Genomic DNA, 72,089 nt, shown 5'->3' with positions numbered 1-72,089 from the left:
GCAGTATGTTCAGCAGCGAGGGCTAGACGCTACCTTCAGCAGGGATGCGCAGGATATGTCGCGTATGTGATGGATACCCGGGAGGCGAGTAATGCGACTGTGAGCGAGGTTTCGGTGGTGCGAGATTTCGCAAATGTTTTCCCAGAGGAGCTTCCTGGGATACCTCCGGAGCGACAGGTGGAGTTTAGGATCGACCTTGTTCCTGGTGCGGCTCCGATAGCCAAGGCACCATATCGGCTGGCTCCTCCTGAGATGCAGGAGTTGTCTACGCAACTGTAGGAGCTGCTAGACAAGGGATTCATTAGACCGAGCAGTTCACCCTGGGGAGCCCCGGTTCTGTTTGTGAAGAAGAAGGACGGGTCGCACCGGATGTGTATAGATTATCGGGAGTTGAATAAGGTAACGGTGAAGAACCGTTACCCACTCCTGAGGATTGATGATCTCTTTGACCAACTTCAGGGAGCATCTTGGTTCTCCAAGATTGATTTGCGTTCGGGTTATCATCAGATGAGGGTCAGGGAGGAGGATACGCAGAAGACCGCATTTCGGACGCGCTATGGCCATTATGAGTTCGTGGTGATGCCGTTTGGGCTCACCAATGCTCGTGCCGCGTTCATGGACCTCATGAACCGCGTATGCAGACCAATGGTAGATTAGTCTGTGATAGTATTTATCGATAACATCTTGGTTTATTCCAAGACTCAGGAGGAGCATAAGGAGCATCTGAGAGAGGTGTTGGAGACCCTGAGGAGGGAGATCTTGTATGCCAAGTTCTCCAAGTGTGAGTTTTGGTTGCGCGAGGTGCATTTTCTCGGACACCTTGTCAACCAGAACGGGATTCTGGTCGATCCGGCCAAGGTCGAGGCTGTGATGAGATGGGAGGTTCCGAAGTCTCCATCTGAGATTCGGAGTTTCCTGGGATTAGCGGGCTACTATCGGAGATTTATTCAGGATTTCTCCAAGATAGCCGTACCCCTAACGCGGCTGACGAAGAAAGCTATGGTCTTTTGGTGGGGACTCGAGCAGTAGACTGCATTTGAGACACTGAGACAGAGATTGTGCGAGGTGCCGATCTTAGCCCTGCCAGAGGGCGTAGAGGATTTTGTGGTTTATTGTGACGCGTCCATTTCAGGGTTGGGCGCGGTACTGATGCAAAGGGGCATGTCATTGCCTACGCTTCGAGGCAGCTCAAGCCTCACGAGGCGAACTACCCGACACATGATTTGGAGTTGGGGGCGGTGGTGTTTGCCCTCAAGATTTTGCGACATTACCTCTATGGGGTTCGATGTACCATCTACACAGACCACAAGAGTTTGAGGTACCTCATGGATCAGCTGAATCTGAACATGAGGCTGCGTCGGTGGTTGGACGTGGTAAAGGATTATGATTGCGAGATCCTATACCACCCGGGGAAGGCCAATGTGGTGGCCGATGCGCTTAGCCGCAAGATGGCGCCGATCAGGGACGTTTCCATGAGGATGACCGTAGTGACTCCCCTGTTGGAGTGAATCCGGGAGGCTATCAAGGAGGAACATCGGAAGAGCGAGCGTGTGGTGGGTCAGGTTTCCTCCTTCGATTATAATAGTCGAGGATTATTGACACTACACTTGATGGAGGCGTGCGCCAGATCTTGATGGAGGAGGCGCACAAGTCCCGATTCTCTATTCATCCCGAGGCGATGAAGATGTATAGGGATCTTCGTCTACATTATTGGTGGCCCTGCATGAAGCGGGATGTGGCACGGTACGTTGATGTGTGTAAAACTCACTTAGTTTTAATCCTACTTTAATTATCAAATAACACACAAAAGGCAGTGAACCTATCAGTTGTGGTATAGCTAAATAAGCAGGGTATCGAACACAAGGAACGGCAAATTAAATTAAAAACTAATTCTATCTAAGTTGATTAAGCAAATAAGAGTTTTTTCTCTAGTTTTACAAGACTAGAAACTTAGTAACTAAAACTAATTCAAGACTAGAAAAGAACAAATTAACTAGATTCAATAATGGGAAAGAAACTTCTGTTTAGTTCAACTCGGTTAACTTTATGGTTGATTCTAAGGTAATAGTGCAATGGATTAATTCTTTCGTTGGTTACCGATTCAAGTGATTAAGTTTGTGTTCACTACCCTAATCCTTAGCAAATAAACTAATTCAAACAGTGGCCAGTTGCTTAACTTAATTATATTTACTAGATTAATTATTCGGGTTAAGTTAGACTTGCAATAGCTAATTAATTCGTTATTCTTAATTAACCTCTTGTTCGATGGTCATCTTACAAGCTTGCACATGAGTTTACTCAATTTCCTTATTAATCCTAGTTTCATATTCATTAATCCTAGACATATGATATAGTGGTCACATATCATATGAGGTTGATAATCAATAGATGTTCATGCTAATCAATTATCTTCCTATTAACAGAAAATTAATTATCATTCATACACAAGGTTCTTTAGCAAGCTAAAATAACAATTAATCACCAACTTGGAATTAATCCTACCAATCAATCAAATCATATTGTCAACTTTGTATCCCCAAACAGAAGTCTAAAGAAATTAGTTCATAACTAAGGTAAATAACAGCAAACAAATAAGTTCAAGTTGCTTAATCATGTTGACAAAACAAAAGAATTAAGTAGAATGGTGAAATTACGCCTTAATTACTCCCGGAATTGGATTCTAGCCTCTTTGGTCGACTTCTAGGGTTCTTCTGGCTTCTTATTCGCAGCTAAACACTTCTGAAACTTCCCAGAATTCTCTCCCTCTCGCATTGTAGAGTTATCTTTATATATGCATCCCGACTCGCCGAGTCATATGGTGACTCGTCGAGTCCCTCTCACATTAGTCGTAACCTGATAACTATCTTGACTTCCGAATGCTTATCTTTCTGAATCCGCGACCAGACTTGTCGAGTCAAGAGGCAACTCGACGAGTAGAAGCCTTTTATGGGTGTTTTCTTTCTTCTTTCCACTCTTGAGCTCCTAACCGCTTCTCTTGCTTCCTTTCGCTTCCGAGCTTCATCTTTGGACTGAAAAACATAATTTAACACTTTTAAGTACCTTTTGTCCATATCATGCAACAATTTAGCTAATATATGAATAATAAACTACACTTAATACACACTAAATATGCACATATCATACGTCGAGCGGTGCTTGACCTGCAGGAAGGTCAAGGCCGAACATTAGAGATCGCATGGGAAGATCCAGCCGTTGGACATCCCGTTGTGGAAATGGGAAGATATCACGATGGATTTTATCACAAAGCTTCCCAGGACCGCGCGTGGAGTAGATTCGATTTGGGTCATCGTGGATCCATTGACCAAGAGTGCTCACTTTATCCCGATTCAGGAGAGTGTGTCGGCCGAGAAATTGGCCGACATCTATATCAGAGAGATCGTGGCGCGACACAGGGTGCCAATATCGGTTATCTCGGACAGGGATGTGCGTTTTACTTCCAGGTTTTGGAAGGGATTTCATGACGAGTTGGGCACTCGTTTGCATTTTAGCACAACTTTTAACCCGCACACGGATGGTCAGAGCGAGCGGACCATCCAGACCTTGGAGGATATGTTGCGGGCGTGCGTGTTAGATTTTGGTGGTAGCTGGGATACCTATCTTCCCTTGGCCGAGTTCTCATACAACAACAACTACCACGCGAGTATTGACCGTCCCTTATTTGAGATGTTGTACGGTCGGAGGTGCAGGACCCCGATATGCTGGGGAGAGGTTGGCCAGAGAATCATGGGGAGCACCGAGGTGGTGCTCAAGACGACCGAGAGGATCCAGCAGGTTCAGAGCAGGCTTCAGACTGCTCAGAGTCGGCAGAAAAGTTACGCCGACAAGCGTCGATCCGACCTGGAGTTCCAGGTTGAGGATATGGTTCTTCTAAAGGTGTCGCTTTGGAAGGGCGTTATTCGATTCAGGAAGCGGGGCAAGTTGGACCCGAGGTTTATTGGGCCATTCAGGGTTGTAACCCGGGTGGGCAAGGTGGCGTATAGGCTGGATCTGCCAGTCGAGCTTAGCCAGATCCACAACACTTTCCATGTTTCTCAGCTGCGGAAGTGCCTAGTGGACGATTCAGCAGTAGTGTCATTAGAAGATATTCAGGTTGATGGCAGCCTGAATTATATTGAGCGCCCAGTTGCAATCCTCGACAGGAAGTCGTAGGATTTGAGGAACAAAAGGGTGGAGCTAGTGAAGGTGCAATGGCAGCACCGCAAGGGTTCGGAGTGGACTTGGGAGCCAGTGAAAGAAATGATGGAGCATTACCCCGAGCTGTTCCAGGATCGAGCAGCAGACTTCGAGGACAAAGTCTAAAATAAGTGGGGGAGATTTGTAGCACCTGGTTCCTGGTACGTAAATCTTATTTGAGTATTTTCCATTTTTAGCCTTGGACTCGGTGAGTCATAGGTCCGACTCGCCGAGTAGAGACGGGACCCGGGACACGTTTAAGTTGGCGACTCGGCAAGTCACCGCAGTTGGATGGAATCCTAAGTTTCAGGGGTTTGAACCCTATTTAATTACTCTTTCCGCCCCAAGCCAGCCCCCATTCACCCTCAGATCCCTACACCTCATTCTAAGCCTCGATTTTGTGGATTTGAAGCCATTTGGTGAGTGCATGGTAACGACTCGGCGAGTCATTCATCTGACTCGGCGAGTCTGCTCGCGAGTCTCCGAGTTTGTCCCCTTTTCATTGTGTCGAGTAGAGTAGCAGGTCACAGGGTGTGACTCAGTGAGTTGGAAGCCGAACTCATCCATAAAGGGACTCGGCGAGTCATTGCCCTGACTCGGCGAGTTCAAGGCAATCTCCTTAGATCAAGATCAGACTCCGCGAGTTGATCATACAACTCGGCGAGTCGCAGCATAAGTGTTCATCGGATGAAGATGAACTCGCTAATTTGTTCATACAACTCGGCGAGTAGGATGAAGGACTTGAACATCAGTTTGGATGGAGAACTCGTCGAGTCAACGCCTAACTTGACGAGTAGAAACAGAATCCAGGTCAGTCGTTTGGACATGGACTTGACGAGTTGGAGAGCCAACTCGGCGAGTCGGGCAACTAGAAGTTGCTCTGACTTTGACTTAAGGCATGATCAGGGGTAAAAGGGTCATTTTACCCAAAGGACAGTTAGTAGTGATTGATTGAGTATGTTGTGGGAATTACAGCCGGAGGATTTCTGGAGCAGCAGCAGCAGCAGACAGTCGCTTCCCACACAGACCAGCAGCTATTTCGAGGTGAGTTTCCTTTCCAGTAGGAACGGGTCTAAGGCACCAAGGCCGACCCGTGTAGATGAGATGTTAGTACTATAGTGTGGGCCGAGCCCATATCTCTTGGATTAGTCGAGTATAATATGTGACGGTATGATAGAGTTGTCTGTACTTGTTGTCTGTGTGATAGTTGTATAATATGAGTTGGCGGTTGAGTGTGGACAAGGCCCGTATCTCTCCGAGAGTGGAGTGTGGGCTAGGCCCGTATCTCCCAGATAGTGAAGTGTGGGCAGGGCCCGTATCTTCACGAGTGTGGGCGAGGCCTGTATCTCCCAGATAGCGAAGTGTGGGCAGGGCCCGTATCTTCCCGAGTGTGGGCGAGGCCCGTAACTCCTAGTTGAATGTTGTTTGTTATATGCTTGTATGGTATGAGGTATTATGGGGAACTCACTAAGCTTTGTGCTTACGGTTTACAGTTTTGGTTTCAGGTACCACTTCAGCTAGGGGAAAGGAGCCGGCGCGGTAGCAGCATATCACACATACGCTTTTGTTTTTCCGCCCTATAGATTTTCTGGGATGTACTCTGAATTCTCATTATGATGTCACCGGTTTCCAGACATGGATTATTATCATGAATGTTTTGTAATGATGTTTTACGTTTTAACCTAAATTAAAAATAAAATTTTTAACCGGTAATTTTAGGGTGTTACATGCTCACATTGTCAAACTTTCCTAACACATGGAAAAATCTACCCATGAGCCAAACCTATGACATAAAAAAAGATAAAAAAAAAAAAACAAATTTGTTTATTTTTGGAAGTGAGCAGATGATTAACCTGCATATCATCAAAGTAAATTGAGTGGATAAATTATTTGAATTTTAAAGGCTCAAAATACCATGTTACATAAATATGGAAACTTACTGCAGAAGCATTAGAGCAACCAATTTCTGAAAGTTGGAAGCACATGTCCATTTCATCAAACAGTCCATCAACTTCCATATTGGTTTCTGATTTTGATCCTGCAGCTTCATATCTTCTTTTTCTTCAAGTTTGAACTTATATGGCACTACTTGCTCAATAGATGTATCTTGTACAAGACTATCTTTTACCGGACTATCTTCTATAGGAGTTATATTGTTTAAGCAATTTATCTCCATCTTCACCTTGCTTTATTGTTTCTGTGAGAATCTCGATTACATCAATTACATTTCACCGACTATAGTAGACTATATTTGGGTTCATGCATGGTTAACCCAACTTGTGTTTTAGCAAGTTAACTGAATACATTGCTTCAATATTTTTTTAACATAAATTCGATTTCGTTAACGGATTAATTAATTTCTAATAAATTAAGTTATGAGGGAAACAACAAAAATATTTATTTTATAAACAACTAACAAAAATAAATAACCTTCAACAATATTTGGATACTAAGAAAAAATCCCTAAATTTAAAAATATAATCAAAATTAATATCTCCAAATATTCGTTTTCTTAGTTAACCATTTATCACTAAAATTATATACCATTAAACTAAACCTAAACAGAACAAAATAGACATTTTGATTCTTTAATAAAATTACTATTCTCTTTTTTTCCTTAATTTATTTACTTGCAATGTAAAACATATTACTCATCATTATACTCATATTCCTCCCTATTCACATGCTCTTTTTAACAAAAGTTAAACAAAGATTCATCGCTTTAACGTGTACTTACGTTTGACTTGGTGATCTTGATAACGGGTCAACCTGTGGACCATAATCTCATAAGAAAAGTCATTTCACCATTTTATTTTCTTTTTCATTCACTTATTGTTTCATAACAAAAAAAAATGCGGAGATTAAAGATAATATAAGGAGACAATGATATGTATTTCTATTCCACCAACAACTTTATCAGGAGGCAAACATGGGAGTTTGACCCGAAACATGGAACCTCAGATGACCGAGCCATGGACGTGTAGGTTGAATTGTCATTCTTTTCGTGGTTTGGACATGTCACAATTAATAACAAATAAAAAAAATCATAAGTAAGACATATATACCGACTTAAAAATGGTAACTTATTATAATCAACTGCACCAATTTCAGCCTAATAAACAGGACTGATGGTCAGATCTGGAGCTTTAACCTTACATATCTGAAAAAATTACCAAACAATACATGAATATGTGAAAACTTTTGAAGGAGGCAAGTTAACTATGGGGAACTAACCTGATTATCAAATATTTAGCATCATTTGTCACATAGATCAACATGAACAACATGATCATAAAAATAGCAAAAAAGTACTCATTAAACAAATAGTGAGCCCCAAATTAAGCTTACCTTAATAATAGTTTGAAAAAAAAAACATTAATGAAGCATTTTATCGAGCAGTTGGCGTGCATCATGCAAGTTTCTTTCAAATCTGAAAATTAAGACGAAAAAAAGGGTTGTTGGCCTGATTGTTTGCGTTGTTGGTGTTTATCACTTCTTCGCAGAACCTAGGTGTCACTTACCCATGTGCACCAAATGTCTCCAGCAAGACAACTGCAAAAGATTTGTAAACAGGATTGACATAAATAAAGGCACCCAATTAAGGGAAAAACATAATTAGGGTGACTATACAAACTGACATGTGTGCTTAAATAATGGAAGTCTGTAAATTCGATAAACAGCAAAACAACCCGACAATCAAATTTGGTGAAGAAACAAAAGCATAATCAATTGACAGAAAAAACAACAACAAAAGCAGTTACTTTTTATACCAATATGATAATATATGACTTCTCTTTGAGAGTCTTCTTCAAACAACCTCATCCTTCGGGTTCAGAAAAACAACAGAAAAGGATAAACATGTAAATTATGCAAAGCTTCAGCTAGCTAGTTAATAGTAAGCTCTAGAAACTTGGCATCACTTCCAATGGGAAGAAATAAATCCAAATGAAATGAAAAATAAAATCGAAACCATATGCAAATTAACCGTACCTTTCTTCAAGTCCAAAATTAAACCCTAAGTCGATCTCTTTTGATATACAGAGGTAAACAATGATGTATTCATAAAATTGGGAAGAGTAAGCGATGAGAGGTAGCAATGCTATCGCAGGATAACGACGGTGATTCGAAATCGACCTCGTTGAGTCGACGGTTAGAGAAAGACATAAGGAGATGATTAAAAGCAGCGGTGATATTCAGCGGAAGAAAAGGATTGGCGGAGGGAACGGTGGGAGAGCAGAAGCAAACGCGTGTGAAGATGGAAACGGTAAAAAATAATTAACAGAATGTTTTGTTCATAAGAACATTGAGATTTAATTATATACTTAATTACAGGGAAAGAGTTCTTTTGTCCATATAAAAAACTGAATTACCCTTTTATTTTTTATTTCTTTACTAATTTATAACTTCTAAAAATATAAAGTAACTTATGGGCCCACCACCCTAACTTGTATCTCTCACACACAAATATATACATACACATGCACATGCTCTCTGGAAAGACCAAAAATAAAAACATGTTGTAGACATTGACCACATTTTAATCTTCTCATCTCCTTTTTTTTTTTTTTTTTTTTTTTTTTTTTTTTTTTTTTTTTTTTTAGGTTTAGAACTCTTAAAGAAATTTAGCCCCTTAAAAGCCTTCAAAAAAAAAAACGGTTCATGCACCTCCAAAATCAGCCCCATGCATTCTTTTATACAAAATTTACACTTTTATCCTTCTACATTCCCATAATGACACTTCCTACCCAAAATCTAAAAGCTTAGCACTTAAGACTGTTTTCATCAATATAACTCATTATTACAATGTTTATTGTTGTTGTTATTATATTATCATTATTATTATTTAGCTTGTATTTATACTTATTTTCCATTATTGATTAATTAAACGAAAAAACGAAGTGTTACAGTCGATCACCCAAATCGAGACCGACTTGAAATCGGTTGTGAAACAAGCCCATTGGAGGAAGCAACAAACATTCGGAGTGTAATACATATGACTCAAGCCTATGATTACCCAAACCGATATCCTAACCCACAACCGATGAAGAGTTCCAGCACATTCGATGCTAAGTTCCGGGTAAGGGAAACACTGTTCATAAGGTGAATTTATATATATATATATATATATATATATATATATATATATATATATATATATATTTATATAATGTTGCAAACCTTATAGCCTTTTTGTTGTAATTATATATAATAAAATGTTAGCTCAAAAAATTTATTTATTTTATAACTATTATCTTGTTTTTAATTATTAAATGAAAAAAAACACCGTATTTATAATATATAGCTTCTTCATTATAAAACTTCTTTTTTATAAACTAGAAGGAAAGTGCATGGGATTTTATACGATCACTTCATTTATGATAAATAGGATTATAGACGTTGAGTTAACTGAAAACCTCCCACTCCAATGGCAGACCAGACTCCAGAACAAGGTGATGATGAAAGAAAGGAGATGATGGGTAGGAAGGATATTGGTGATATTCTAACAGGCATCGGATACAATCCAGAAGACCCGTTAAGCAAGACAACGAAATTTGGACTAAGATCAAGCAACTGGAAGAGAGAAAGAAGCAAGAAGTTTCCAGCCAGATGGCGAAGAAAGAAATCAAGAAAGTTGATCAACTGATCAACTAGAATCCCCATACAGAAGAGGCAAAAGTACTTCCGCAGATCGTTCAGGAGTTTATGGATCATATCAAAGGTGAATTGAAGAGTGTCAGTTGTTTTTTGAAAAAACACTGTCAAAAAGTGATGTAGAAATATCGAAGGGTTACCTCTACATGCCGTATGGTAAAATCAAGAATGCAGAAATCTTGGATAAGTTTCTGAAGAAAAAGGATCTTCAACTGTTTTGTTCACAGGAAGAAGAAGCTTACCGTGTGGTTTTTTCAATTCGCAATAAGCATAGGGAAAGGAATCCGAGCTATTCACTAATAACTTCGTGGAAAAATGTCCTTCAAGATTAATATAATCTTCGTCAAAAGATGGTTATTCAACTATGGGCATTTCAAAACCAAGAACACGAGGAATGCCTGCCTTCTCTGTTGAACACGACTCTTTGTATGGGAAACAACAAGACTTTTATTAAGATGCTTAAGAAGATCTTACACTTTGTGAGACTACTACAAACTTTTCTTACTTGGAGGCTTTTCTTGGATACTTAGATGTTGGATTGATCTGGAGCAAATGAGCTCCACACCTATTTATAGGTGTTTCCACCTCCTTATAGGAAGTTTCTAGATCTACATACATTCATGACTATTCTGGAACTATCTACCATATTCTATATCAATTACAAGCTTTTATCTGTTTCTAGAATATTCTATAATGTCCTAGATAAGTATAGACATTCTTGTGCCTTCCATCGTGTTCTAGAATGTTCCATAGCCTTCCAGGGTCTTCCATCTCATTCTAGAGTATTCTAGAATCTTCTAGCATCTTCTAGACTTCTCCATAGAATTCCATAATGTTCTAGAATCTTCCAGATCATTCTAGAACATGCTAACTTGTTCTAGACAATAACATGATTCTACCAGGCTAGTGATGACCTTCAACACTCCCCCTCAGCACTAGCCCCCATTCTTCGTATCATGTTGAGCTGACATCTAAAACCTTCACTTTTTCCTTTACTCAGTCCTTTGGTGAATAATTCCGCTATTTGTTTATCAATCTTGATCTATCACATATTGACTTCTTCCTTGAGAACTTTTTCTCTTCCACATGCTTGGTTTTTTTCTTAGTTGTTGTAGTCGTTGCTTCGTATATTGTTTTCGTTGTTGACAACGACATTCGTGGTTGCATTTTCTTGCAGCATAATATTGTTCCTGACTTTGTTGAACTGTCTTGTGTAGTTTCTTATGCCTCCCTTTGAGAAACTTGTAAGCATGTGAGTTGTCCCTTTTACAAGCTTTGGAAAATTCCCACAATATTAACATGTTATGACGTGATCCCTTATTGATCTGCTCATCTCGTTTAGATGTTGCTCTGTTGAGAAATTCTACTTTGCTCTTACGGATTAATGTGTTTTTCTTCTTTTTCGCCTTATCCAGTTTCTCCATCACATGTTCCATTTTTCGTCTAAGATGAGACTTTTTATGCAACTCTGGTGACGTCATGTTCTTATTCTCCTTTGGAATGTCCATCTTCAAGGGAATAACTTCCTCCTTCAAGGTTGTCATAAACTCTATCTCACTCTTCTTGAGACCTTTGTCGAGTTGCATAGTTGATAGCATGCGGGATCCAATCATATTTCTCTTCAAGGGTACAATGTGAATTATTGAACCCTTGGTGATACGCATGGTATCGTCTCTCTCAAATGACCAGGGTCGTACATTTTCTAAAAAATCCATTCCGAATACCATACGATAGTCATCCATATGCACCACTATCAAGTCTATGGTGCCTTCCCATTCTGCTATCTTAAGAGGTACTCCATATGCAACACCAATGATAGGCTTGGATAAAGAGTTGACGACTTTCAAACGGCCTGGCATTTTGGTGTATTTGATGCCCAACTTCTTAGCTTCATCTTCAGCAAGGAAATTATGGGATGCACCTGTATCTACCAATGCCTTGGTGTATCCTCCATTTACCCTAGCATCCACGAACATTAGCCTTCCTCTTTTAGTCTTATTCTCTTCTATAGCACATAGTGCCTCAGCATCCCATTCATCATCTACTTCCTTTTTGGAAGTTACTACATTGCTTTCCACAGACGTTTTCTTTGACCAACAATCCTTGGACATGTGGCCCCACTTTCCACAATTGTTGCAGTTGCCTTCGAACCTCCTCCCCCGAGAACACTTATTGTCGGTCTTTTGAGATCTCCATGGTTGTGAGGTTCCTTGTTGACTCTTCCCTTTGTCAGCATTTTAGTATCCTTCTTTAGAAGGTGGCTTGAAATTCCTTCGACTTTTACTTGTGTAAAGTGCTTCTTCTTCACTTTTCAGCGTGATGCCTCCCATTTGCTTAGCCATAGCTTCTTGGCTGGACAACAAATTCTCAAACTCTACAAGTGATGGTTGAGCGGGCCATCCTTGTATAGCAGTAACAAAGCTTCTATATTCCGGCCTCATTCCATGGATAATGATCCTCTTCATTCGAGCTTCTGCAATGACGGATTGCGGATCTAGTTCAGTAATCTTCCGACATATCGACTTGACCTTGTGTAAATATTGAGCAATCGTCATGTCACGTTGTGAGATTGATAATAGCTCGTTCTCCAAAAGTTGTAGTCTCGTATCATTCTTCTTTGAGAAAAGCGTCACAAACGTGTCCCAAGCTTCTTTCGGGGTGTTCTAATCCTGAATATGCTCCAACATCTCTTCTTCGATTGTGGTCTTCAAGGCAAACATTGCTTTGCCTGCTTTGATTTTCCATTTGCGCAAAGCACCATTAACGTCTTCCTCTGGTGGCGTAGTTTCGCTTCCACCAACGACCTCCCACAGATCTTGTCCTTGTAAGTAGGACTTCATACATGTTTCACACGTTTTGTAGTTGTTGTTGTTGAGTTTCTTGATTCCTCCGAAGACTTGGAGATCACCCATCGTGTTGGCAGTACCTCGGTAATACCAAACAAGCTAGTTTCGACACTAAACTTGCAGAGTCACAAACTACTCACGATACAACGAGAATCACTTGTTCTCACTATCAAGAAACCTCGCTCTGATACCATATTGTTGAACATGACTCTTTTATATGGGAAACAACAAGACTTTTATTAAGACACTTAAGAAGATCTTACACTTTGTGAGACTACTACACACTTTTCTTACTTGGAGGCTTTTCTTGGATACTTAGATGTTGGATTGATTTGGAGCAAATGAGCTCCACACCTATTTATAGGTGTTTCCACCTCCTTATAGGAAGTTTCTAGATCTACATACATTCATGACTATTCTGGAACTATCTACCATATTCTATATCAATTACAAGCTTTTATATGTTTCTAGAATATTCTATAATGTCCTAGATACGTATAGACATTCTTGTGCCTTCCATCGTGTTCTAGAATGTTCCATAGCCTTCCAGGGTCTTCCATCTCATTCTAGAGTATTCTAGAATCTTCTAGCATCTTCTAGACTTCTCCATAGAATTCCATAATGTTCTAGAATCTTCCAGATCATTCTAGAACATGCTAACTTGTTCTAGACAATAACATGATTCTATCAAGCTAGTGATGACCTTCAACATTCTCCTGCTCCACAAATCAGACCGTGATAAGATGATTTACTGCAACCCTAAACATCAACGTGCAGCTGCAAAATGTGTTGAGGAGACATCAAATTCAAAAACAAGTAAAGGAAAGGAGAAAATTCTTTGAAGAAGCAGGCTATAGATCTCAGTTTCGGTGTTTCGTTTTAACTTGTTTTTAGTTAAAACAATGAGAGAATAGTTTGAACGTATTATATTCTACATTCTTGTATCATATCAATTCTTTCGATTGATTTCAAAATTTTGGTTTTATGTTTGTTTTGATCATCGATTATGTGTTGATAGTGTATATTAGTTAGTTAAAAAAAACAATGGATGGTTATATGGGTTTTACTGATGTTCATGAGTCTAGAAAAATAGAAATAAATACAGAAATATTAGATGAAGAAATATAGATGTAAAATATTCTTTATTATGGTTTGAGTGGTTTTGCTGATCTCCAATACCAGAGGTTTCAAACGCACATCGATTTTCAAGCGGCTTTCTGTTCACCGCCGTCTTTTATCGATTTTTCTTCAGCGGCCATCCCCATTCTATTCTATTGTACAACAGAAATCCTAATCGTTATTATGTATCAATTTTGAGAGTAACCACCACCGATTTTGGGTCGGTTCGACTGTGTTTGCTCTGGGTTTCGTCTATGACTCGTCGTTTTTGCATGGGGATTGATCGGCTCGGCCTAAAAATTATCGGCTTACCGTCGTTCCCTCAATCGTGCACCGCATTCCCTCAATCACTTTGGCTCAAAACCATCCGACTACTGACATGAAGAATCGATAGAGGAGGAAGCGATGAAGCAGGAGGTGGCGAAAACCGACGGTGGAAACCGGTTGTTGGTTGCAGTCTTCTTCCGATTTACAGACGAATTGGAAGTGAGATCGATGGGATTTTGGTAGCATCGGAGGTGAAATCCCTATCTTCTTAACGAAGCTTTGGATCCTTGGGTAAGTGCCCTATGTTACCTTATGTATATATTCATGTAATTGTCTTTTTTTACTTAAATCTATGTTGTTGATGTTCAATTCCCTCCTACTTAACAAATCAGAAAATTGACCAGGTAACACATTCGTAATACATTTTGTACCTTTTGCCTCCTCAAGTATGTTGTTTTCTGGTTCTTTTGAGTAATACAAATCTTGATTTCTAAATTCTCCCTTTGCGATGTAACATACAGGTGTTGAGGTATGTGTATATTTGTGTATGCAGAAAATCGGTTTTTTTGTTATGTGGGATGACGATTCTCAGGCAAAAGTCGAGTTTTTGATGCCCTTAGTTTTGGCCTTCAGCTAGAAATTCAACATTAATATGCATCCTTATGTATATGAGCATTGTGGTAAATCAAATAACTAGTTTTGTCCTTTTGTTTTTCTTGTGCTTTTAAATGTCATCAACGTAAACAAACAACTGAAAATTTGATCATTGAAACAGATTGAAGTTTTTATAAATTTGATCATTGAAAGAGATTGTAGTTTTTTAGCCTTGATATGCATCCTTATGGATATGAGCATAAAAGGAATTGAATTAATTAATTTCTTGATGTCACTGGTAGGTACTTGACTGGAGAAGAAAAGAAAAAAAAAAGTTAAGACCTGTCAAGAACATAACATGCCCATATGTTGAACAGTAATGATGCTTACATTCCTACACCTGGCCACCAAAGAACAAGGCACCAAGTGTAAGTTTTTATAAATAACCTATTTTTTCTATGTAATTTTTAGGTTTAAATGAAACACATGTTTTTTTCATTGTTATGTTAGGTAATCTTTTCCAAATTTATATTTCAATTTCGTTTAAAGGAGTTAATAAAAATATAAAAGGATGATCAGGTGTAATAAGATAAGAAAAGGGAAAAAAAAAGTTTTTTTATGGTGAAAATTAAAAATGGGATTGAAGAATTATAGAGATTGGATACTCTGGTGTAAATATAAGATTAAAGCTCAAAATTATCTTTTTTTTTTTAGGATATGTCGATTTTAGCAGGTTTGTTCTCATTACCTGAAAGAATCGTGCCTATGGTTGCCACAAGAATAGAAAGAATTTCTCTGATCTTCTCAAGGATAGGTGCCTTTTTTTTACTTTCTTCAAGTATCTTCCAACACTTACTCCCAACACCTTACAACTAAATTGGAGCATTTTTTTTTACTTTCTTCAAGCCAAAATCGTTTAATATAAAGGGAAATCTTCGGAAAAGTCCTAATATTTCACCCTAATATACGAAAAAGTCCCAAATTAAAATTGGTTTATGAAACAGTCCTGGTTACCGGAAAAATGATGATTTGACCCTTTTTTTCCGGTTTATCGGTTTCAATACGTACCCGGTTTCATTAAAGTCCCATTATTTTACCATAATTTTCATTAAAGTCCCATTATTTTACCATAATTTGGGACTTATTCGTAAATTATGGTAAAATAATGGGACTTTATTAAAACCGGGTAAATAATGAAACCGGTAAACCAGGAAAATAGGGCCAAGCCGTCGTTTTTACCGGTAATTGGTACTTTTTCGTAAACAAATTTTAGTATCAGACTTTTTCGTAAACTAGGGTAAAATATTGAGACTTTTTCAGAGATTTCCCTAATACAAATACATAATATTGATTAACTACAACTATAACTTAGATTATTATTATTATTAGTGTGTGTATATACAGACAAAATTGCAAGAATGGTCTCTGTGGTATGTCAAAACTAGCAACTTTGGTTCAAAGTGGGTTTGGCTCGCAAGGTAGGTCCATTAGTTTCGTTTTGTTGCGAGTTTAGTCCAAAAATTCCAAATTTTTTTTTTATAATGACGGATTTGTCCTTGGTATTTTTCATTTTTCAATTTTTTTATTACAGAAATCAAAAAAAGAAAAAGAAAAATCTCTCTCTCTCTCTCTAATACAATCTCTTCATCTCATTAGTATCTCATCAGAAAAAAAAATTCCCTCCTCCTTCACTTACGATCAAGAACACCCCACTGCCCTCATAATTTTCGGCTATCACTGCTTATCGACGTCGTTAATCCACACTCTTCTCTATCTCCGAAAAAGGGAAACACCTCCCCTTGTTTTGCAACAACCAACCACCCACCATAGCCGATGTCGCCAAAATCCTTTCCTCGACCTCCCTTTCATCTCCAACTCGTCTATCTCCCTTGTTTCTCACTTCTTCGGCGCAGAGAGCCACCACAGTCGACTGTGGCAGCTCCTCCGCCTCCCCCTGTCGTGACCCACCACCATCCAACATCCCAAATCCAAATCCACAAGGGATGTTCTTCGTTCTTGATTTTGGATCTGAAATAAAACCCAAATCCAAAAGTTGAAGGTAGGTATGTTCTTGGTTCCAAATTTGAAACGTATATGAAGAAGGGTAGATCTGAAACAAAATCCACACACAAAATCCACACACAAAACCTTACCTGAAACGAAAACCCACCATCGATTCGAACGAAAGGCAGATCGCCGGGAGCTCCGGTGAGGCTGTGAAATCGCGATGAGGTGCAAGGGGGTCCGTCGAGACCAACAATCCTTTGTGGGTTTACTCTTCGTCTTCACTGTCGGGCGACTGTTACATCGAGGGGGCTGCTCCAGTGGCCTCCTTGGTTGTTCTTCTTCTTGCCTTTTGTTATAAAAACAATGTTGAATCAAGACTTGTTCAATCAAATTCCAAAGAAAGATATTGTTCCAAATGTTAAGTCTTACAAGATTAAGATGTATGGATTGTGTAAAAAGAGTTCGAGGTGGGATGTTTTTGGAAAACATCATGAACAGAACAGGGGATAGAGAAAAACGATAAACATGTGGTGATGGGCTTTTGTTTGATTCTATATCTGCAAGTCTGAAGCAAGAAGAAAACTCTCGATTTATAGGTTTGAATCAAGAAGAAAATTGATGGTGTTTGATTTGGAGGTTTGAAAGTGATAGAGACAGAGATGGTGTTCAAGAATAAAGCACCTTCTATTTGTAGGTGAAGGTGATGGAGATGGGTTCGACTGCTGAGAGAGAGAGAGAGAGAGAGAGAGAGAGAGATTATTTTTGTTTTATTTTTAATTGTTGTAATAAAAGAAAAAATGGAAAATAAAATAATAAGGGGCAAATCTATCATTATAAAAAAGTTCATAGGAAATTGGACTAAACTCGCAACAAAACGAAACTATTGGATTATCCTTGCGAGCCAAATCCATTTTGGACCAAAGTTGCTGGTTTTGACATACCACATGGACCATTCTTGCAATTTTGTCGTGTGTGTGTGTGTGTGTGTATATATATATATATATATATATATATATATATATATAGAAGTAAGTTCATGCGAAAATATAAATATCCTGCGAAAACGCGAAAACATATTTTATCTTATGAAAATTAAACACATGTACTATAAAAAAGTAATTTTATTAGCAATAAATTAAAGATAGTAAGTTTGAATTGGATGGTGTTATGGTAATATAGATTTAAAGACGGTTTTTATAATTATATTTTTTTCACGTCTTTAATCATTTTTAAATTCATGTTTTCATAATAAAAATGTTAAAAATCATACTTTGCTAATATGAAACAGTTTATCATCTATCATCGATTATCATCATGTATTTCAAAGTTTGGATGAATTATTTTCCAAAATATAATGTTGAGGTGACATAATATCATAGGTTTTTATTGTTTTCGCGTTTTCGCAAATTATTTGCATTTTCGCATGAACCCTCCCCTATATATATATATATATATATATATATATATATATATATATATATATATATATATATATATATATATATATATATGGCTGTTGAGTATAGAAGATTAGGTATAGAACCCAAAAACGTTGTCGTATTACGTCAAAACTCATAGTCGTGCTATTCTTTTCTACATACCTGACGTTGTTTCCTTCTTCCTTTCACTAATCCTTCCCTTCAGCTATTTTTCCTTATAGAGGAAATTGGTGTTTTTGGGTCGTCTTCTTCTTTCAACCTTCTCCACCTCAGAAATTTCTTCAAAAACAATTTCAGGGGGTGTTTGGATAGGAAACAAAGAGGTGCTTATTGTTTATTCCCACAATAAGCTAATTTAAGTGTTTGGATAAAATCTAACTTATTTGGCTAAATAAGCTAATTTTAATAAGCATTTATCCCCATGCTTATTGCTTATTGCTTATTCCCACCGCAAATATCTATAAGCAATAAGCTAAAAATCTAGTCCAAACACCCCTGAATTTCATAAAAAAAATGAAAATCGAATTGCATAGGCTATAGTTATTAATTCTATGACTTTCTCAACTTCAGTTTTCCTTGTTGTCATTCTCCTTACGTCTTTCTCCATTTTGTTGCAATCAAGGCCTATTTTCCCCCAAACTTCCGACAAAACTAATTTGGTTCTCATCCCTATTCCTTGTTAATTTCCCCCAAACTATTCGTCAATTTCAATCTTGTCCTTCTCCTTTACCGTTTGGCCCCAAGAGCCAACTGTCCAGGAAAAAAAAGAAATCATGAAGACATAATTTCTAAGAGTCAGATCCGAAGAGACAAGACACGTTAGACAAGGTGAAGATAGACGATAATCATAATTGAAATGGTATTGCTTTTTTTTACCGAATTCCATTTCTTAATTTCTTGTTGTTTTCCACTAATTGAAATACACTAGTTTATGTATTTAGGTTAGTTGTCAGACGATATTCTTAATGTTATTGGAATGTTAGTTTTTTCATAGTAGTCTAAAATTATTGTGTTTAATTCTTTAGCTTAGTTTGATATATATCAAATTCACATGACACGTACATGACAACCGAGTTGTAAGAAAAAAATACCCAAGTTGTTTCTTTGTGACATTCTAATGTCTATAGTTTGAAAGCTTAAGTCCTAAGTTTGTATTAATCTACATACATAAATTTGACATTATAATAAAATATTTGCTATTGTTTTGCATACACATATTTGACAAATTTAGTCTGATTTTTTTCCTTTTACTCAAGGTATATTGTAGCATATAATGTGCAGGGAACTCTAATCCTGTTGTCAGCAAGAGGATTAGGATATTTGTACATATTCGGAACCTTTGCATATTTTTAAATGCCAAACATATCAAGTAATAGAGATCAAAAGGTCAAGAGATGGATGACATGCCGATTAACTCTTCCTTTTTGGTTTAATTTGTACACAGATCAACATGGATGTTTCAATTCGAGACACCGTATCCGATTGCAAATGCCATTGTATTCGAGATGTTGCATCTGAATCTAGTCTTCATGTCAAGAAAATTGTTGTTGTAATTTTCTGTAAACACATATATACTATGTACACTTCTAATAATTTGTTTATTAAATTTATTAGGACTCATATTGAGCTTATTAAAGCATTACACTTCTAGAATTTTTTGTTATTATAGCATCCTACTTTCTATTTTTGTCTATTACAGCATTGTACTTCTAGTTTGTTTCTTACTGCGTTGGTTGTATCAGAGAAGATACGTACTATTGGTGCATCAAATATTTCATAGCAACAAAAATCAAAGAATTTATATTGGGTCTTATGACACAAATATGAAGATTCAAAATTATTAAACAGTAAAGAAAAATCATAAATGAGAACCCATGATGCTTAATCACCAATAAAATTATAATGCAACTCTAAGTCTTAAATAACTAAATTCATTATTTTACAGGAGCAAATAGCGGCTCAAAGTCTCAAATAACCAATTTCATCTGTTAATTAGAAACTAAAAATATCAAGTAACCAATTCCATTAGTATACAGTACTAAGTTGTGACTCAAAGTTTCAAATAAATAGTCTTTCAATTGTAATAAAGCAATGGTATAAATTGTATTTCATTCCTTTTGTTGGTGTAAAACTCAACTCATGAGTGTGTGTATCATTAAACACGTCAGCAAACGATTTTCCATCTTTCCCTTTTGAAATCTGAAGCACTGCTTTACATCCGGTCCTTAAATCTTTATGTCGTTTCTTTGCACCTCCACATAAACTATTAGCCTTCAATCATTCAAACAATTCTTTGTTGCAAGCCTCATTTGTTGTCTTATTTTTATAGTCCCAATGAATATCTATAACAAATCAATGTAAAAAAACATATTGATTATAATGGATCATCAGTCATCAGGTACTTGAATTTCTAAGTTCATGGTGTTATGCATTCCTGTACCAAACACATAAGGGATATCAAATCAGTACAAACCCATAATGTATACATATTGATCAATTGAATATTTCTAAGAGTCGGTTCTATTTTTTCCTTCTTTCATGGAATTAGAACACACTCCGAACAAAATGAAAAACTATTAAACGAAAAAATAATTCAAAGAAGTTTAGAGATTGGTCATATCTATGTTTTCCTTAATTTGTTTCAATTCAAAAAAAAAAGGAATTGATGTTTTGGTTTTTCTCTAATTTTAGACTTGTAGTGTTTGAAATTATTGGTTTTGTAATAAACCTGCTCTTGAAGACGAAAATCCGGTTGTAATTAATCGTTTATCTCCATCTTCGATTTACAAAGCTATAATTTTAGTGGTTGACAAGTATGGTGACTTCATTGGAATTTTACTTATTGGTTTGCTGAAGCTTTGACTCGCCAATCACTTTTAATAAGCTTTTGTCATTTGTTGGCTTTACATGTGGTATGTGTTTTCATATATGGATAGAATTAGAATCGTATTGATGATAATGACAAAATAAAAGCTATCTTTTTGTATGTTGATTCCATTTGAGTCCTAATCAACGAAACCAAAACAGAAATTAAATGTACTTATTTCATAATTAGCTTGAATTTCATGTCCATACTAACCAAAATAGAGAAGCAACGGTGTTTACCTTAAATCAATTTCATTGTTCGTGGAGAACCACCTATTTGAAGATTTGACTTAGATATTTGAGATTAGAGATTATGATAATTACGATTGCAGGTTTGTTTAGGGTTTCGGATTACCGATCGGTGGTGAAGGAAAGAAACGATATGCATGTAAAAAAAACCGAACGAGATTTTAAGGATTTTTCACAAAACGATGTAGTTTTAAAAGGTTCTATACCCAAGCATATATACATCACAACCATATATTCCTTTTTCCCATATATATATATATATATATATATATATATATATATATATATATATATATATATATATATATATATATATATCAATTGAGAAAAAAAAAAGGTTGAGAATGGGGGAATCATTCTCAGCCAATCATTTATTTATGCCGCAAAAGCCTCCAACGTACCGGCGTAAAATGGGAAACGAGTGCACATGTGTTTTCCAACATAACATATTTCCTTAAGCTATGCTAATCATTACCTTAATATATACAAAAACATAGTTTTTTTTCGTTTTTTTTAATTTTTATAAGCTATTTTTATTAAAAAATGATTTTAAATATACCAAAATTCATGATTTTTTATTCTCTACAAATAGACATCCATATTGATATAGTTTTAAGATAAAATAATTTTTTTTTTTTTTTTATATTTTCAGCTATCGTTATTCATAAATGAATAACAATGCATCATGTTTTATTACAGTACATTCATTATTCACTTATGAATAAAAAGTATGATTTTTTTTTACAATTTAAGTATCATTCATATATGAATATAGCATATAATAAACATAGTATATTCATATTTTAATATTGGACGATGAATTCACTTGTGAATATTATTATAGTATATTCACTTGTGAATATTAGATGGTATATTCACTTATGAGTATTAAATGATATTTCATATGTGAATATTACATAGTATTACATGGTATATCACATGTGAATATTACAGAGTATATTCACTTGTGAATATTAGATGATATATTCACTTATGAATATTACACAGTATATTCACATATGAATATTACAAGGTATATTCACTTATGAATATTGAAGGTATTTTGACAAATACATATAACTTTTATATGTTATTCATATATGAATAACATACATACTTGCATATTTGTTTTGTGTTTTTAATAATCATATACTGATTCAGGTGAGAAAACATATTCATATGTGAATATAACATGGTAATTTAGTTTATGCATTTCATCAAACAGTTGGAGTGCAAACAAGTTAACTATTTTAAAAATGTTAAAAACATCAAGTTATCAATTCCAAATAATCATATACTTCCGATTTCGACTTCAGATGCGACATCCTATCTCTGATCGATTTCTCAATTTGATTTTGATTTCCGAAAATCCGATTGGGAACCTGTGAGTACCGATTCCAAGTCCCTCAATGTCGATTGTGATTGCGAGTCCAGAACTCCGATTCCAATTTCATGAATAGCGAATAAATTCCGGTATAGTTGAAGAAATCTGGATGATTATTGAAGGTTGGAGGAAAAATTTTGATGATGAACGAACAGTTATCGAATTCTCTATAGTTACGTATTTGAGATTGAAGGTTATTACGATATTTACAAGTTTGCCACCGTGTCTTTTATGCATAGATTAAATGAGTGGCTGAGAATGATTCTCCCATTCTCAACTTTTTTTATTTTCTCAATTGAACCCACCTCATAAATATATATATATATATATATATATATATATATACACACACACACTAGGTGTGAGACCCATGTATTAAATGAGTTTATTTATAAATATATATATATATATATATATATATATATATATATATATATATATATATATATATATATATATATATGAAATTTTAACAATTTTAGAAGTTTGAAATTATAAGAAAAATGAGAAAAAATTTGAGTTATTAAAATTAATGAGACTTTAATATATTGAATACATTATATATATATATATATATAAACCCTTTCTAATAAATACTTTACATATATATTACCTTACAAATTAAAGGTGAAAATTTAATTTAATAAAATGAAAAATACAATAAAACGACAAGTGGAAAGTAGAAAATTCAAAAATTCTAGAAATTTCATGTGTCTAAATTAAGGAGAAGATGACATGTAGCAAAAAGATTTTGATTTATTAGGGATTATATATATATATATATATATATATATATATATATATATATATATGTATATATATATATATATATATTCTAATAATAATCTATTCTAATAAAAAATAAGTTTAATCTCCTATTGACAAGTGTCATACAATTAGAAGTCCTCATTAATGTTATATATCACCTATCATGTCACTTGTCAACCTATTAATTATCCATTTCAAATTTTAAAATTCCAATCTAATTACATTAAATTAATAATTGATTCTTCATTTTAAATTTCAAATTTTTAATTTTCTTACTTTAATTATATTAAATTAATAACATTAGATTGAAAAATAAAATAAAATTAATATAGATTATAAGGTGATATAACTTCACATATTTATTTAAATCAATGATTATAATTTCCTTTATATAACTTAAAAAATATTTCTTAAGTAATATTTTATTTAAAATAATTGATTAATAATTTTAATTTTTAATATAAAAATTTAATTCATTTTATAACCGTGGTTCTCACGGGTTATAAACTAGTATATATATATATATATATATATATATATATATATATATATATATATATATATATATAGGAAGAGAGAGAGAGAGAGAGAGAGAGATTTTCCGTTGAGATTCAACCTCAGTTAAATATTTCATATTTGCCGCTCCAAGCCTGTTCCAATCATAAATGATTATATAGCGCTCTCATTTCTTTTTCCTCCGCCATCATCCCCTCCACCACAACCGCCACCGCCACTATGTAACGACCTAATTTTCACGTCCAAAAATTTCGTTTTTAAAACATTACTTAGAAAACATTACTAATTAAAACATTGTTCAATTAAACCATTTCACATCGAAAACCCAAATTTGAAATCCACAACATGTAAACAACCAAAATATCAGAGTATCAATCCCAGGGTAAACTCATAAATGCGGAAACAAGGAGTGTGTGTGATGAGCCGCTACCGCGCCTGCTCCTTCCCCTTGGCTGAAGAGGTACCTGAAACAACAACTGAAAAACGTAAGCACAAAGCTTAGTGAGTTCCCCCATCGTACCACATACCATATACTCACATGACATACATATATTGTCAGACATATCTGGGTGCCCGACCTACCCCTTCGGTCCTCTCGACCGGATACTGCCTAGCATATCTGGGTGCTGGCCTCCCCTTCGGTCCTTTCGACCGTATACTGCCTAGCATATCTGGGTGATGGCCTCCCCTTCGGTCCTCTCGACCGGATACTACCTAGCATATCTGGGTGCTGGCCTCCCCTTCGGTCCTCTCGACCGGATACTGGGGAACTATTTCTCCCCTCTACTACTACCACATAACATGTATCACAATATCATAATCTATCTATCATGGCTGGGTATGACTACCCCTTCGGCCCTACCGACTGGATATCTCGGGGACTATCTCCCCCTACTGTCACTAGCACATAGCATCATATCATACTAGCACATAAACATAACACAGGTAGTAGTAATCCCTAGATGAATATCACAGAGACAATCATCTACATACAACTCCTACTGGTGGGCCGGCATTGTGGTCGTAGACCCACCGCTACTGGAAGGTAACTCACCTCGAAGTAGTTGCTGATCTGGTCGGGAACTGACTGCCTACTGCTGCTCCGGAAATCCTCCGGCTGCAATTCCCACAACGTACTCAATCAATCACTGCTAACTGTCATTTGGGTAAAATGACCATTTTACCCCTGATCATGTCATAAGTCAAAGTCAGAGTCAACTTTCAGTTGACCCGACTCGCCAAGTCCCTAACCACTCGGTTGTCCTGGATCCCGTCCCTACTCGTCAAGTTAGGCATTGACTCGACGAGTTCTCCTTCTAAACTGAGGTTCAAGTCCTTCATCCTACTCGCCGAGTTGTATGAACAACTCACCGAGTTCATCTTCATCCGATGAACACTTATGCTGCGACTCGCCGAGTTGTATGAACAACTCGTCGAGTCTGTTCTTGATCTTAAGGAGATTGCCTTGAACTCGCCGAGTCAGGGCATTGACTCACCGAGTTCCTCCATGGATGAGTTTGGCTTCCAACTCACTGAGTCACACCCCGTGACTCACTACTCACACTCGACACAACGAAAAGGGGACAACTCGGAGACTCGCGAGCAGACTCGCCGAGTCAGATGAACGACTCGCTGAGTCGTTGCCATGCAATCACTAAATACGCGGTTTTGCTTGATTCCAGTCCATGCCATTCACAGATCTGGGTTCCTAGAGCATGAATCACACGTAAAGTTTCCAACTTTACGTGTATATATTCACCAATAAGGGTTTTAGGGTTCAAAATGCATCCAAAAGGGTAGATCTAGGGTCTTCATGCAATATGGGTCCATAAAGGCAACAGATCTGAGCTCCTGGAGCTCAACCATGCCTAGATCTAAAGGCCAAACAGCTTATTACGAACTATATTGCACATACAAGCTTGGGGAAGGGCTCAAGAAAGACTTAATGGAGTAATAAGCATAGAAACAGAGGGAAAACGGGTTATACCTCAAAGGAATCACTGAGAGAACACTAAGATGCTTGGTTTCCTTCCCTTCCTCTTGATCTACACCACTTCCTTCTCAAAACCTTCAAGAACACACAATAATGCTTCAAACTCTCAAGGAAATAAGCTTTGAACGAGGGTTGGGAGCTCTGAGGGTGAATGGGGGCTGGCTTGGGGCGGACATGAGGCTTAAATAGGGTGCAAACCCCTGAAACTTAGGGTTTCATCCAATAGCGGTGACTCGCCGAGTCACCAACTTAAACATGTCCCGGGTCCCGTCTCTACTCGGCGAGTCGGACCTATGACTCGCCGAGTCCAAGGCTAAAAAATGGAAAATACTCAACTAAGATTTACGTACCAGGAACCAGGTGCTACACACTACCTCTGACATCAGTCGACCCCACCACTGTTGCATCTGTCACTTTTACCACCGTCATCTGTGTCACCACCACCTCTTATGGCACTAACTTTTATAATCATATATGGTTATTCAATCTGTGAACAACAAGCATAAGTATAATCATTTATGATTAGACATATACGTATAAACATGTATAATTATATATAATTATACCTCTCTGTCATATAATCATTTATGATTAGGCATACCCCGATGTTGCCGGTACGCTGGAGAGTTAGAGCGACAAATATGAGGTTGAATCTCAAGATCTCTACTTTTTTTTAATCTCAAGTGAACCATCCCTATATATATATATATATATATATATATATATATATATATATATATATATATATATATATATATATATATATATATATATATATATATATATATATATATATATATATATATATATATAAACGTTATACTTATAAAAAAGCATTACTTATAAAAATCATATAAAAACGTTTGTATATATTCAAAGTGTATGTATACCTTTAAAAGCATATTAATATATTTGAAAATGTATAAAAAAACGTATTAATATATTCAAAAATGTATAAAAAAACATATTTATAATTGGGTTAATTTTGGGCTCTTTATTATTATTCGAAAATATATTTGAAAGTGCATGTCCATATGGGTATGATACCTCAAGGGTAAGAAAGATTACAAAAACTAGTTATTTTGGGCTCTTAATTATTATTGAAGAGTATTTTAGACATTTAACCATGAAATAAATGAGAATGTGATGCTATAAAAAAATAAACAAAAAAACATTGCTATTTTTTTGTGCTAAATGCAAAAAATAACAACACATTTTTATTTATGTGTGTGTGTATGTGTGATATGTGTTTAAGAGTAACATAGTATCATCAGAAGGTGTATAAACAATAAAATAAGTAAAAGTAGAATGCTATAATAATCTAATTAACTGAAAGTATGTTGCTATTTATTGCATTGAACCATTTTAAGATCGGGGTAAATGCATAAAAACAGAAGTCTATTTTCGTTTATTTATTTGCTACATTGTTAGGAGAAGGAAACCACGTGAGATTGAGTGGTCAAGATGTTCAAAATGGTAATGTTAGTCACAAGCATTAGGTTATTTATGAATAGGAAACATAGTATTGAAACTGTCCTTTGGATAATATCATTCAAAATCTACTCTTCTAATAAAAGAATCTTCTACATGGCACATGGTCTTTTTTTACTCTCTATTTTGCCACATGACATCTTCTCCAAAGCTCTCTCTTCAAACTCCCGCTCAAAGTTGATACTTCACGTTCTAAGCTTAATCGTATTCAATTTTTTTTAAAATAAAGACTTTCCAACTATTAAGCCTATAAATTAGGAATTATATTAGAAAAATAATTTTGATATCCATGACCTTCCTTAAAATCAGCACTAATTATTTTGGATTTGATTTAATTTTGTATAATTGAATCCTTTTTTCACCCTAAATCTCATTTGAACCCTCTATTTCCATCAAATATTACTGGTAATCCTTACTCTTCTTCTCAAGAGATATGTAAAACTACGTCCGTATTTATTTCAGTTTCCATGTTCATATTAAGGATTCTTATGTTCCTTCTTATTTTTCTAATTTCACTTTGACTTATTCTATTTAGTTTTTGTTTGTTATAGATTTGATGACTTATTAAAGATACCCACGATTGAAGCTGACGAATTGTAGTTCGGGCGAGAATGTGTGTAGAGATTCGATTTTTAGCGATGTGTTTCTTGATTTTGATTAAACTGCTCTAATTGGTTCTTCAAATAGACATATCTTAGGCTCTTAGCGGACCTAGAAGTAAACATGGATACAGATTTTATTGATCCAATTGGAAATGATGCTCTTGTGGGAAGAATATGTAGAGAGGGCCAAGTATTATCTCCTTTTATTGATTTTGTAAGCAAATAAATAGGTGTGTACTAATCGGGGGCTTTTGTGTTCTTGAAATAGAAATTTCCTGGAGGAATTCAAGCCCAGAAGCAGTTGGGACCGAAGATGTCTTGATCATGAGAATGTGAATACATGTTAGGAAACTGTATATTCAACTTTGCATGCTATTTTTTAATTTATTTGACTTTTGGGTCTTTTACTATGAATTTTAAAACTCTTTTAACTGATCTCCATTTGTTTAGAAAAAAAAAACAAAAGAATCAACGATGGGTGTAGTTGGAAATACAAGTTCTAACTTTTAACCAACATCAATTCTTCAATTTTCGAGGTGCAAGATTCGTCTTATACCCCTAAACCTTTTTTTTTCTTCTGTTGGTGGGTTTTAAGTTCATCAAGAATTGATCTTACCTAGGTATCTGCTTATCGATATTTCTTAAGTATTAAAGAGGTTGACGCCTTAAGAAAGAAGATGATCAAGTTCTTCATGGCTTTGATTGATCTTCTTATGCCTTAGACATCTCCATGAATCACCAACTATATTCTATTACTTGAAAGCTTTTAATTATTAGGGGTGGATGGAAGAAATTCAATTCAATTATAATTTTTTTTATTAAGAAACCAAAGTACTTAAATGATATAGATTTTGAGATAATCTAAATCTTAGTTCCCTCATATTTTAGTTACTTTTCCAGTCTCTATTCTAATTGGATCAATTTTTTGAACAAAAAGCCCCGTGTGGCGTGTTTGTTTTGCAGAATTGCATCTTAAGATGTCATTCGCTAGAGTATGTTTGGTTTCCAAATTATGGAATTCATTGTTGACTTAATACATCAAATGTCATGTGCTGGACTTCATTATTTTTGGGGGGTGGTAGAAGGAATTCACTTATTTTATTTTCTTTGTACTTAAAGATCAAAATACCCTTGTTATAGGTATACTGATAATTGAAATAAAAAATTAATTATTTGTATTTTGATATATTAGAATTTAAGATCTATTAAATTTTTATTAATAACTTCCTTTTATTCTTGCCAACCAAATGTGTTATATATTATGATTCGTTAACATTCCATTTCCTTTCAGCAATTCCATTCCTTCCAAACACCCTTTTATTTCCATTCCCGAATTATAGCTCTTTCAAGTTGAAAGGTTTTTCTTAAAATAAAATTGCATGTTGCCTTCATTTTTAAGGTAAAAAAAGAGCATGGTACTTTCATTTATAAGCCAACATAAGCATGTTATTTACATTTTTAAGCCAACAATAGCATGCTACTTCATTTCTAAGCCATAATTAACACTACTTTCGTTTTTAAGAAAATAGCATTCTATTTTTATTTTTAAACCAACAATGACGTGCTACTTTCATTTTTAAGAACAAAATAGCATGTTACTTTCTTTTTTAAGGCTAAAGTGACATCATACTTTCATCTTTGAGGAAAAAAAGCATGGTGCTTTCATTATTAAGCCAAAAATAGCATGCTACTTTCATTTTTAAGATAAAAATAGCATGCTACTCTCTTTTCTAAGCCAAAAATAACAGGTTACTTTCATTTGTAATGAAAAATAGTATTCTACTTTTATTTTTAAACGAACAATAAGATGTTAATTTTGTTTTTATGGTAAAAATATCACGCTGCTTTCATTTTTAAGGTAAAAAAGTGCATGGTAATTTCATTCTTAAGTCAATAGTAACATGATACTTGATTACTTTCCTTTCTAAGCCACACATAGCAAGCTACTTCCATTTTTTACTCAAAAATAGCATTCAACTTTTATTTTTAAACCAACAATAACAAGCTACTTTTTAATATTTAGCATCTTACTTTTATTCCATCTTATTGCATGCAACATTACACTAGGAAAAAGTCATGCATTTATAGAAATTTCATGAACTATGAGTTATCAAGGATAATGATTCTTTGTTAATTGCTTTTTGAAAGCGGGAATTGGAGCCGTGGTTGTGATTTGTTGTATATGAACCAACAATGACATGCTACTTTCATTTTTTGGGACACGGTTTTTGTAAGGACACAATCACACATGTGATTAATCTGGATCCATGATTTATTTTATGTTTAATTTGTATTATTGCAATATTACTGGCATATAAAATTATGATTAATAATTATAAATTTTAGTCTATGTTATTTTACTTTGTCAACCGGTACACAAGTTATATATATATATATATATATATATATATATATATATATATATATATATATATATATATATATATATATATATATATATATATGCAAGCTTTTGCTCAAAAACTCCTCTTTTTTTATCATCTGTAGTCTTAAACTAGATTTATTATCTGACTTGCAAGCTTCCAAATTCAGTTTTTTTTACAATAACACGGCTAAACCCAAAAAAGGATTTACCCCATAATAACATAACAAAAGCTAAAAGTAATATATAAATATATAATCAAAATAATAACATAACAAAAGCTAAAAGTAATATATAATCAAAAGCTAGTCCACCATTCGCAAAAAACTAATAATAAGAAGACAAACCCTTGTAGATTGGTGTTGTTGCAATAGCTGTGAAATTTTTCTGCCATTGGTAAGGTTATTGGTTGCCATGGATGACTGGAATTGTTCAGAGAATTGTGTCTGCAAACCCTTCATAATAAGAAGACAAAATTTCAAAAATGGTCCTGTGGTTTGCAAAAAGTAGCAACTTAAGGATATCTTTTATTAGAGTAACACCGGTGGTCCTTGTGGTTTCAAAATCAAACATAGTTAGTCCTCTTAGCTAACTTTGTTAAGAAAAGGGGTTAAATATTTGTGAAATGAATTATTTACCCTTCTTTTATTCTTTTCTTTTATAATTAAGCCTACATAACCCACAATTAATCCTTCCCATTCTCTTTTCTTCCACCGATGATCATCACTAGTGCCAACCTTCCCTACTGTCAGTCTCCTTTGGTGACCAACATTTTTTGTGAAAAAAGGAACACAAAATATTCCCACGCCACCAGTCAACCCCCACAAAAATCTCTATTTGTTATTGCAGATTGTTATGAATAAAAAAAACCCATTTTGAATTCAAGAATTATAAAGGCAGTGATGCATAAAATCCCCATTGCAAAAGCTCTGGTCACCCCCATTTTACCTGACGGAAAAACCCAACTCGATTTTTTCTCTTGCTCGTTTCTCAACTGCTGAATCGATCAAAGCCTTTTTTTCTCTTCGGATTTGACCTTCACCAAGACCTTTTTGATTATCCAAAGCACATAAAACAATATCCAATTGCTTCTGCCATTGTCTGATCTGCTCAATCCCATCTCTAATGGCGTTGCAAAAATCTAAACCCTTTATACTCCTTTCGAAATAATCAGAAATCAGTTTATCCATGGGTTGTTTGCTCAAAGAAGAATTGTAGTTGAATAATATGGCTTTGAATTCCTCTTGACAACACAGGAAAACATTCAAGGAGTTTTGAAATCCAAGAAACGGATAAAAGTTCATGTGAATCGACTGCAGATAACTCATGAAACCTTTGAGTTACCTGTCTTTGAAAAGCTTTGATTTTCTTTTCTTGATGTGGGATTTCATGGTCTATGGAGTGAACCCCTCATGAAACCTTTGGAGAAGATGAGCCTTGATAATCGGTTCACATTTTCTCTTCACATCAAAAGTACGAAACCCCACAAACTTGTTGATGAATTTATGTAGAAACACAAAACCTGAAGCTTTTTTTAGGCGATCACAAAGAGAAACTCAGGGGAGACAACAGAATTGATAGATTTAAATTTTGGCGAAAACGGCGCTGATTTAATTGGGTAAACAAAAGCTTTGGGGATGTGGGGTAAGCAAAACCGGGGATTAATCATCGTCGTGTCCCTCGTCTTCATCATCTCCGGCTTCGATTTTCCTTTCCAACCTCTGACTTTCCTCCTCTGTCAACTCGATTCTCCTCTCCAACCTCCCGATTTCTTCTTAAATTATCGACGCCTACCTCAGCTTCATCATATCCAGCTGATCCGCCACTTCCCGCTTCTTCATACTCTCCGCAAAATCACATAAGCTCGCCAAGCTCTTCATCTAAGAAGTAAGAACGATGATCCAGATGGTAGTGACAAGATTTGGGTTAGCTCATGACCTGTATGTTGAAATTCTTGAAGGCGGTGCGAGATGAGAGATGAGACATAATTTATGATTCTCAGAAAGGGGGATATTAAGGGGGATGTTTGGGAGTGTTTATGCACCCCAAAAGTACTTTTAGATTAAAAAAAAAAAAAAAAGGCTTATGGCAAAAGGAATTTTCTAAAAAGCGTTTGAATCAGCTTTTATGCTGAAAAAACCAATAAGTGTTTGGCTGTAAAAACTGTTTCTGTTTTTTGAAGTTATTTTGGTTAAAAAATGATAAGCAATTTCAATAAGCTAAGTTTTACATGCTTATTAAAAAGTGTTTTTTTGAAGCTTATGAAAAAACTATTTTAAATAGTGCTTTTGAGTTTGCCAAAAACTTTTTTTGACTTATTAGTTTTTCAAAAAACCAATAAACTGTTTTGAAAAACAATCAAAAACACCACCTAACTAGGGCTCTTTAGTGGATGTAAAATAGAGAAGATGGAAGATATATAATAAATTACAGAATTGTCCTTGAGGTTTATTGATTTTTTTCAGATTTGATCAAGGGTATATTGGTCATTTTCAAAAAGGTAACTGTTCAAAAGTTATAGTTAACGCCTAAAGGACCTACCATGCAATAAAATGAAACCATGAGGACCACCGGTGTTACCCTAATGAAAGATATTCTTAAATTGCTACTTTTTGCAAACCACAGGGACCATTTTTGAAATTTAGTCTATTAAGAATCCAATCCAGGCTCTGACTTTGTTTGATTCTGCTGACTTTGCAGCTTCTGTTGATGTTGTTGCTGGAATTGAAGAGAATGCAGATACTAAAAATCCATCTTTTCCCACCGCTAATTTGTTTAAATAGATTATTGTTTTAGGTTAGCAAGAGAAAGAGGAAGACGGTTGCATTTTGCATTTTGCTTTTGCTCAGAAAGAAGAAAAGAAAGTGTCAAGGTTAAAGTTGTGGGTTTCAATGTAGGAGAGAGAGAGAGAGAGAGAGAGAGAGAGAGAGAGAGAGAGAGAGAGAGAGACCCTTTTTTTTTAATTATTAAATTTTTGAAAAAAACAATAAATCGTAAGGGTATACTGGGCATTTCACAAATATTTAATCCCCATTTTTAATGGTATAAGGACCATCTATGCAACGTCTTCCATAGTTATCTAGTTGCGAGACTCATGTATTACATGGGTTAATTTAAAAAAAAAGTTAAATATAAAGGTTAAAATATTTGAAAATTTTGAATTTATAAAAAAATAAGAAAAATAATGAATTATTATAATGAAAATGTTTTTTATCTTTTAAATGTAAACAAATAAATTAAATAAATAAAAGAAACTAATAAACTTTAATTTTAAGAATTTTGAAATTAAAAGGTAAGTTCATTAATTAAATTGATATCAATTTATTACTATGTTTATTGCAATTATTATATTAAAATATTATATGGAATTTAATAAAATTGGAAAACTCATAAAATGACATGTTGAAAAAAAAATATAATTCAAAATAACCACAAAATGACATTTGACAAGTTGAATGAGAATATGACAAGTGGCAAAAAAATCTTCATTTGTTAGAGAGGATGACCACCAGTGTAACAAAATCTACATAACAACCATCTGTGGCCTTTTTTGTAAGAAAAACACACGAGTCAGGCTAAATAACCCTTGTAAGTTGTGAGATACATTATACATAGCATAGGGGTTTATATATATATATATATATATATATATATATATATATATATATATATATATATATATATATATATATAATTTAAATCAATGATGCAAGGTCATCAATACCTTATGGGATGAATATATCATTCTAATTGGATAATTTCATGATCAAAGTGGCGCTTGGAGAATTCCCAAGCAAGAAGTTTTTAGCTTCAGTGGACATTTTTACTTTGTATGCAACATCCTTCCTCATGCTGGAGTCTATAGTCAAGCAAACTAAATTGCTAAAAGGTGAAGAATGGTGCAAAAACAAATCTGGAAATGAGGAAATATACTGCACAAAGAAATATGTACATTAAAGATGCATAAATAGATAAAGATTGTAATCTTTTATCAGTAGCGTATGTATGTGCAACAAAATAAAAGATTAAAAAAAAATTGTCATACTAAAAGATTGATATGATTTCAACATATATACCTCAACAGTGTCGGCACTAAGAGTTAAATATCTGGCACTGTGGAGCTTTTGAAGCATGTAAATAGTGTTGCGAACATCTTCTTCCTTATATGCCTTGTTTGGATTATACTTACGCAGACAAAAACTCACTTTGTTTAGAGAATGAAACTGATCATTAGAGAAATGCAGAGGAACATAACACCCCAGATATGATGATGTGTAGCAAAAAGATGAAAGTTGTGGGGAAACATTCAAGTAGCCATAGAGCAATTGACGATTCTAAGATTCTCAAGTTGAGGTGCAATCACATTGATGGTTTTTGAACAACGGCCCTCCATAAGGATGAGATTACAAAGACGAGGTGTAATGATGTCAAATACATTGTCAACAACGAAATATTTTAAAGTGAGCTTCTTTAAGTTTATGCACTTGGAGAAAAGATCACCCCACAATGTGACGCAATTGAGGTTCAAGGTTGTTAAAGCTGGAAAGTCCAAAGGTGTTTTAGTTGTATTGCTAATCAATTTGAAATCCTTAAGAGACTGAGAGCTAAACAGGACAGTAGGGAAAACATAGCGGCTTGACTGAAGACTAACAGTTAGTTGTTGAACATTGTGAGAAAAAGCATATTTTGCAATCTTTTTCACAAAACCCTGATTATCTTCTCCACGGAAATATAGATTCACGGAAGACACTTGTATTTGATGGTTGCGGTGGGACAAAACATGATTCACGAATTTGGCAAATTTACCTAAAACACGAAAATGGTCGGTAGAGAAGTTGAGACATGGCATCGATGTCCATAAAAACTCCCATCTAGATGACAGCAAACATGATTGAACACCAAATTTTATGTCAAAACAAGACAAGATCTTATGAATAAGCTCGTCTGGTAAGCTGCTCAGTCTATCTTCTTCTACCACTCGTTGTCTAACATTATCATGATCAAACTCCATACTCCAATCCTAATTTTCTTATGATTCCGATCAGGATTTAAGATGCTTCCTTTGGCTTCAGAAATCACAATCTCAATTCAAATAATAATCTGCAATGTAAAATTTAAATCAGTTATTTAGAGAAGAAGAAGAATATTTGTTATGAGCCGTACTGCAAACAAAGCCAACTATTTGACAAAATTCTAATTCCCATCAAATTACATGTCGAATGTTTTTGTCATCTTAAAATTTGAATCTCTGATTAGGGTAGAGACATACTCACCCTCGATTAGCGCAGCGACTAGCGAAGATCTCGTCGGAAGAATGGAGAAAGAAAGTTTCTGGGGTGAGAAAAATGGAGAACGAAGTCGTCGACTGAAGAAGAATACGAGGGCCGATTATTTTAAAAAAATAGGGCTTATATATGGAATGAACGTTCTCTACCCGATGTAATCAACTTTCTCTCCCACGATGAAAAGTTCCTTCATTTATAGGATTTCAATTTAGGTACTTAGTAATCTAATTGTTTTTTTTTTTTTTTGGATAATGACTTAAAAAGGTAATATATTTTTTGATTTGTATATATCTGGTCACTGAGTTTTTTTTTTCGTTCACATTTACCCTTTCAACTTGTTAAACTATACACATTCAGCCCTTATGACCGGTTACTCCAGGTTACCCGGGAAAAATGACTTAATAGAGTAATATATTTCTCATTTTGTACACATTTAGTCCTTAATATTTTTGTACACATTTAGTTCTTAATATTTTTTTGTTTCAAAATAAGACATTTTTGTTTTTGTACACATTCAATACTTATGAATGTTTTTTTTTAAGTTTTTCTCACGACATCTTACGAAGGACAATCATTGATGAAGTGTGTGGGGTTGTTGATATTTATGTGTAATGTCTCATTTTCACAACCAAAAATTTTCATTTTAAAATAAGGCAAAACTCTCTAATTATAAATCCATTATTAAGAAAAAAAAATGTTTATTCTAAAATACATTTATCGAAAATCAGAGTAATGTAAGAAACACGGAATCCTCAATATTGTTGATGAGTGTGTACAGTCATGTATTAGTCTTCTCACGATCAACGATAGAACCTGAAAACATAAACAACTGGGTAAGCACAAAGTTTAGTGAGTTTTCCCTAAAATACTCGATACAACAAACGTATTATCACACATAACGGGCCCACACTCATCAGATTGGAATACATTGGCCCAATCAGTCATCAGACTGGAATGTCAACATGCAACAGGTCTAATCAGTCATCAGACTAGAATACCCAGGGTTTGCTGGCGTGTCGCCTTAACCGAACCGCTCTTCTCGAGCCTATGTGCCTACAGCTTATAACCAACCCGCACCAGGTATCTTGGCCTATAGCATATACCAGGATCACCTCAACCTATCCCACCACCATATGGCTATCCCACATAAGATGTTATGAGAAAAAACTAAATAAATCATTCATAAGCACCAAATAGATACAAAAACAAAAATAACTTATTTTGCAACACTAAAAATATTAAGAACTAAATGTGTACAAAAATATTAAGGACTAAATGTGTACAAAGTTAGAAATATATTATCCTATTAAGTCATTTTTACCAGCTAACCTGGAGTAGTCGGTCATAAAGACTAAATGTATACAGTTTAACAAGTTGAAGGGGTAAATATGGACGAAAAAAAACTCAGTGACTAAATGTGTACAAATCGAAAAATATATTACCCTTTTAAATCATTATCCCTTTCTTTTTTTTTCTTTTTTTTAAGAAAACCTAGAAAACCCCAAAATATTATCAAAAAACCACTATAATATTTTTAGTCCATTAAAACCCTTATATTTTATGAAATTTTTACAGGGAAAATGATTTGCGAGGGTAATTACCTTTTCGTATTGTTCATATTTAGATAACTTCATTTTTTTGTACACATTTGACCATTTAATTTGTTAGACGTATTCATATATTACCATTGTCACCTACTATAGCAAGTGACAATGATAATATGTGAACACATTTAACATTTTAAATTGTCAAATATGTATAAAAAAGTTGTATATATGTGAACAATTTATTATTTTTTTTTACAAATTTATTAAGATTTTCTTATAATTCTTTACAACATTTTTATGATATTTTTTCCTATAGATTTTTCTAATACAATGTTTTAAAGGTTGCTTATAACTTCTTTTACACTTTTTTTATACGTTCATATAATTTTAATACAAATGCTTTTAAATGAAATATTTTATAAATGTTTAAAATTTTTCTTACAAGTTTATAACTTTTTTTTTTTTACATTTTTATACAATTTTCTTATAAGTTTCATACATTTCTTTTAAACTTTCTTCTACAACATTTTTAAAGTTTTTCACAGATTTTGTATGACAATTTAATATTTTTTATAACATTTTAAAAGGTTTTTGTTAAATACTAGTTTAAAACATTGTATTAAAAAATTAAAAGTTTATAAACTTCTAATTAAAAAGTATTAAGATGTTGGAATAATTTTGAAACATTTACATTATATAGATTTTTTTTGTTTTTTTGTTTGCTAAGTAATATTTATTTTTTTAAATACCCTACATATTATTGTTACATATTTAATTTACTTAATTTTATTGTTAAATACTATTTACGTATATGCTTAAAAACAAAAGAAAAAAGTTATAAGAGACTATATAAAATACTTCACAAAACAAAAGCATATTTATTAATTAAAAAATAAAGTTTAAAATTGATCAATATTTAATTATTATTTAGGAAATTATGGATATTTTAGAAACAACGTTTGAAAAAAATAATACAAACAAATATGAAAAATAAAATCGTTATTAAAAGCGGGGAAAATGACTTATTATGATAATCAACTTTTCGTTTTGTTCACATTTAGACAACTTTCTATTTTTATACACATTTAACCATTTAACTTGTTAATTTGTTCACATATTACCATTGTCACTTGCTATTGCCAATGACAATAACAATATATGAACACATATAACAAATTAAATGGTTAAATGTGTACAAAAATAAAGAAGTTACCTAAATGTGAACAAGGCGACAAAGATGATTACTTTGGTAAGTTATTTTCCCATTTTTATATAACGTTTTCTGACCTTAGAAAAACCTAATATATTTCCATGAAAGGATTAAAAAAAACCATCGTATTATTCTTTTTAGTGCATTTAAACCCTCATATTTTAATTTTTTTTTTAATATAATGAATTGTAACAATCAAAACGTTGAGAATCGATTGCCTACCATTTTTGGCTATCTAAGATTTACCGAGTTCAATACATTAAATAATACATTTTAAAAAATATAAAGGTTTTAACGTACAAAAAAAAATAATATAGTTGGTTTTTAAGACTTTGATGAAATTTTGTTGGGTTTTTATAAGGTTTAGTATTATTATTATTATTATTATTATCATTATTATTATTATAATCAACTTTTTTCTTTTTTGAAAGCTAACCACTTGGTCCGGAATGAGTCATTTCTAATTTGAAAACCGGCCTAAGCCCAATATTGTAGCCAATGGTATATATATATAGGTCCTACACACAAAAAATATGGAATACACGTTCGAGGATTAGTAGATCCGAAGCACAATCTACCCGCATTTCAAACCAAATTTTTAGTATTGATTCGTCAAACCAAGTAACTTCTACATTTTATGTTACTTTGCATTTGATTTTCTAAAATGATTTATGTATTCCGGAATGGTACGAAATATGATGAACAACTTCGGAATATTCGGATTATCCTTTTTTTCTTTTTCTCATGTAAGCACTTTGTAATGTGTTTCCGATCGGTTGTTTTAGTCTGGAATTAGGTATTGTAGGGGTTCCGGAATGTTATGTAGGTCCGAAACACGATGAACGTGGTTCGGAACCCGATGATCTATTCCAGAATGATGATCCGGAACAACCATACTTATAATTTTTTCTAAGTATTGTTTAATAACTCATGTTAGTCCAAAGACGAGTTAGCGTGGATGTTGTAAAAAAAAAAAGGTTTTACGGACGGCGAAATAGTATACCATTTACAGGAGCTTTCGAAATTACGTCGGATAAAGGTAAAATCGAAAAACAATAGTTTTGGACGAGAAGTAATTGAACAGAAGGTTACACTCATGAATGGGCTTAGACCTGAGTGCATAGCAGTGGTTTCTACCATCAAGGCGCATGAGCAGTTTAAAAACTATACATTAGCCAAGCTTGTTAGAATTCTGAAGGCACACAAAAGTGAGGTGACAAAATAAATGAAAGTTGTTTTTGGAATGGGATCACTAGCTCTCGTTGCGAATGGTCAAGACAGTTGCAGAGGATGGGTCTGAGTCTGATCATTCTGAATGCAAGCTTACAAATGAGGAGTATGCTTTAATGGTTTCAAATGCTAAGCGGTTCGCAAGGAAGAAGTTCCCCTCAATCAATTACCGAAACTGGCAGGGCAACTACAGTTCTGAAAAAGTGAAAGAGGAAAATAAAAATGGTTCTCAAAAGGAGGAAGAAAAGAAGGAGAAAAAGCTCGTGGGAGACTCAGGCTATGACTGCAATTATTGTCATGGTAAAAATCATTTGGCCAAGGAGTTCATGCTAAGAAGATTGAATGAGAAGAAGGAAGGAGAAGATGACGAGGCATACTACATGCGAAAGCTAGAGGAGATCAAGAAGAAAAAGAATGTTGATAACTCTATGACTGCTTTAATTGTGTAGGAAAATGCTGCTGAAAACGAGTTTGGAGGAGTTGAGGTCTGGTCAGCAGACTCTGAAGATGACGAAGTTCGTAGGCCCACGCATGGTAGAGCATTCATTGCGAAAGAAGAAAGTTCGCACTCTAGAGGAATATGTTTGATGGTGACAAATGAAAGGTCACAGATGCAGGGAAATGCCACGGAGAGTGGAGGAGGAGATGATAGTTATTTCGCAGCAAGACCAGTTCCTGAACAAATCAATGAGTGCGAACAGCTGATCAACAAGGTAAATCTAATTCTTGAATCTCTCAATATACTTGTGTCTAGATGCGAAACTGAATTAAATGACCTAAAATTCACCTTTTCAAGCATTAGTGATAGTCTAAAACGAACCCGTTTGACAAACTCTAACCTAACTGATCAAATTAGCAGGGTTTTGTCGAAAAGCGATGAGAGGCGCATATGGATAGAGAAGATCGATTCGGATTTGTCTAGGTCTAGGGATCAATTGATTCAGATTTGTCTAGGTCTAGGGCCCGCATCAAAGACATTCCCAAGACCGCGTTTAGAACTCGTTATGGTTATTACGAGTTTATAGTGATGCCATTCGGATTAACGAATGCACCTGCTGTGTTCATGGATCTAATGAACAGAGTGTGTCGTCCATTCCTGGACAAACTCGTCATAGACTTCATCGACGACATCCTTATCTACTCAAGAAGCAAAGAGGAACACGACCAACATCTTCGTCTAGTATTACAAACCCTTAGGACAGAAAAACTCTATGCGAAGTTTTCAAAGTGCGTGTTTTGGATTAAGAAGGTTGAATTCCTAGGTCACGTGGTCAGTTCAGAAGGAATACATGTGGACCTTTCCAAAATCAAAGCAATTGAAAACTGGCCAACACCCAAAACACCTACAGAAATCCATCAATTCTTAGGTCTTGCTGGCTACTATCGCAGATTCATCCAAAATTTCTCCCGAATCGCTAAACCGCTTACCACCCTGACGCAAAAGGGTGTAACTTTCAGTTGGGAAGAGAAGCAAGAAGCAACATTTCAAACGCTCAATTTTATGGAGGGTGTAACCAGTAAAGAAAGGGATAGTTGGGGGGAGTTATTTTCTAGTTTAGAATTAGTTAATATTTAATAAATATCAAAAAGATAAATTGGTTTTTTCAATTTTATCATAAACAAAATCCATAACTAAAGCATTTAAAGGTAACAAAATCTGTAATTTTAAAACCACATGAAATAAAACCAAAGAAAACAATGACGAAATTGGCAAACTATAGGGTGCGTTTAGTTGTGAAAAAATGGACCGTTTTTCGGAAAAAAAATTCGAAGAAAAATGAGAAATTTGAAAACGCGTTTAGTTCGTCTATTTTTCTAAAATTTTCACGTAAAATGAAAATTTTCCGTTTTCTAAAATTACAAAGAAGTTGAAAATTTTTGGAAAACTGATAATTATTGTTTTCCACATTTTTTCTAATTCTAAATTTTTTCTAAAATATAAACACCCACTCCCACTCCCATCCACCTCTACTTACCCTCAAACCACCACACCCCTACCTACTTACACTTACTCCCAAGCGCACCCCCACCCTACAAACACACATATATACACACCCACAAACACACACACACACACACCCACAAACGCACACACACACCAAACCCCATAAACACACACACCCACACCCACACACCCACACCCACACACACCAACCCCACAAACACACACACACATGATACACCCACCCTACTCCCCCCCCCCCAAACACACACCCACCCACCCATAAACACACACACAAACTCACACCCACACCCACATCCACCCCACCCCGCACCCACACACACCCACACCCACCCACCTAACACCAATACCACACACAATCACCGACCTACCATCACCATCACCATCACCACTACCCCATCACCACCACCACTACCACTGCCACAATTGACGCCGCCACCACCATTGCCTGTCATCACCACCACTGCCCCCACCACCGCCATCGTCCCCACGTCCACCCTATCACCGCTACCTTTTTCTAAAAATGAAAACCGATAGAAAAATATACATGTAAACACATATTCTAATTTTCTAAAACTGAAAATGAAAAATAAATAAATTTTAACTAAACACGTTTTCTAAATTTTTCAATAAAAACCGAAAACGAAAAATGAAAAACGAAAACTAAAAAAAGAAAATGAAAATGAAAGTGTTCTTCGGTAACTAAACCAATCATAGTTTTTCTCTTAATGACTTTAAAAGCAATTCTTTTTTTTTTTTTTGAGCCTAGTAGAAGCCGAATTAAGAGACAGCCCAATAGCCCTACAACAAACCCATTTTTCCGAAAGTTAGTAAATCCGGATCAAACGCCAAATCCCTAGCTACACAGATTGAACTGATCAAAACATACCCAAAATCTTCCACCGACTCATTTTGAATTTGATTCAACGTTATTCTTGTTTCGTTATCGTTAAATTGGTCCAAATCTGTGCTCAATACACCAAAAAAGAAGTTATTGTTGCTGAAATCGTAAAAATAAAGATGAATGGCGGGGTAAATAAGAAAAGCGGAGGAAGTAAAGAAGAAGAACAAGATGGATTGTCAGTTCATTCCCCGTGCAAGGCTCCGAATTCGTCCGCTTCTTCTCTTCGGAAGGTTACATCTCTCTCTTCTCTATGTGTATAATTTTATATGTATGAGTGAGATTGGTTATGGTTTTCATACATGAAAAAAAAGGTGTTAGATCAGTATGCAATTCGTAACTCGTTTTTATGAAAAAAAAAATCGATATATCGTTTTCTAAAACCTTGATGATTTTAAAAGTTGAGCAGGCATCTCGATTATTCAGTTGTTAGAATTGAAATGCAGCTGGCTATTTGATATCTTTTTTGATTTGTTCCCATTTTTATTTCATATGAAGTGATTCTTTTTCTTCATGTTTGGCATTTTAGGAGCAATCACAGGTTGATTTGGAGCTGAAATTGTTAGAAGCTCTTGAAATCTATCCACCTGTAAAGTTACGAGGTAAAATTTGTTTATTTAACGGAATCCCTTCTTCAAAGCTTTGAATTAAGTCATCGTGTTGATGAATTTGATCAAGAATGATTCATATTTATGAACATACAGGTATACACCGACACTTTGTTCTTTATGGTCTAACAGAATACATGCGCAGAAGGTTTTGCCTTTTCCTCCCCCTCTTTACTATTTCCACTGTTGAATTTTTATGTTAACTTTTTTTGCTCTTGTAGCTTCAATAGGCAGTTTTCTGCTTCAGATGTCTTGCAGATGCTGGATCGTTTCTATAACTTGGAAATGCTGGTGTGTGTTGTGTTGTGTTGTGTGGTGCCAAAGTTGATCCTTTTTTGTGTGTATAAAATTTGATTTTATAATAAAAGTTATGTGTGAATTTTGCAGAAAGCGGATGATGAGGAGACAGGGATTTTGAATCAAGTAGAAGAGTTTAGCTTGCCACCAAGTTATTTTACAAAGGAAGAATCTTGAAGACATATGAATGAGATAGGTTTTGTAAATATACATCTTTCTTGACTTTCTTTGAGCTAGAGTTTTATAACAAAACTTGAATGGGATCTTGAATTTTGCTGTCCCTTTTATATGATCCGGTTATACTTGATGCAAAATGACGTCGTATATGCCATTTTGTAATTTGTAAAAGTGCTTTTCACCTTATGACGTGCGTTACCAAATTGAAGCTCAGGAAAGGGTGAATTGGTAGCTATGCTCTATATGTATTTTTAAACAGCTTATTAAAAATTGTTTATGTAAATTATTTTATTTCATTCAAACACTCAAAATGGATTATTAGCAATGTTAAACCGCAATAAGTAATAATCACCTTAAATAATCAACAATAACAAACACCCTTCATAGCATTTCCTGCTCAAAACTGATTATTAACAATATCAAACCACAATAAATAATAATCAATCTTAGAAAAATCAATTCCTTAAATACAATAAATTCCTAGCATTTCCCCACAAATTGCTTGGTTAAAGATCAAAACTATACCTTGTAGGTGTTATTCAATTTATCAGATGTTACATAAACTCACTTTGCTTTCTAAGCTTTAACACCAATTCTTACTAGATGTTGGATTTTGTAATGTTTTGAGGCCGGTGTCTTCTATTGCTCAACGAGAGTAGGTAGTTTCAAGTATGGTCACTATACATAGCCGACATTATAGCCATATCATGTTGTAACTTACACATGACAATTTGCATCTTGCTTGCTTGTAAAATGTGAACTACTTGTAAATGTTGATAAGAAAAGTGGGATGGTTTCATGGTTTGCATTACAGGTTAATTGTGTTTCTGATTTGGAAAGAGTAAAGATTGTGATGATGGCTCCAATTTTTGTATGTAAAAATGATGATGAAAGTGTAGCGTGTGTTGTTGAGCCTTGAGGTGAATCTTGAATGCCCTGCCATTTGACTTCCTCCAACATTATATTCATTCACCTTTTTTTCAAGTGCACTTCCATTAACTATTTATGCACATATACCCGGATCTACACATGATTTTAAGTTTTTATTATTATATCATTCTTTGAATTTCTTGACGGATCTTCAGCTTTGAACGCAAATAGAGAATAAAGATGACATAATTAAGCAACAGCAACACAGAATAGCTGCTTCTTATATTCTCTTGATTCATTTTAATACAACATCAAGATTCAAAGGGGTACGTAGTAGAAGCTCTCTTAGGGAACAACTCAAATCAAATCAACCAAAAAACCACAAACATATGACATATCATTCATTCAACTACTTTTCACTTTCCATACTCAACTCCCTTTCACTTTCACTTTCATTTTCATCTTCATCTTCATCTTCATCTTCATCTTCATCTTCATCTTCATCTTCATCTTCATCGCACCAGTAAATTTCAGTCACTGCTTCTGCAACTCCATCACAATTTCAATCACATAAATAATTCCTTTTCAAATCACACACGCACACAAATGAGGCAAAATTCAGTGTACTAACCTCTTGTTCAGCTGGTTTTGCTTCTTCAGTTTTTGAGTTTTCATCACCTGTAATCAAACATAAACATAAATTAATAAGATTTGAAACCAATCTTTTAAATTAATATAATTTTCTATATATTATATCTACCTCCATCCTCAGGCAAATCAGAGGTCCAAAGTGTGAGGTTATCTCTCAACAGCTGCATGATCAAGGTGCTGTCTTTATATGATTCCTCACTCAAGCTGTCCAACTCAGCAATTGCATCATCAAAAGCTTGTTTAGCCAAATGGCAGGCCCTGTAACATGTACAATAGTTTTAACATAAAGTACAACTCCTCAATATTCAAAGAAAAAAAACTAAATATTACCTCTCAGGATTGTTCATAATCTCATAGTAAAAAACTGAGAAATTGAGAGCCAAACCAAGGCGGATTGGGTGAGTGGAAGGGAGTTCTGCAATTGCAGTAGTAGAAGCAGCCTACAAACAACACAAATTTCATGTGAATTAAATGTCAATTTGACTGTTGATATTAGAGATTCATGCCTCATATCCCTTCAATGATTGATCGGCAGCTTCTTTCCTATCATCATCTGTCTTGAACTCAGCAAGATACCGAAAGTAGTCACCTTTCCTGTATGAACATCAAGAGAAAAAAATAGTGAAAGAAAACATATATTTAATCAAGAAAAAAGAAAGTAAAAATCGAATGCCTCACATCTTGTGGTAGAAAACAGTAGCTTCTCCTGATTTTGAAGAGGGTAAAAGATGCTTATCGATGATGGTGAGAATGTCATTGCAAATCTTGGTAAGTTCGTCCTCAACTTTTTTGCAGTATCCCTTTATCAGACTGACATTGTTTTCGTTTCCTTTTGACTCCTCCTTTTGTTGAATTGATGACATGATACGCCATGAGGCCCTTCTTGCACCAATCACATTCTTGTATCCTACTGAAAGTAGGTTGCGTTCTTCAACAGTAAGATCGACGTCAAGTTTTGCAACACTCTTCATACTTTCAATCATCTCTGACAATATCAAATATTGTGGTCATGATTAGTAAAGTTATCAGCGAGATGAAATTTGAATCAGATCTTATGTATACGACTCGCAAATGAAAATCATAAACGACCTAATCGATACGAGTCTCTTAGGAGATGTGTTCAAGTGGCTATCTGTTGAAGATACAAAACAATTGAAATCCATAGGCTGTTTAAGCAACAGACATTTAGGTTATTTCGTTTATACAGAATACTCTAACAAAACCAAACATAGCCTACAAAATCTCGTTCACCAAATCATGTACTCATCTAATCAACCAAATATTATAGCAAAATCATGTCGTAAAACTAAATCAACAAAATCAAACACAGAACTGTCGATCAATAACCAATACATATTCTTAAAAACATCTCATGCATGCTATCATACGAATCAAATCAACATCAAAATTTACAAATCGATCGAGCAACACAAGATCCAAATTCCAAATCATACAAATGTACGTCAAAAAAAAAAACAGAAAGTTAAGCGACGATTGAAGTAGATACCTTCGTAACGCTCCGCTTGTTCCGATAACTTGGCCCTGTAAACTTGAGTTTCCCTCTCTTTATCATTCGACATTTTGTTAGTTGATTTGGAGAGTAACAGCAACAACCTATTGTAAGGAAGAAGAAATTTGTTGAGAAATTACAGAGGAAATGGGGATGAAGGACGAAATTGACGGAGGTGGTGGTTTATAAACGGGGAAGGGAGTAATTAAAGAGGAGCAAGTTATGGGTGGTAAGATTAAATCTGGATCGTCCGATTGAGTTTAAGCAACAGGCGACAGATACGGGAATAAATACGATACTTATTACTCGTTTTACTAAAATTATAATTATTTACGGGTTTTTAACTTTTTATTTGATTTTATGAATTTTTAATACTTTTTGTTTTAATAAACTCTTAATGTTTTTTGTTTTAATAAATTCTAATGTATCACAGTTCTCTTACGCCATCAATTATTTATGGTTTATTAATGAGCAAAGGAGGACCTAGCCCATAATGTGGTCTATACTCTAGTGGTTACAACTTGTCAACTTCACTACAAAATGAGACAACTACTTATTAGTTTAGGTATTGAATAAAATTGAACAAAATAAGACGTGTTAAAATATAAATGATTATTGTTTTACAAAATTATTATAAAATAATCGTTTGTTTTCCAGATAAGTTTTAAATTATTTTTGTTAAGAAATTATTTTATGAATGATCATTCTAAAAAATAATATTTACTTTGTATAAAAATAGTATTTTCACAAAAAAAAAAAAAAAAAAAACAAATTCAAAATTTCTTTTTTTTTTTGAAAGAGAATTCAAAATTTCTTTTATTTGATGAAAAGCTTCTTATAAAAATATTAGTTAGAAAAATAATTTAAAAAGTTTTTTTTATTATTATTATTTTGAAATGCATATATAATAAGACGAATGGTTATTAGTGACAAATGTATGTATACTCCTAGAAATGTAGTTGTTTTATGTCACGGCATCTAGCATTTTGATCAGTGATTATCTTAATTATTTTCTTGATTTTATTTTCTATGATGTTGCTTATAATTTATAATTTTCTTTTGTTTTGTTTAGGCGAACGTTGACGTTCATTACTAAATTATCAAAAAATAGAAAAATGATATCACAAAACGAGGTAAAATGAATTAGGAGGTGAACAAAGTGTTTGTTTTGGTCGAAGAAAGCACCCTTGTATTATTATCATCTTTTGTATAATATTATACCAATAGCAATAGCTAGAGATCTATGTATTAAACGAGTTTGATTAAAAAAATTAAATATCAATAAATATTAATATGTAAAATTAAATATTTTCTAAAGTATAATTTTGAATTAAATACAAAAATAAGTAATATATCAATCTATATTAATAAAAATCTATTAACATATTATAAATAATTATACTGAATCAAAAATTTTCAAATACTTCTTTAAATACAACAGCATATGTTTTATTGCTAAGTTTACCGTAATCCTTCAAAATTAATCTTTTTAACCTATCTTTACTTTTAATTTTAGATAATATAATATGTACTTTGGAAATTTGACCAATTATACGATTGCACTTAAGACGTTATACTTTGAAAAAACTATTTTCAAACGGTTCGTTACAGATTATGTGATATAATTTACCAAATAAGTTGATATAATCCTCAATTAGTTAAAAGAATGAAATTGGCTGAAAATATGGCGATACTATGTATATAGATATCATTTATGGGAGAAGTTGATCGTTAAAATAATAATTAATATAACAGAAGTACAAGTTATAAATTCTTTTTTTTTTATATTGGAATCCTTAAAAGATGTTTATGGGATCATATGGATTCTTATTCCTATTTTTACTCTTGTATTAGGAATCACAATAAGTATACTAGTAATTGTGTTGTTAGAAAGGGAAATATTTGTGGGTATAAAACAAAAAAAGGCTATAAATATTCCGAAAGAGACTATACTGACTGAAAAAATGCATCTTTACTAATTTCATACCAATCTATCGAATTATTTGAATTTTGATGTAAAAGATTTAGACGGGGTTAACCATTTGGATAATATATCAACATCTTGAATGAAAGGAATCCCTAAGAATCCAACGAACAAAGTAAATAGAATCAATATAAAAGATTTTCTCAATATTCTTATTCATCTACTTTTTATTTTGAAAATGGGTTGGTTGAACTTGAATGTTAGGACATAACTTGTGGTTTATACTTTATTTTTGATAGTTTTAGAGTTCTCGGTCTAGGACCGAAAACACCATGTTTTCGGTGGTGTGTGGACCGAAATCACCATGTGATTTCGGTGGGTTTAATGATGCTTTCGGTTAGGTTTTTGGGTTGGGCATTTGTAATTGGTCTAGGTATATATAGTGTTATTTCAGTCGTGTTTAGGGTTAGTCGTTCTAAGGAGCTGATTTTGAGTTTAGAGAGATAGAGAGAACTGAGAAACAAAGAGATCTTATGTACTAGATTATTGATCAATATAGTGTGCATTGAAGATTCGGTAATTGTGTTCTTAATTCATTATAACTATTTTGCGTTAATCATTAGATTGGGATTCCTCACAAATTATAGTGACTTCGATTGATACATCATATTAGGTTTTACAATTGGTATAAGAGCAAGGATGGGTATCAATCGAATTGGCAAGATATTAAACGTTTCTTGGAATTTTTCTTGGTGTTTTTTAATTTCATTTTGACGAAAAATGGTTGTTGTTGTTCTTCGTGTTCTTCATTACATTGGAGACTTTGATCGAAATTGGTTTTGGTAAATTACCAATTTCGTGTTTCTGATATTTTTGGGAGTTTTTCGAACAGGTATGGACGTTTTCGACGGAAAGTTTAAGTTCTTGGCTAGGTCTCAGGTGCTTTATGCGGCTACTGGAGTTCTCGGTCAGCAACTAGGTCAAACTTCTAGTTTTCGGTCTGACTTTGTGTTCGGTCAACGCTCTCGGTTAAAACAGGGACTTCGGTCAACGATCTCGGTCAACGTTTTCAATCATTCGGTCAAAAATCTTGAAGATGATGAGAAAGCACTGGTCATTCTTACCATGGCTTTGTCTCCTGATATTACTCAAGGTTTCTAGTAGTATAAGTCTACTAAGGCTCTGTGGGAAGCCCTGATTGAGGTGTATGAAGGGAATGAGGATATTAAGCAAAGCAGACAAAATTTGCTTCGTCAAAGATTCAACATGTTCAATCATGTTCTTGGGGAGACTTTTAGAAGTTCAATTGCAACACTTTATTACTCTCAACATAGATGCTCTGAGATAAATAAGAAGCTGCTTAATTCACTTCCCAGGAATTGAGATATGAATGTGTCTGTGATCAAGAAGACAAAGGACCCGAGTAAACTATATCTTGTTGAAGTGATGGCTATCATCAAGGCGTGTGACATGGATGACTAGCAGAGAGAAATTAATCATGCCAATTCCTACTTAACTGCAAGCTTAGGAGCATCCACTAACAACACATTTCCAGTTGTACCATCGCATCATGCTCCTCCAACTTTTGGTCTGCCAATGGTATCTCCTAACTCCTCTGCCTCCAGTTCCACCACCAAATCCACCTTGCAATCTCCAGCTGTTGCCAAAGGAGCTGAAGAAAACATGGCTATGATGGTTGGATTCATGAACTGTTATAATGTATTTGTTGTTGGTGAATTAGTTCCTCTAGTTAGGATCGGAGAACTCGATCAAACTCACCTTGAGGATGTTAAAGAGATGGACATATCATGGCAAATTGCTATGGCGGTGTTCAGGGCAAAGAAGTTCACTCAGCGAACTAGAAATAATAACTGGGGAGTGAATGTGGATAAGAAAGTGGGCTTCAACAAGAGCAAGTTGCAGTGTTACTACTGTCATGAGGCAGGTCATTTTGCTCATGAGTGCACCAAGCCAGGAGTTGAAAATAATGATGAGAGGGCTTTAGTTCCAACTGGAAACAATTGAGAAGCGCATCTGAATAATGAGAATGCTATGGTGGCACAACATTTTTCGTGGGAATATCAGATGCAGGTTGTCAACATTACAAAAGATGGAAGAGCTAATCTTGCCCAGATTGAAGATGGTGAGGATGTTGATTTGGCTGAGGAGAAGATGATGGAGTTGTAGTTGAAGATGGTGAGGATGTTGATTTGGTTGAGGAGAAGCTGATGGAGTTGTAGTTTGCTTTCATGGTCTCCACCACTCCTACCACCAAAGAGGTTAATGAAGTTTCATGCTCTAAATCTTGCGTAGATGAAGTTAATAAATATAGTGAGCATAATGAGTTATTCGTAAGAGAAGTTTTCGATTTTAAAAATAAAATCTATGAAATTAAGGAAGTAAACAAGCCTCTTAAAGAAAAACTAGATGCTCAAAATAAAGATTTAATTAGGATTAGGGAGGAATATAGCACCAAATGTGTTCACCATCGTTATGCTAAAGTGGAAATTGCCAAATTAACTATCGAACTTGATGCGTTAAAAGCTAAATTTCAAGATGTTAAATTTAACTTTAAGAAATTTGATGTGTCTAGTGAGATAGTTGAATCTATGATAGAGAAACAATGGAAATGGAAAGATAACCAGAAAAATGGTTTAGGGTATCATAGTGTTCCACCTCCTTTTAATGATAATTATTTTTTTACCTCTGAGACCATCGAAATAGAAAGACCTGCTCAATATGGCCAGCCCCTGTATCAAATTCAGTTAAGACTGAACAATCCGACAAAACTGAGAATATTGAGGTGAACTATACTAATGTTTCTACTTCATGTGCAAATAAAGTAACAATGCAAGATGAGTTTGAGCATAACAAAAATAATTCTAGTTCTACTGAAAATGCTTCAAAAAATTGTGATGATAATAGTTCCACTGTTGAAAAATTCAAGCCACAAAAAATTATTAAACAATCTAATAAATGTGCATGTGCTTGTGCTTGTGGAAGTTCTTTGAAACAAACTTCATTCGGGCAAGGATCAAGTCACAATCTTATTTATTTGAAAAAACAAACTTGTTTTAACTGTGGGACTCCCGGTCATATTGCTAGAAATTTCCCACATCGTTCATATGTTCTCTGCTATGAACAAGGTTGGCAGAATGTGCCAAGCGGGAGATCTTTTAAACGAAATCCTTCGAGGTCACATTCAAGCAATGGTGATTGGAATGCTAAAAAGACCAAAACTCAAGATCGGTAAGGTCGAAGTCATCTCGGCGATCGGTCTTAAGCTGTAAAAACAAGTGCTGAAGCATCCATCCGATTAAACGAGAAAATGGTTAAACCTGACTACAGATGGATACCAAAAGTTTCCACTCCCAAATCACCTAAAAATTCTAACATATCTTCATTTTATGTGTTTGATAAATAGGATATGACTTGGGAACGTGTATCATGCTTAGATGGCAAAGGTCAACCCAATTTCAAAATGGATTGGGTTCCTAAAATCAATTAATCCCGCACTCTGTGTCGGAGCAGTTATGGAGGAATATCATCAGACTTCAGTATGTTGATAGTGGTTGTTCCAGGCACATGATAGGAGACATCTCTCATCTACATGACATTCAGAATTTTTATGGAGATCATGTGTACTTTACGGGAAAGGCAAAGGAAAGAGTACAAATGGGGATTTCATCAATTGTTGAATTATGCAAGGAGAAGAGACCTGGAAAAGAATTGACGGACATTACACTTCACACTACTTTAACAAGGAATTGAAGGCATGAAACTGTACAAACTGTCAATTAGGTAGTATCTTTCTAAGAACTATCGTATTTAAGGAGTTGAAGGTTTGAAAATGTACAAATTGAATAAGTAAACAATTAAATTGGATTCAGTTGGATGGTACTAACAAAATCATGTGCCAACTCTCATTTCTTATTGAATTAACCGATCAACTTGACATTGGGGATTTATTTTGAATGCGATCCTGTTCGCAAAAAAATTCGAGATTTTTTACTTTATTGTTATATTGTGAGTATGATAATGAGTTCTACTACTTCTAGTTCTGGGGTTACCACGTTTGGCAAAAAAGACACTGGGACGTATCGTCCAAATCATTGGTCCGGTACTAGATGTAGCCTTTCCGCCAGGCAAAATGCCTAATATTTATAACGCTCTGGTAGTTAAGGGTCGAGATACTACTAGTCAACCAATTAATGTGACTTGTGATGTACAACAATTATTAGGAAACAATTGAGTTAGGATCGTAACTATGAGTGTTACAGATGGTCTAACGAGAGGGATTGATGTAATTGATACGGGAGCTCCACTAAGTGTTCCGATCGGTGGAGCGACTCTCAGACGGATTTTCAACGTGCTTGGCAAGTCTGTTGATAATTTAGGTCGTGTAGATATTATTACAACATTTACCATTCATAGATCTGTGCCTGCCTTTATACAGTTAGATACACAATTATTATATTTTTGAAACCGGAATTAAAGTAGTATATCTTTTAGCCCCTTATCGCCGTGGAGGAAAAATCGAACTATTCGGGGGAGCTGACATGGGTAAAGCAGTACTCATTATGAAATTGATTAACAATAAAACCAAAGCTCATGGAGGTGTATCCGTATTTGGCGGAGTCGGTGAACGAACTCATGAAGGAAATGATCTTTAAAGTATCCTCTTTATTTGGTAATAAATAGACTTTCGGATTTTGGTTTTTTTTTATCAAGTAATTGGTCTTTTTCGGAGGAATACCCTTCCAATAAAAAAATCATAAAATATCAACAAAAAGGATTATAAACCCCCACAAATCATCCGAGATTATTACCCTGAGATAACATAAAAACCCACAAACCCATCCTTGGATTCTTCTTCTCCAAATTGTAACACAATATAAAGGAAGTCTTTCAAAGCTTTATTCAGGGGTCCTTCTCAACAAATTTAGATTGTACATTTTATCACTCAATGTTTGCCAGTATGAAATATGTACACTAAGACAACCATTTAAATTTTGGTGTATCTGTTTCCTCCGTAACATATTACATGTACTATCGGATAATATGCCCTTCATGAAGTGACCCAATGCCTTTTTGTTGACTTTTCGGTGATGGGACATAGTTGTGTGTTTGAGAAAGTGTGGATCTCTAATATTTTAACTATTGAGAGAAAAACTTAAGAAAAGTTAGTAACGATATAATATATTGCAAAATAATAAGTTAATCTCAATGGATCTTTGTTAGCTCAACAATAATAGTTAGATTGCAGAAATATAAGGAATTTAAATAGTAGGAAGTTTATATCGATAAGCATTAAACAAGTAGACACTTAGTTGAATCATAATGTGACACCCCCATTTTCACGACCAGAAAATACCGATTTGTTTATGTTTTATGTTAAAAATCAGAGTATCTTTTAAAGAAATATGTTGCAGAATTTGTTCCCAAAAAACTTGTAACACTGTAAATTTTCAAACATAAATTTTCATTTAAAAGCACAATTATCCCATTTCAAAATTACAAAAATCCCATAATCATTAGGTTATCAATATACATGTTCCAAAACTAAATACATCACAATCCAGGATCCTCCAAAAACATATCTCCCACTCGGGTGTGTGTACAATCAAGCTAGTGCCTTCCAGTGATCTTGAGAGGTACCTGAAACACATAACACATAACACGGTAAGCACGAATCTTAGTGAGTTTCCCAAAATACCACACACATCATGTTAGCCACTCAAGTGTAACATCCCAAAAATAATGACAAAAAATTTCCTTTTAAAGCATTAATAAAACCATAAGTATCCAATCATACAAACCATAATTAAAGATAGATATATCAAATTAGAGTATCATTTCAAAACATGTTCTAATTATCAGAGTAAAAATATCCCAGGCTAAAACTTCTTGGTGTGTGCCATGCGATCATCCCGATCTCTTCCCTCCGCTATCGGAAGTACCTGAAACCAAAACTGAAAACCGTAAGCACGAAGATTAGTGAGTTCCCCAACCTACCACATACCATACATATAGTCACATATTGCAAACACTGGGCCTAGCCCTCTACATCGGGGCCTGCCCGACATTAGGCCCCACCTACACACATACAACAATAACAGATAAACATGTTAACATAATTACTATGTTACAAATGCTAGCCTCAAGGCCCTGCCTATCTTGAGCCCCCGCCCCTATTCTGCTACTAATAAGATATGGAATCTCGTCCACTCTCAGCTAGTGATGAGATACGGGCCCCTACCCACACTCATCCCCTACCAGGTACATACAAGTATCACAAAGACAACAAGTATAGCTACACATACACTACTGCCTCGGGTACCAGTCGTGTCACACTCCTAAACCGCATTGGTGGAAACATTCAAGGGCGGAGGACGTCATGTACAGTATCATAACAATGCATAATAGTAAACAAGCAACAACATAATCCATTACATTAATAGTATAATTCAATACAAGTGTGTTCTGTGAAATAATAATAAGACGCCAAAAATGAATAATCAAAATAAAGACGAGTCTGAAGGTGCTCCGTCTTCTCAAAACCTGTCATTTGTACCTGTTGTTTGGGTGTCAAACCAACAAATGATGGGATAAAATAATATTAATATAACTTAAATCACTGCTTTTTCTAATACTAAAGATAGTATAGAGTAAGCAGGGTCGGTCCACAGAGATACGGGACTTTTTATCTTGCCATATTTTCACACATAATACAAGTAATATTGAAATGGGGGTTTGTATTTAAATTTGAATTAAACTTCATAAATAAGAAAGATTGAAAACAAACGCAGTAAAAGAAGTACATTTCCGATTCTGACTCTTATATATGTATTATGTTGAAAGATGTAATATGATTATAACTCATGTTCAATCTAGGTTGGTAAGTTGGATATTAATAAACTCTAATATCCAAATTGGCAAAAGTATTTTATTCAAAATAAGCTCTTTAAATAAAATTTCATTTAATTGATTTAACCCAAATAAGCTCTTGCATTAAATCATTAAATGACATTATGTTCTTGCATTAATTACCAACAATGTTTAACATTCCTCTTAAGCTTGGGAATATAAACATTTAATCTTTGATTGCACTAATTTTGATCTAATTACAACCAAGTAAGTGAGTGTTACTAACATCAAATCATAAAACATATACAAATTTCATGATTTGATTAACTAGATTGAATAGAACCCTAGTTCATTGATCAAGTGAAAAAGAGAACTAATCAAACACATGATTAAGATCAAATCAAAGATTACTAGATGTTAAACATAAGTCAAATTCAAGTTACAGTCTAACAACACATACTTAAGAATTCAGATTCGGAAATGATAATAAAATCAACCACACATATCTAGGTTGGACTACAAATCAAACAAGTTTAAACTTCAAATTGACTTACAAAAAGAAATTAAAGTGTTTTCCAAGTGTTAATCTACTTGCCAAAGCTCTGAAAATCGTCTCTTCTCCTCCCAAAATCTGACCTCCTTCATAAAAACTGATTGTCTGAATTATAAGAAGACAAAACCACTTTAAAACTGCCGAGACGTTTACACGGCCCGTGTAAACCAAAGGGTTCCATTTACACGGCCGTGTAAACAAGAAAAGTAGAATGCTTAAGTCTTCCAGGTCTTCGAAGTAGAATGTCCTTGCATACACGTTTACACGGCCCGTGTAAATCAAAGGCATAAATTTACACGGCCGTGTAAACTCCTGTGAAACCAAATTCTTCATTTCTTCATTCTCTCTCTTCAAAGCTCCAAAACTTCTACAACTTTGTCTCCAACTCTTGATAACTTCCTCCAACAAGATCCAACCTTCATAAGTCCCTGAAATATCCTAAAAGCGTGTGAATGGAATTGCATCATGAAAAATCCCGAAATTATACAAAATGCATGAGTCTAAACCTAAATGTAATGCACTTTTATGAACTAAAACTATAAAAAATGAATGCATGAAATGCACCTAACACCTGTCTACTGGTGACCTGAGAATACAAGTTATTTTGAAAGAGAGGATCAGCTTTTAAGCTGGTGAGTTCATAAGTATTTAGTGTCAAATGTTATATAAGTTTGAAGAAAGTGTTTGTAAATGTTTGTTATAATTGTTTGTAGTAAATATTTGTAGTAAATGTTTGTAGGTGTTTGCATTAAGTGTTTGAATTTCCTAGAAAATCCTATAGTTTCTACTAGAAATGTAGCCTTCTACCAAGGCCTATATGTTCTAAATGTTGTTTGTTTGTAAACGTGAATGTTTTTCCCAAGTATGACTATCATTATCAAAAATATAGTTTTACATTACCGTTTATGTGAGAAGATCACAATATGAATACAATGGGGAAATAATAATGTATTGCAGTATTTGTATATAGTAATTATTGTTGTACTAACTACCTTAAACCAATTGTTAATTAAATGTATAATGTGATATGATTGTAACCATATTTGATCGACTAGTAGAAAACACGACGCTCGAAGACATCGAAATTTTATGACATTCATCAGCCATAGACCTGCAGGTCTCACTGTAGCTAGCAACAACGTATAAGATGGTCAATTCAGTATAGATCTATACACAAATTCACGCTCTCCCTCCAGGAGACTATAGTTACAAAATGTGACACGATAGTATGATGCCATGCCATGAAATAGTGGCTCACATTAATGTTATAGTATTCTCGTATTTGTATAGTATGATATATTTGTTCTAGTGTATTATATGTTCTCTTTGTATAGTATGTAGTATGTTCTATTTGTATAATGTATAGTATATTCCTCCCTGTTTCTCATTATAGTATGTTCTTTCTGTTTCTCGTTACAGTATGTTTGAACTTACTCATGTATGAATTGACTCTTGTATGTTTCATTGTTCTAGAAATAGTGAGTAGTAAACCTCTAAACTATACCTATTATAGTTTACTGGTAATGTTGTTTGAATGACTGAGTATGTTTGTATGCCTTTGTTACCCAAAGGCATTAAACTAATGTAAGAACTTTTATATCTATACACATATACATAATATATAACAAAGATTCAAATGACATTCGAACAAACAACTGATACCCTAAGTCCACAGTCAAACAAGGAACAGGAAATAAAGTGAGTTATTAGTCCTAAGTCCCTTCAACCTTATTTATATAACTATATATGTATAGACATGATTTTGACAATATATAAGTTTAAAAGAGTTTGATAAAGAGTTTAGCATATAAAAGAGTTTGATAAAGAGTTTTGAAATAGTTGTTTGATAACACAATTTTGAAGTATAAGAAATCCATTTGTTTGATAGTTATATATCACATTTGATTGATATAATAACTATAATGTTTCAACTTGTATTCCCCCCAATAAAAGAATTTAAAATCATTTAAAAGGTAAGTTTGGGGTATGAACTCACATGTAGTGAGTGATCTGGCAAGAAAGGCGGATATAGGATGCTAAGTGTCAAGTGAAGTCTCGAGCACAAACGGATCCTGTTAAGCATATAATGACATATATATGTATATAATTATTGTATAAGCAACTAATCAAGCAAGGAGACCACCTGAGGGACTAGGAAACACTTATATTGAAGTGTTACAATCACAAATGATTGCATCAAAGGGGTTTACAGCCACACAATGGTGTGTACGAACAAGATGTGTACGATTGAAGGGGAGTTTACGGTCAAAGAGTGTACGTTCATGGAGTTTACGGCCGTACACTCACGGAAGAACTTGCAAAAGAGGTGTTTTATGGCTTTATTAGCTTCCAATAAGTGTTCACGACCCTAGTTTTGGACATAAAGTGAGTTTGAGGCCAAAACATGCACCAACACAAGGGTTTATGGCCATGCAAGGGTTTACAGCCACAAACTCTTGATGTCCATGCACTATATGATGATTGAAGGCTAGAAATCAGTTGTTTATCAAGCCTAACTAGAAGATAGAAGAGATACTTACACTTTTGGAGGTTCCTAGGAAGTTCACAGCCCAAGAACAAGTGTGTGTTCTTAGTGAAAGGTGATGAACTTGAAGATCAAACGCAAAAAGATAATTTCATGGATGAAATCATGGATCTTCACTAGATAAAGCAATGTATCAACTAATCAATGGAAGGAATACTTACATTTTTGGAAGATCAAGGTGAAAAGCTTGATGATAGTTGAGAGAGAATTCGATTTCTTAAGTTGAAAGTGGGAAAAAGTGGTGAAAAATGAAGGAATATCATATAAGAGGGAGGAGTTCACGGCCAGCCAAGGGTTTACGAATATAAACCCTAGTTTACGGCCTTAAACTACAATACTTGGAGTTTTTCGGCTTGTATGTTGCACACTGAACTCTAGAATATGCTTCCCAACACTTTATCCTTGAAGGTACTAGGCTTATAACACTCAAACAGACCCTTAACAAGGCTAAAAGATAGTAAAAACAAGTATGACTTTGACTGAGTTGAATGGCTGTACAACATATAAATTCCGGGTTGTCATAACCCGACATCGGACTGTAGCTCGGAAACATACATATAAACCTTCTTTAGGCCTCGCCCGACATCGGATTTAACTTCAGTATTCACTAACATACACAGGCCAACATTGGTGCCCTAGACCCGTTCCAACTAGGGAAAACTCACCTCAGAAAGCTAACTGCAGAATCCTGCTAATAACCCCTCGCTGCTAGCTAGCAGATCCCCGACTGCTGATCTCTCGACTTCCCGAGCTATCAATGCCAAAGATATCACTTTAGTCCAAAACAATAATCCGCCTTAGGGTAAAATGACTATTTTACCCCTAACCCAACATGGTCCAACTAAGGCTCAAAATCATAATATAAAAGGCCCAACACTAAATGAGCTTCCCAAACTCACCAGTGGCTCACTAATGGCCTAATTTGCTAAATTAAGCACCATTCCTCTAATGGGCCTTACCCTAAGCCTAAAGCATATACTAGGCCTAAATTAACTAACTCCTGATGGCCCACTAAGGTCCAAAGACCTAAAATCCACTGCATGGCCCAAACCGAGGCCCCAACTTGTCTAGCCCAATCTGATGAGTACGTTGAGTGTACTCCTATATGCGCTAAGCGTACAAGCTAAGTGGTGTGTATGCTGGGCGTACCAACTCGTACGCTCAATGTAATCCCCTGTTAAGTCACTTTCCCATTAAGTGCTTAATACCCAACTCCAGAAGCTAAAATCACAGATCTAAGTCCTCATCAATGTCTTAATCCATAAAGTCGACTACTTGGTGGCTTACAACCCACCAACAGATCCCAAACTTGAAATGTAACAACATACTTCCATGTTAATGGCTAGATCTCAGGCATGAACCCATTAAGACATTCAAGATGGAGACTTTACTACTTATGAGACCCTTCTAGCTCTAAGGGTGGCAACCCTAAGCTCAAACACGAGTTTTCATCATAAAGGTCCATTCTTGGGACTAAAACAACTCCAAAACCACACTACACTAGATCTAATCATTCTTACGTAAAGTTATGAACTTTATACCTCCCAAGAGTGCCAAATGATGATGCTATTCCAGATCTATAAGCTCCAACTTCCCAAGTTCATCCTTGCTAACTTCCTCTTTTCTTCTTCCAAGCTTACACCACCAAAATGAGCTTCTTGAAGTCAAAATCACCCAAGGATGAAGAGATGAGGCGTTCTAAGGTTTCTATGAGGTTGGGGAACAGATAAAGAGGCTAGGGTTTGAGCCATTATGTTCTTTATATAGTGGCTCACCCTAAAAGTTAAGGTTTTTGGACACTGGACGTACGCCAAAAACACCCGTGACCTTATGAACTTATACGTTGGGCGTACTCATGTGTTGTCCACCTTGCATGCATGGTCCTTTCTTGCCATCTTTCTCCCTTAAGGACCAATATTGACAATAACTTCAATGTGTGATAACTCCTTCGTTCTAAGTCTGTTTCCAACGAACTTTATATCCACGAAAAGGTGGCGAGAAGCCCTACGCTTCTAGCGACACACCCCAGCCCAAAAACCTCTTGAATAAAACTTCAAGACCCATAAAATACCAAAACGCCCCTAGCCTTGGCCTTTGAAATCCATAAACGAATATTTTTCAGAACAAGGTGTTACAACTCTCCCCTACTTAAACTAGACTTCGTCCTCGAAGTCCGCTACGGCTAACTAGCCTGCAATCTGCTCACAACATTCCTGCCCGATGCATACATTACATGTTGGGTCCGATCCTCAAAGGACCACTTCCATTGACCTTCCGTCCGGTCTCTCTGCTAAATAATCCCTAAAGGTAAGAACTCGAGAGCACTCTAATAACCAAAAATCCTGAGAACACAACTCTTACCCAACCGAAAATCCTTTCAATACTCCCCGAGTACTTATGTTGGACATACTAGAGGGGGTCACTCCGTTTCCCTGTGAGTTCACTGGCCTTACCAAGGAAACTTTCCATAAACAACAACCTTCTCTATCTTTGTGAAGGAAATACCCTTCACTGTATCTACGTCTCCAGCCACTCCCGGCGCTGGTCACTTCACTGATACCCACTAAATGCTTCCTCTTACCATATCTTGGTTCTGGAAACCCATCCCAACGAATGGATCAGATAATCTTTCGAGTAAAAGATTCATCCCTACAACAGCTAGACTTATACGAGAGCTGCGCAATAGAGTCAAACCCTTTACTATGAGATTATTCAATCATGTTGTGAGTGACTTAGCACCTCTCAGATAATTAATTGCTCCCTGTAAGAATTTCCTTATCGCTACCCCTTCCCAAAGATCTTGCTATCTCCTATCCGCCTTCTGCCCTGGTCCCAACTACTCTGCTATTATCCAGGTTACCGAACTCCCACCGGTTACTAAACCTAAGCTCGAACTCACAGTCGCTCTGAGCGACTATCGAAGAGGCTTTGGCTATCTAAAACTGCTCTATCTACCTCGCCACCCTGGCTCCCTAAGTCCTGGGATCCCCGATCCCCTATCTTGACCCTAAGGTCTCTACCAGGTCCCACCTGCGCTGCTATAATCACACGGGCCTCGCCCACGGGTCTCACCCAAACCGTATCTCGGAGTGGCCTCTCCCACAGGTCTCACGTATCTTGGGTTATACAATACCAACTCCATCCTGAAACTCATCAAACTATCATTTCTCAATATCTATCATGCTATTTAGGAGATACGGGCCTCGCCCTCACTCCGGTAACTAGGAGATATGGGCCCTCGCCCACACTCCTCTAACTAGCTGCCAATGAAATGTTACGACTACCCCGCAACCTTACTACCCTTTTTGCTCTGCCTAACTACTGGGGAATGCTATGAAGATCCCGTAGCCTTACATCCTGACTAACTCGCATCCCGCTGAGAAAATGTCCCACCTGGTCCCCAGCCAGTCATCATCTATCGTGAATACGCGAACGTAATGTTGGGAAGTTTCCTGAACTCCCAACTCGTGTGCTCCTCTATCCCAACAACCACTTGGGCTGCTTTCCTTCCCAACAAATCTGCGAACTCATCCCAATTTGGCACTTACTTCTGCTCTTGAGCTCTGGGATAGTTCTCCCCCACTTTAATTCAACTAGATCCCTACAACTCCCAGCTTGGAAAGGATTCCCGATCCTTCTTCCCATCTAAAGGGTCGATCTGCTAACAACCAACGCTTACCACTGCTAGATCTCCAAACTAACAAATATCAAATCTGAACCACTTCTTTAAGACTAACAGAACACATCCCAAGCCCTACTCACACTTGCTATAGTTACCGCATCCTAAGTAACCTGCTAGTAAGAGGAATGACCTCTAACTACTACTCTAGAATCTATGGTATGCATATGACATATAACTCAATCACAAGCAGGCCACAAAAACTCTGAAACAACCTTGCTAATATCGATGCAGTACCATAACAATAAAATCATAAATAGAAGCTGAATTTGATTTACATACCAGCGATCTATTGTGGCTCGATCTTAACTTCCAGCGGAACCATGGGCATTGGAACTTGAACTCCCTCTCTTTGCCGAAGTATCAGTGATGAAACCTGAGCTGCCTTAACCATTATACGAGGGCAGCTTGCCCTGATATGCCCGGGCTGATGACAACGATGGCACAACTCTACCTCCAATGTGCATTCTCAACGATTGTGACCCTTCCACCCGCACTTACCGCACTTAGACCTAATGCGAACATTCTCATGTGTCCCTTCATCCCTTGCACACCCTCCTCGACCACTCAGATCTCCTATGTCATCCATGACAGCGTCCGTCTGCTCAGATCGTTGAGCCTGACTAGAAGTCCGCTTCCTTTTCCCTAATTGCATATCCAAACCAAACTCTTGCTCCCGAGTTACCCCGACTACCCCATCAACCGTCTGAAGAGTCGCTATTTGACTGTGAAACCTGGCGATTACCCTATTTGTCACACCCCCGAACCAGACGGCGGAAACGTCTGGGGGCTTGTGTGTGACTTCATCTTGAAATATCATTACAGTAAATATAATTGAAACATAACATCATCATCATCATCACACATGTAATATAACAACATTCATTGTTTATATCGAGTATTGTATTTGAATATTACATGCCAAAATAGTAAGAGTATGATGAAACAAAATACTCGTTCATCCTACTTCAACGGTTTCCTGAGAATACAAGTTATTTTGAAAACGGTCAACATATATAATGTTGGTGAGTTCATAAGCATGTTTGTGAAAATGATTTGTATAACTTTGAAAACCACCAAAAAATCCGATATTTTCTGCTAACTGTTTAGTATGTTTGTGTCAGATCTTGTATTAATGCATGTATGTTTTTATTTATTTGACTAAAAGAGGTAAAGAGAATGTAGAGAGAATGTAAAGAGCATGTGAAGAGAATGCTCCCAGACAACCCGATTTATCTGTAAAAGAGAAAGCTGCCATACCCACCCCCGAGGTTGAGTACCAGTACGAGTGTGTTTCCGAGTAATCCAAGAGAAAAGAGAATGGTCTTCCGTAAACTTCCTAATGTTAATTCCTCTAAGTGATTCGTCATAACCATACTAAATAATGACAATTTCGCTTGTCTTGGCGTTGTTGGACGCCGATTTTGATTTTTGATTATAAGGTTTTCGTCACCCTAGACTGAGTTAGTCTAAATGTAGCGAACAACTCAAGTGTGGGGTATCATCCCCGTATAGATCTATACAAAAATCCCCTCTCTCCCTCCAAGAAACTCTGGTTATAACTACAAGCTAAGATCGTACACTTAATAGGTGCCAACTGACAAAACTCACTAGATCCTTAATCGAATTTACGCGAAGAAAGGTATAATCTCACTCCAGCCCCAATGAACCATGTAAGTGAACCACTAAGGCATCGCTAAACATGTAAATTATTTAAAGGCACAAATTGGAATGAAATTATATAACATGGGCCCAAAATATATATGAAAGGACAACTAAGGCCCATGTCACATGTAAGGTATTTACAGACCCAAATAGCACACAATTAGTATCCATGGTCTGCCGCACATGTTAATGTGTCAATGAGGCCCACTAAACATATAAATAGTATACATGACCTATCACACATAAAAATGGGTCACTAAGGCCCAAATAGCACACAAATAGCATTCAAGGTCCGTCACACATGTTAATGGGTCAAGGAGGCCCAATAAACATATAAATAGTATAGAAGACCTATCACACATAAAAATGGGTCACTAAGGCCCAAATAGCACACAAATAGTATTCAAGGTCCGTTACACATGTTAATGGGTCAATGAGGCCCCATAAACATATAAACAGTATACAAGACCTATCACACATAAAAATGGGTCACTAAGGCCCAAATAACCTAGAAAATGATCAAATTAATCCGTTTGTTAGTTTATCATTGGTTTTGGTTCAAGTGTTCACTCAAATATCATAAATGCCCACTTTTTGTAAAACTGACGTTCTTGGCCCAATAAGTCAAAGAATTACATTTAAGGCCCGATTTTTTTTTTTTTTTTGTAAAAATAAACTTTAGTCCCCATTTTGTACAAAACTTGCATTCATGGCTAATTTTTAGTAAAAATAACATTTCTAACCCATTTTTGGCAAAAATATCATTTTTGGCTTGATTTTAGTGAAAAAATACACAATTTTATGGTTTTGGGCTTTTTTCTGACCTAGTTGCTGGAAAATTTGTAGAAAAATCATCGTAAGTCGAAATTTGGATCCATAAATTCTAGAAGTTTGGAAAATTTGTCTACTTTGTTCAAAATGTTTCTCATAATTTTTAATGGCTTCTAACAAGTGTGAAATTGCTCACCTTCACAGGTTGGTCCGAACTTATTTCAATTCTGATAGGCAATTTTGTAAAATTCGCCAAAATTTGTATAAAAATCATATGAAAACGTGAGAGTAGTCATTTTTAAGGTAGAAACCTGAAATTTATGCATGTAAAACAGTTTTGAAAAATATTAAAATTTAGGTGGTCAAAACACTTCGAGATTGGGCAAAAACTTTCCTGTCAAAAGCTGATTTTCGAGTATAGGTTATAAATCTTTGAGCACAACACTCATTTTTGCTATTTTAAGTGTATAACTCCAAGATTTACAAGTTTATATGTAATATATGTGATAAAACATACTTTTCTTAAGGTTCTTATGAAGATCCAAGTGATAAACTTCAAGTTCTTATCATATTTTTAGATTAATGAAGAAATCAACACATAATCACCAAATAATTCATGGAAAACACACATAGTCATGCATATACACATAGATATGCACAAAGCATCTTGTATTCTCCCCAAAAATATATGAAAACCGAAAACAAGGGGTATGAACTCACCTTTGTTTTGATGTTTCGGTTTTGAAGAAGTGATGAAGAGATTTTTGGGTCCTAGCAACCTTTCTTGAGTAGATCTTGAACTTAGATGGTTCTAAGAACAAGATCCACAAAATATGGGTGTAAGAGGAGATTTTTGAAGAGATCAAGAAGTTACATCATAGATCTAAGTGAGAACCTACCAAAGATGATGATCTAGATGAAGATCCTCTTGAAACTACAGACCAAAACTCGAAAATTTAGAGGGAGGAGGATGAGTTCTTGAGAGGTTTTTAGAGGTGTTTGAAAGGAAAAATGGAGGTGTGTGGTGGGGAATTTCGTCCTAGGGTATAAGAAGAGGGAGAAAGAGAAGAGATGGAGGTGATGTTTGCATGGATACCCACCATGCAAACATGAGGTGTCAAGGCTACATAATTCCTTCATTTCTCTCTTTTTTTTGTCTAATAATTCCTTTGGGCCGAGAATTGGGCTATAAGGAATGAAAATGAATTGGTTTGGGCTCCTTTTTCTTGGCTTGCTCAAATTCATTAAGCGTAATAATATTTTTCGGCCCATTGGGCTCTTAAGTTGATTCACGACCCAACATGGTAAAAAGGAATGGGTTTATGGCCCATTAAGGTTAATTAAGTCATTTATGGACCAACAAGGCCCATTAGGGTTAGGATGAATCATTCTAGACCCAAATGGCCCAAAATGTTATAAATTTATGAATTGGGTCTAATAAGAGAGTCTTAGTCCATAAAGAACTTGAACCAGGATTTCTAGGGTTTCCAATCCTTATTTGAACACATGAGATGTATTTGAATGAGCATAGAGCATAATATTCACTAAGATTACATGTCTTTCGATAGTTGAATGGTTACATGAGAATAGAATTTCCTAGCAAAAATGCTAGGTGTGACACTATCAGTGACACACTCAATAATGTCGGGTAACTCCTTGTGCACGGCTTGCGAAACCTCCACAACGATCTGATCATGTAGTGAACCCTCCTGGAGACAAGGTGCGTAAGCCACCTCTGATTCCTAGTGACAATAGCTAATAACGGGATCCTCCCTACTGAGGGATCCCAGATATTCACAAACACTGGGCCCCAGAGGAGCCCCTAACTTCCCCGCATCAATCTCGCCCCGGAAGGCCTCGAGGCGGCTATCCAAAAGCTCCAAAATACCCTCCTTGACCGTACCAAAGATCACAGGAGTCTGGTCTAGAATACCGCGCGTAATCTCTGCTAAAATAAACTCTCTCATTTGCTCCCCGAGCCGCTCGGCTCCTGAACCTGAGCCTAATCCCTCACCGGCATCCAAATTGCCCACTGGCCTACCCCGTAGTGTTACCATATTGCATGAGTCATAACATAACTATCATCAAAATACCCATCACTACAGAGGGATCACACACTCACTATAAGTTCCTAGGTTTTATCTTAGCTCTTCTCGAATCGAGTATGGATCCTCTGCTTTCAGTAGTATGGGACCATACTACCTTCCAAATCTATTTGTACTTTCCTCGAGAATTGCCTCGACTCAACCAAGTCCCTTTTACCACTACTATAGCTCCCAACACTACTCTCATCCTAGGCTTGGCCTAGGGTAACCTCCAACCCGAACCTAGTTCTCAGCTACTGAAGGTATCTTTATAATTCCAATTAGCCACTACCTGAATACCATCACATGTGACGAGGCTCAGATAATCCTTCGAGTAAAGGACTTGTCCCTACGACAGTTAGACTCAAACGAGAGCTGCACAATAGGGCCAAATCCAACACTCTGAGATTATTCAATCCTGATATCATGTGAATTGACGTATTCACCTAATGGCTAACTCCCATCACTCATAGTCCCACAAAGCACAAAGCAAGTAGCATTCAGACAAAAGGGAAAGTCTAACCACATAATCCAATCATATTGTTCTATCCTCTACTCAAGAATTTGTACTAGCATGCAACACATAAAGCTCACACACATATAACAGGAACATAAGGCATCCTCCTAGATCCTTAGTCTTAATCTAGCATGCAGTTCTCATAAGCATATCATATCTAAACAAACATGTATGGGTAATTTGGGATAACTTACTTGAGATCAGCTGATTACATGCACCACACCCTTCTTCTCTTTTCAAAGTTCTTTTCTCTTTTCAAAATTCTTTTCCTTTTATCAAAGCTCATTTTTATAAAAATGATCATCTTTTGAAAATTTTCATACCAAGTCCTCAGTTTGAGTTCAGTCACACTTGAGAGTATGCCCGAATCCCCAAACCAAGGCTTTGATACCAACTTATAACATCCTAAAAATCATGACCAAAAATTCCTTTTAAAGCATTAATAAAACCATAAGTATCCAATCATACCAACCATAATTAAAGATAGATATATCAAATTAGAGTATCGTTTCAAAACATGTACTAATTATCAGAGTAAGAACATCCCACGCTAAAACTTTTTGGTGTGTGCCATGCGATCATCCCTAGCTCTTCCCTCCGCTATCGGAAGTACCTGAAACCAAAACTGAAAAGTGTAAGCACGGAGCTTAATGAGTTCCCCAACCTACCACATACCATACATATAGTCACATACTGGGCCTAGCCCGCTACATTGGGCCCCGCCTGGCATTAGGCCTTGCCTAGCATCAAGCCCGGCTCAGTATACAAATCTGTTTCTACCAAGCCTTGCTTGTCTTCAGGACCCGCCCACTACACACATATAACAATAACAGATAAACATGATAACATAATTACTATGTTACAAATGTTAGCCTCAAAACCCCGCCTATCTTGGGCCCTCGCCCTTATTCTGCTACTAATAAGATACGGAACCCCGTCCACTCTCAGCTAGTGATGAGATACGGGCCCCCGCCCACACTCATCCCCTTACCAGGCACATACAAGTATCACAAAGACAACAAGTATAGCTACACATACACTACTGCCTCGGGTACTACCCGACATCGAACCGTAGCTCGGAAACATACATATAAACCTTCCTCGGGTCTTACCCGACATTGGATCTAACTCTGGTATTCGCTAACATACATAAACGGGCCGACATTGGTGCCTTAGACCCGTTCCTACTAGGAAAAACTCACCTCACAAAGCTGACTGCAGAATCCTGCTAATAACCCCTCGCTACTAGCTGGCAGATCCCCAACTGCTGATCTATCGACTTCCCGAGCTATCAATGCCAAAGATATCACTTTAGTCCAAAACAATAATCCGCCTTAGGGTAAAATGGCTATTTTACCCCTAAAACCAACTTGGTCCGACTAAGGCTCAAATTCATAATATAAAAGGCCCAACACTAAATGGGCTTTCCAAACCCACCAGTGGCCCACTAATGGCCCAATTTGCTAAATTAGGCCTAATTCCTCTAATAGGCCTTACCTTAAGCCTAAAGCATATACTTGGCCCAAATTAGCTGACTTCTGATGGCCCACTAAGGTCCAAAGACCCAAAATCCACTGCATGGCCCAAACCGAGGCCCAAAACTCGTCTAGCCCAATCTGATGAGTACGTTGGGTGTACTCCTATGTACGCTAAGCGTACAAGCTAAGTGGTGCGTACGCTGGGCGTACCTGCACGTTGTAAGGACCCCATTTCTGGTATGTTATTTAATGTTTATTTTTCTAAGTATTCAAGAGGAAATCGACGAGTTTGTTGCCCGACTCGTCGAGTAGAGACAGGATTTCGAGCACGTGAAAGTGGGCGACTCGACGAGTCCATATCATTGACTCGGCGAGTCCGCCAGTCTGGAAGAAACCCTAGATCCACGAGTTTTGCACCCTATATAATCCCCCTTATGCGCCCAATCTGGCCTCCCTCACCCTCAGAACGTTTCATAGCAACACCTTAACCTATCTTGAGTGTTTTTGGGCATTTTTGTGTAAAGAGTAAAGATTGGAAGAGAAGAGGAAGGCTAGATCCAAAGGAGAAGAAGGGAATCAAGTTCTTGCATCCATTTCAGAGGCATTGGAGGTATTAATCGGACTCTTTCTATTCCTTGGTTGCTTCTCTTTAGAAATCTCATTTAGGTTACCTTTTTGCCCATTTATGAGCTTAATCTAGTAATGGAGCTTGTGTAGTGGTATAGCTTTCAGATCTAATCATATTTCTGTCCCAAAACCCAGATCTAATATCTTTATTGAACCTTGTTGCATATAAACCCTAGATCTAACTTTATTCATGCATTCTAAGCCTATAAACCTCTTTAGGATCCCAGATCTATCAGTTGGATGCGTTGGTTTTGAGCATAATCGTCTGAATCGTAATTGCATGCATGCGACTCGATGAGTCATTCTTCGGACTCGGCGAGTCGAGTCGCGAGTCCAAGACAGTCTTCATACCTCTAGATCAGACTCGACGAGTTGTTCATACAACTCAGCGAGTTACAGCCAGAGTGTTCATGCGTTGAAGGAGGACTCGACGAGTTGTTCATACAACTCAGCGAGTCAGATGCAGATTGACTGAGTGATAGCATTGAAGGGGAACTCGTCGAGTCTATGCCAAACTCGACGAGTAGTAGCGAACAGAAGCAAGGAAGTGAGGGTGAGGACTCGACGAGTTGGTGACCCAACTCGACGAGTCAGGTCAACTATATGTTGACTTTGACCAATAGGGTTGACTTTAACCAAGGGTAAAATAGTCATTTTACCCTCAATATAGTTATCAATATTTGATTCAGTGTGTTATGGAAATTGTAGCCAGGGAGATACCGGAGTAGCAGCAGACAGTTTCCAGAGCAGTTCATTCACCAGCCAATTTACGAGGTGAGTTTCCTTCCAGTAGGAACGGGTTTAAGGCCACAATGCCGGCCCGTTTAGCTAGTAGTAGTTTCCGGATTTTGGTCCGATGCAATTTTTAGTATGTTTGATGCCTTCGTGGCTCAGACAGGATTTATGTGTTATGTGTTCCGGGCTACGGCCTGATGCATATGCAATTTATGTGTTCATGCTAGTTGATATGTCATGCCATGCTATGTTATGCTTAGTTTCCGGACTTCGGTCCGATGCAGTTAGATCCGGACTTCGGTCCGATGCAGGGGATAAGGTCCCAGTCAGTTCCGGACTTCGGTCCGATGCAGTTTCCGGACTTTTCTCCAATGCAGATGGCAAGGCCTTGGTTAGTTCCGGACTTCGGTCCGATGTAGTGGGCAAAGCCCAGTATGTGTTATATGTATTTGTATGGTATGTGGTACTTTAGGGGAGCTCACTAAGCTTTGTGCTTACAGTTTCAGTTTTGGTTTCAGGTACTTCCGCAAGTAAAGGGAAGAGCTCGGGATGATGACATCGCACACACCACAGCTTCAGCTTCATTCCTGGGAGTTTTGTTCAGATACTTAGTTATGATTTGATATAGTTTTTGAGATGAGACTTTTATTATGACTTTTGAGATACCCGAGTATGGTTTTATTATATGACATTCAGTGTTATGACTTTTATTATTATTTAAAAACAAAATTTTTGGGTCGTATTTTTGGAATGTTTCACATGTACACTCATCATAATCCCCTGTTAGGTCACTTTCCCATTAAGTGATTAATACCCAACTCTAGAAGCTACAATCACAGATCTAAGTCCTCATTAATGTCTTAATCCAGAAAGTCGACTACTTGGTGGCTTGTAACCCACCAACAAAGCCCAAACTTGAAATGTAACAACATAATTCCATGGAAATGGCTCGATCTCAGACATGAACCCATTAAGACATTCAAGATTGAGACTTTACTGCTTACGGGACCCTTTTAGCTCTAAGGGTGGCAACCCTATGCTCAAACACGAGTTTTCATCATAAAGGTCCATTCTTGGGACCAAAACAACTCCAAAACCACACTACACTATATCTAATCATTCTTAAGTAAAGTTATGAACTTTATACCTCCCAAGAGTTCCAAATGATGATGCTATTCCAGATCTATAAGCTCCAACTTCCCAAGTTCTTCCTTGCCAACTTCCTCTTTTCTTCTTCTAAGCTTACACCACCAAAATGAGCTTCTTGAAGTCAAAATCACCCACGGATGAAAAGATGAGGCGTAGAGGCTAGGGTTTGAACCATTTATGTTCTTTATATAGTGACTTACCCTAAAAGTTAGGGTTTCTGGACACTGGATGTACACCAAAAACACCTGCAACCTTATGACCTTATACGTTGGGCGTACTAATGCGCTGGCCACCTTGCATGCACGGTCCTTTCTTGCCATCTTTCTCCCTTAAGGACCAATATTGCCAATAACTTCAAAGTGTTATAACTCCTTCGTTCCAAGTCCGTTTCCGACGAACTTTATATCCACGAAAAGGTGGTGAGAAGCCATACGCTTCTAGCGACACATCCCGACCCAAAAACCTCTCGAATAAAACTTCAAGACCCATAAAAGACCAAAACACCCCTAGCCTTGGCCTCTGAAATCCATAAACGAATATTTTCAAAACAGGGTGTTACACAAGCCTAACTCGATGCGACCCTCCGGTTAATGTGTCTCGGTGGAGACCCTCCGGTCCCACAACTCGGGCAGACCCTCCAGTCCTGACTCAGTAAGCTCATAATAACAATACTCAACATAAATCACCAAGACATAATGCAAAATATCAAAATACACAGGTAAGCACATAAAACATCTCGGTTACACAAAGATACCATTCATGGTAAATATAATGAGAAGACTCACCTCATAATCAAGTAAGAAATATATTCATATAGGAATCTCGAACTAACCCCGCCTAACACATAAAATAATAATTTCAAATCAACATTTAAATC

The 72,089-nt window shown here is 35.8% G+C and overlaps 3 protein-coding genes and 3 long non-coding RNA genes across 9 annotated transcripts; 1 reads left to right on the top strand and 5 right to left on the bottom strand.

Moving 5' to 3' along the window:
- Positions 1-2,505: 2,505 nt before the first annotated feature.
- On the bottom strand, positions 2,506-8,480 carry LOC145036481 (uncharacterized). Of its 3 annotated transcripts, none has more exons than XR_013678446.1 (4): positions 8,185-8,480; positions 6,932-7,746; positions 6,135-6,391; positions 2,506-3,029 (listed from the first exon to the last, which is right to left on the bottom strand). It is a non-coding gene; the product is annotated as an uncharacterized LOC145036481 (long non-coding RNA). The 3 variants fall into 3 exon arrangements; XR_013678448.1 differs by having other exon boundaries at positions 7,543-7,746; XR_013678447.1 differs by lacking the exon at positions 2,506-3,029 and adding an exon at positions 5,825-6,047.
- Positions 8,481-24,212: 15,732 nt separating this feature from the next.
- On the bottom strand, positions 24,213-26,581 carry LOC145033650 (uncharacterized). 2 transcript variants are annotated; one of them, XR_013677632.1, is made up of 5 exons: positions 26,460-26,581; positions 26,244-26,380; positions 25,888-25,968; positions 24,955-25,017; positions 24,213-24,364 (listed from the first exon to the last, which is right to left on the bottom strand). It is a non-coding gene; the product is annotated as an uncharacterized LOC145033650 (long non-coding RNA). The 2 variants fall into 2 exon arrangements; XR_013677633.1 differs by lacking the exon at positions 24,955-25,017.
- Positions 26,582-30,476: 3,895 nt separating this feature from the next.
- Positions 30,477-32,416, bottom strand: LOC145036480 (uncharacterized). The gene is made up of 2 exons (XR_013678445.1): positions 31,318-32,416; positions 30,477-30,824 (listed from the first exon to the last, which is right to left on the bottom strand). It is a non-coding gene; the product is annotated as an uncharacterized LOC145036480 (long non-coding RNA).
- A 1,699-nt stretch (positions 32,417-34,115) lies between these two features.
- LOC145035494 (F-box/LRR-repeat protein 25-like) lies at positions 34,116-35,380 on the bottom strand. Its single transcript, XM_078984027.1, has 3 exons — positions 34,805-35,380; positions 34,446-34,703; positions 34,116-34,301 (listed from the first exon to the last, which is right to left on the bottom strand). Exons 1-3 carry the CDS (start codon positions 35,378-35,380, stop codon positions 34,116-34,118), a joined length of 1,020 nt encoding a protein of 339 aa, XP_078840153.1.
- A 7,009-nt stretch (positions 35,381-42,389) lies between these two features.
- LOC145036479 (chromatin modification-like protein) lies at positions 42,390-43,883 on the top strand. Its single transcript, XM_078984937.1, has 5 exons — positions 42,390-42,738; positions 43,035-43,107; positions 43,210-43,261; positions 43,335-43,404; positions 43,501-43,883. The coding sequence occupies exons 1-5, from the start codon at positions 42,625-42,627 to the stop codon at positions 43,585-43,587; spliced, it is 396 nt and encodes a 131-aa protein (XP_078841063.1). The 5' UTR covers positions 42,390-42,624; the 3' UTR covers positions 43,588-43,883.
- Positions 43,884-44,703: 820 nt separating this feature from the next.
- On the bottom strand, positions 44,704-46,806 carry LOC145036478 (14-3-3-like protein GF14 iota). Its single transcript, XM_078984936.1, has 7 exons — positions 46,616-46,806; positions 45,787-46,093; positions 45,615-45,702; positions 45,439-45,548; positions 45,218-45,366; positions 45,089-45,135; positions 44,704-45,000 (listed from the first exon to the last, which is right to left on the bottom strand). Exons 1-7 carry the CDS (start codon positions 46,686-46,688, stop codon positions 44,992-44,994), a joined length of 783 nt encoding a protein of 260 aa, XP_078841062.1. The 5' UTR covers positions 46,689-46,806; the 3' UTR covers positions 44,704-44,991.
- Positions 46,807-72,089: the final 25,283 nt, after the last annotated feature.

The sequence above is a fragment of the Lactuca saligna genome, chromosome 3 (assembly GCF_052625555.1).
Source record: "Lactuca saligna cultivar CGN05327 chromosome 3, ASM5262555v1, whole genome shotgun sequence".
NCBI classification, from domain to species: domain Eukaryota; kingdom Viridiplantae; phylum Streptophyta; class Magnoliopsida; order Asterales; family Asteraceae; genus Lactuca; species Lactuca saligna.
Note: the sequence above shows the minus strand (reverse complement) of the source record. Positions and strands in the feature narration are given on the sequence as shown.

Bases quoted from the DNA above. Each gene is read 5' to 3' on its own strand.
- LOC145035494 (XM_078984027.1), bottom strand. From the start codon at position 35,380: ATGGAGTTTGATCATGATAATGTTAGACAACGAGTGGTAGAAGAAGAT. The intron at 34,704-34,804 runs GTATTTGACATC...TGAGAATCTTAG, and splicing joins AATATTTCGTTGTTGACAAT to AATCGTCAATTGCTCTATGG. The intron at 34,302-34,445 runs GTATATATGTTG...TTCTTTGTGCAG, and splicing joins TTAGTGCCGACACTGTTGAG to TATATTTCCTCATTTCCAGA.
- LOC145036479 (XM_078984937.1), top strand. From the start codon at position 42,625: ATGAATGGCGGGGTAAATAAGAAAAGCGGAGGAAGTAAAGAAGAAGAA. The intron at 43,262-43,334 runs GTTTTGCCTTTT...TTGCTCTTGTAG, and splicing joins ACAGAATACATGCGCAGAAG to CTTCAATAGGCAGTTTTCTG. The intron at 43,405-43,500 runs GTGTGTGTTGTG...TGAATTTTGCAG, and splicing joins TCTATAACTTGGAAATGCTG to AAAGCGGATGATGAGGAGAC.
- LOC145036478 (XM_078984936.1), bottom strand. From the start codon at position 46,688: ATGTCGAATGATAAAGAGAGGGAAACTCAAGTTTACAGGGCCAAGTTA. The intron at 46,094-46,615 runs GTATCTACTTCA...TGATATTGTCAG, and splicing joins ACAAGCGGAGCGTTACGAAG to AGATGATTGAAAGTATGAAG. The intron at 45,136-45,217 runs GTAGATATAATA...GTTTGATTACAG, and splicing joins TGATTTGCCTGAGGATGGAG to GTGATGAAAACTCAAAAACT.